We start from the raw sequence: 72,089 nt of genomic DNA on the forward strand, positions 1-72,089 counted from the left end.
TAAAGGACTACTGCAGCAGAAGGGCAGCAGTCAGCAGTAGTGCACCTCAACCCTATGTATTTTGGACCTATACCAGTCCTTACGGAATAGCAGACTGTACCTCACTCAACCCTATGTACTGTAGTACCCTATACCTTACCAGTCCTTATAAGGACCTTTGTGAAACAAGTAGGTTGGGAATGATTAGCAGACTGTACCTCTTTCCCTATACTGATAAAGGACTACTGAAGCAGAAGGGCAGCAGTCAGCAGTAGTGCACCTCAACCCTATGTATTGGGGACCTATACCAGTCCTTACGGAATAGCAGACTGTACCTCACTCAACCCTATGTACTGTAGTACCCTATACCTTACCAGTCCTTATAAGGACCTTTGTGGAACAAGTAGGTTGTGAATGATTAGCAGACTGTACCTCGGTCCCTATACTGATAAAGGACTACTGCAGCAGAAGGGCAGCAGTCAGCAGTAGTGCACCTCAACCCTATGTATTGTGGACCTATACTAGTCCTTAAGGAATAGCAGACTGTACCTCATCCAACCCTATGTACTGTAGTACCCTATACCTTACCAGTCCTTATAAGGACCTTTGTGGAACAAGTAGGTTGTGAATGATTAGCAGACTGTACCTCAGTCCTTATACTGATAAAGGACTACTGCAGCAGAAGGGCAGCAGTCAGCAGTAGTGCACCTCAACCCTATGTATTGTGGACCTATACCAGTCCTTACGGAATAGCAGACTGTACCTCACTCAACCCTATGTACTGTAGTACCCTATACCTTACCAGTCCTTATGAGGACCTTTGTGGAACAAGTAGGTTGTGAATGATTTGCAGACTGTACCTCAGTCCCTATACTGATAAAGGACTACTGCAGCAGAAGGGCAGCAGTAGTGCACCTCAACCCTATGTATTGTGGACCTATACCAGTCTTTAAGGAATAGCAGACTGTACCTCACTCAACCCTATGTACTGTAGTACCCTATACCTTACCAGTCCTTATAAGGACCTTTGTGAAACAAGTAGGTTGTGAATGATTAGCAGACTGTACCTCAGTCCCTATACTGATAAAGGACTACTGCAGCAGAAGGGCAGCAGTCAGCAGTAGTGCACCTCAACCCTATGTATTGTGGACCTATACCAGTCCTTAAGGAATAGCAGACTGTACCTCACCCAACCCTATGTACTGTAGTACCCTATACCTTACCAGTCCTTATAAGGACCTTTGTGGAACAAGTAGGTTGTGAATAATTAGCAGACTGTACCTCAGTCCCTATACTGATAAAGGACTACTGCAGCAGAAGGGCAGCAGTCAGCAGTAGTGCACCTCAACCCTATGTATTGTGGACCTATACCAGTCTTTAAGGAATAGCAGACTGTACTTCACTCAACCCTATGTACTGTAGTACCCTATACCTTACCAGTCCTTATAAGAACATTTGTGGAACAAGTAGGTTGTGAATGATTATCAGACTTACCTCAGTTCCTATACTGATAAAGGACTACTGCAGCAGAAGGGCAGCAGTCAGCAGTAGTGCACCTCAACCCTATGTATTGTGGACCTATACTAGGCCTTAAGGAATAGCAGACTGTACCTCATCCAACCCTATGTACTGTAGTACCCTATACCTTACCAGTCCTTATAAGGACCTTTGCGGAACAAGTAGGTTGTGAATAATTAGCAGACTGTACCTCAGTCCATATACTGATAAAGGACTACTGCAGCATAAGGTCAGCAGTCAGCAGTAGTGCACCTCAACCCTATGTATTGTGGACATATACCAGTCTTTAAGGAATAGCAGACTGTACCTCACTCAACCCTATGTACTGTAGTACCCTATACCTTACCAGTCCTTATAAGGACCTTTGTGAAACAAGTAGGTTGTGAATGATTATCAGACTGTACCTCAGTTCCTATACTGATAAAGGACTACTGCAGCAGAAGGGCAGCAGTCAGCAGTAGTGCACCTCAACCCTATGTATTGTGGACCTATACTAGGCCTTAAGGAATAGCAGACTGTACCTCATCCAACCCTATGTACTGTAGTACCCTATACCTTACCAGTCCTTATAAGGACCTTTGCGGAACAAGTAGGTTGTGAATAATTAGCAGACTGTACCTCAGTCCATATACTGATAAAGGACTACTGCAGCATAAGGTCAGCAGTCAGCAGTAGTGCACCTCAACCCTATGTATTGTGGACATATACCAGTCCTTACGGAATAGCAGACTGTACCTCACTCAACCCTATGTACTGTAGTACCCTATACCTTACCAGTCCTTATAAGGACCTTTGTGGAACAAGTAGGTTGTGAATGATTAGCAGACTGTACCTCAGTCCCTATACTGATAAAGGACTACTGCAGCAGAAGGGCAGCAGTCAGCAGTAGTGCACCTCAACCCTATGTATTGTGGACCTATACCAGCCTTTAAGGAATAGAAGACTGTACCTCACTCAACCCTATGTACTGTAGTACCCTATACCTTACCAGTCCTTATAAGAACATTTGTGGAACAAGTAGGTTGTGAATGATTAGCAGACTGTACCTCAGTCACTATACTGATAAAGGACTACTGCAGCAGAAGGGCAGCAGTCAGCAGTAGTGCACCTCAACCCTATGTATTGTGGACCTGTACCAGTCCTTACGGAATAGCAGACTGTACCTCACTCAACCCTATGTACTGTAGTACCCTATACCTTACCAGTCCTTATAAGGACCTTTGTGGAACAAGTAGGTTGTGAATGATTAGCAGACTGTACCTCAGTCCCTATACTGATAAAGGACTACTGCAGCAGAAGGGCAGCAGTAGTGCACCTCAACCCTATGTATTGTGGACCTATACCAGTCTTTAAGGAATAGCAGACTGTACCTCACTCAACCCTATGTACTGTAGTACCCTATACCTTACCAGTCCTTATAAGGACCTTTGTGAAACAAGTAGGTTGGGAATGATTAGCAGACTGTACCTCAGTCCCTATACTGATAAAGGACTACTGCAGCAGAAGGGCAGCAGTCAGCAGTAGTGCACCTCAACCCTATGTATTGTGGACCTATACCAGTCCTTAAGGAATAGCAGACTGTACCTCACCCAACCCTATGTACTGTAGTACCCTATACCTTACCAGTCCTTATAAGGACCTTTGTGGAACAAGTAGGTTGTGAGTAATTAGCAGACTGTACCTCAGTCCCTATACTGATAAAGGACTACTGCAGCAGAAGGGCAGCAGTCAGCAGTAGTGCACCTCAACCCTATGTATTGTGGACCTATACCAGTCCTTACGGAATAGCAGACTGTACCTCACTCAACCCTATGTACTGTAGTACCCTATACCTTAAAAGTCCTTATAAGGACCTTTGTGAAACAAGTAGGTTGGGAATGATTAGCAGACTGTACCTCTTTCCCTATACTGATAAAGGACTACTGCAGCAGAAGGGCAGCAGTCAGCAGTAGTGCACCTCAACCCTATGTATTGGGGACCTATACCAGTCCTTACGGAATAGCAGACTGTACCTCACTCAACCCTATGTACTGTAGTACCCTATACCTTACCAGTCCTTATAAGGACCTTTGTGGAACAAGTAGGTTGTGAATGATTAGCAGACTGTACCTCGGTCCCTATACTGATAAAGGACTACTGCAGCAGAAGGGCAGCAGTCAGCAGTAGTGCACCTCAACCCTATGTATTGTGGACCTATACTAGTCCTTAAGGAATAGCAGACTGTACCTCATCCAACCCTATGTACTGTAGTACCCTATACCTTACCAGTCCTTATAAGGACCTTTGTGGAACAAGTAGGTTGTGAATGATTAGCAGACTGTACCTCAGTCCTTATACTGATAAAGGACTACTGCAGCAGAAGGGCAGCAGTCAGCAGTAGTGCACCTCAACCCTATGTATTGTGGACCTATACCAGTCCTTACGGAATAGCAGACTGTACCTCACTCAACCCTATGTACTGTAGTACCCTATACCTTACCAGTCCTTATAAGGACCTTTGTGGAACAAGTAGGTTGTGAATGATTAGCAGACTGTACCTCAGTCCCTATACTGATAAAGGACTACTGCAGCAGAAGGGCAGCAGTCAGCAGTAGTGCACCTCAACCCTATGTATTGTGGACCTATACCAGTCTTTAAGGAATAGCAGACTGTACCTCACTCAACCCTATGTACTGTTGTACCCTATACCTTACCAGTCCTTATAAGAACATTTGTGGAACAAGTTCTTTGTGAATGATTAGCAGACTGTACCTCAGTCCCTATACTGATAAAGGACTAGTGCAGCAGAAGGGCAGCAGTCAGCAGTAGTGCACCTCGACCCTATGTATTGTGGACCTATACCAGTCCTTAAGGAATAGCAGACTGTACCTCACCCGACCCTATGTACTGTAGTACCCTATACCTTACCAGTCCTTATAAGGACCTTTGTGGAACAAGTAGGTTGTGAATGATTAGCAGACTGTGCCTCAGTCCCTATACTGATAAAAGACTACTGGAGCAGAAGGGCAGCAGTCAGCAGTAGTGCACCTCAACCCCATGTAATGGGGACCTATACCAGTCCTTACGGAATAGCAGACTGTACCTCACTCAACCCTATGTACTGTAGTACCCTATACCTTACCAGTCCTTATAAGGACCTTTGTGGAACAAGTAGGTTGTGAATGATTAGCAGACTGTACCTCTTTCCCTATACTGATAAAGGACTACTGAAGCAGAAGGGCAGCAGTCAGCAGTAGTGCACCTCAACCCTATGTATTATGGACCTATACCAGTCCTTAAGGAATAGCAGACTGTACCTCACCCAACCCTATGTACTGTAGTACCCAACCCTATGTACTGTAGTACCCTATACCTTACCAGTCCTTATAAGGACCTTTGTGGAACAAGTAGGTTGTGAATGATTAGCAGACTGTGCCTCAGTCCCTATACTGATAAAAGACTACTGGAGCAGAAGGGCAGCAGTCAGCAGTAGTGCACCTCAACCCCATGTAATGGGGACCTATACCAGTCCTTACGGAATAGCAGACTGTACCTCACTCAACCCTATGTACTGTAGTACCCTATACCTTACCAGTCCTTATAAGGACCTTTGTGGAACAAGTAGGTTGTGAATGATTAGCAGACTGTACCTCTTTCCCTATACTGATAAAGGACTACTGAAGCAGAAGGGCAGCAGTCAGCAGTAGTGCACCTCAACCCTATGTATTATGGACCTATACCAGTCCTTAAGGAATAGCAGACTGTACCTCACCCAACCCTATGTACTGTAGTACCCAACCCTATGTACTGTAGTACCCTATACCTTACCAGTCCTTATAAGGACCTTTGTGGAACAAGTAGGTTGTGAATGATTAGTAGACTGTACCTCAGTCCCTATACTGATAAAGGACTACTGCAGCAGAAGGGCAGCAGTCAGCAGTAGTGCACCTCAACCCTATGTATTGGGGACCTATACCAGTCCTTACAAAATAGCAGACTGTACCTCACTCAACCCTATGTACTGTAGTACCCTATACCTTACCAGTCCTTATAAGGACCTTTGTGGAACAAGTAGGTTGTGAATGATTAGCAGACTGTACCTCGGTCCCTATACTGATAAAGGACTACTGCAGCAGAAGGGCAGCAGTCAGCAGTAGTGCACCTCAACCCTATGTATTGTGGACCTATACTAGTCCTTAAGGAATAGCAGACTGTACCTCATCCAACCCTATGTACTGTAGTACCCTATACCTTACCAGTCCTTATAAGGACCTTTGTGGAACAAGTAGGTTGTGAATAATTAGCAGACTGTACCTCAGTCCCTATACTGATAAAGGACTACTGCAGCAGAAGGGCAGCAGTCAGCAGTAGTGCACCTCAACCCTATGTATTGTGGACCTCTACTAGTCCTTAAGGAATAGCAGACTGTACCTCATCCAACCCTATGTACTGTAGTACCCTATACCTTACCAGTCCTTATAAGGACCTTTGTGGAACAAGTAGGTTGTGAATAATTAGCAGACTGTACCTCAGTCCCTATACTGATAAAGGACTACTGCAGCAGAAGGGCAGCAGTCAGCAGTAGTGCACCTCAACCCTATGTATTGTGGACCTATACCAGTCCTTAAGGAATAGCAGACTGTACCTCACCCAACCCTATGTACTGTAGTACCCAACCCTATGTACTGTAGTACCCTATACCTTACCAGTCCTTATAAGGACCTTTGTGGAACAAGTAGGTTGTGAATGATTAGCAGACTGTACCTAGGTCCCTATACTGATAAAGGACTACTGCAGCAGAAGGGCAGCAGTCAGCAGTAGTGCACCTCAACCCTATGTATTGTGGACCTATACTAGTCCTTAAGGAATAGCAGACTGTACCTCATCCAACCCTATGTACTGTAGTACCCTATACCTTACCAGTCCTTATAAGGACCTTTGTGGAACAAGTAGGTTGTGAATAATTAGCAGACTGTACCTCAGTCCCTATACTGATAAAGGACTACTGCAGCAGAAGGGCAGCAGTCAGCAGTAGTGCACCTCAACCCTATGTATTGTGGACCTATACTAGTCCTTAAGGAATAGCAGACTGTACCTCATCCAACCCTATGTACTGTAGTACCCTATACCTTACCAGTCCTTATAAGGACCTTTGTGGAACAAGTAGGTTGTGAATGATTAGCAGACTGTACCTCGGTCCCTATACTGATAAAGGACTACTGCAGCAGAAGGGCAGCAGTCAGCAGTAGTGCACCTCAACCCTATGTATTGTGGACCTATACTAGGCCTTAAGGAATAGCAGACTGTACCTCACCCAACCCTATGTACTGTAGTACCCTATACCTTACCAGTCCTTATAAGGACCTTTGTGGAACAAGTAGGTTGTGAATGATTAGCAGACTGTACCTCAGTCCCTATACTGATAAAGGACTCCTGCTGCAGAAGGGCAGCAGTCAGCAGTAGTGCACCTCAATCCTATGTATTGTGGACCTATACCAGTCCTTACGGAATAGCAGACTTTACCTCACTCAACCCTATCTACTGTAGTACCCTATACCTTACCAGTCCTTATAAGGACCTTTGTGGAACAAGTAGGTTGTGAATGATTAGCAGACTGTACCTCAGTCCCTATACTGATAAAGGACTACTGCAGCAGAAGGGCAGCATTCAGCAGTAGTGCACCTCAACCCTATGTATTGTTTACCTATACCAGTCCTTAAGGAATAGCAGACTGTACCTCACTCAACCCTATGTACTGTAGTACCCTATACCTTACCAGTCCTTATAAGGACCTTTGTGGAACAAGTAGGTTGTGAATGATTAGCAGACTGTACCTCAGTCCCTATACTGATAAAGGACTACTGCAGCAGAAGGGCAGCAGTCAGCAGTAGTGCACCTCAACCCTATGTATTGTGGACCTATACCAGTCCTTACGGAATAGCAGACTGTACCTCACTCAACCCTATGTACTGTAGTACCCTATACCTTACCAGTCCTTATAAGGACCTTTGTGGAACAAGTAGGATGTGAATGATTAGCAGACTGTACCTCAGTCCCTATACTGATAAAGGACTACTGCAGCAGAAGGGCAGCAGTCAAGTATAATATTCTTTCTATATTTGGAAGAAAGAATATTATACGTGTTCAATCCTATTACCATACCAGTCCTGAAAAGAACCTTTGTGGACCTAATAATAACAGCTACTGATTAAACTGACTGTCCCTCACTGCCTCACACACAGCTTCCTGCCTGTCCCTATTTAAACTGACAAAACAGAGGCTGCTGGAACAATACCTTGAATAGCACTTTTGTGGACCTAATAGTAACAGCTAATGATTAAACTGACTGTCCCTTCTGCACACAGCATCCTGTCCCTCTCTCTACACTGACAAAAGACAGGCTGCTGCAAAAATCAGTAGCACAGCAGTGCCTCAAACCTATATCCTGAACTACACCTAACACCTATACCAGTCCTGAAAATAACTTTTGTGGACCAAATAGCTAGCGATTTGGGTCACTGCAGTCTCTCCCTGCTCCACACAACAACCTCTCCCTATAGTGACAGAAGAAAGAATGTAAAATGGCCGCCGGATCAGGTCTATTTATAAGTTAGGGGGAATGTCCAAGTGTCCATGTGCTGTAATGTCTCAAATGGCTGTCCTGTGCCCCATGATGGATGTGTCATCATAGGTCAAAGTTCTTTTACACAGTAAACACAGAAGTCCGCGGGCGAACGGCGGCAATAGTCCGCCGGGCGAACGGCGGCAATAGTTCGCCGATCGGGCAGACGGCGAACAGCCAAAATTCGCCGCAAAACGACCGCCGGGCGAACCGTTCGGCCATCCCTATCCCTGACAGTAACTATGTGCCAAGTGGCCGAACAAATGGCCTCGTTGCAAAGTGGCGTGCACTTACTTGGCAATATCATGGGGAAAAAGTTCAAGTGACCTGAATAGAGCCATGTGAGATACCGGGACATAGGTGATGCATTGGTAGGACCTCGTTCAGCGACTGGAGGGGTAGTGTGGGCACTGAGTTGGGTGAGCATCCGAGTGTGGGACAGAATGCCCGCGATTCTCCGGTGGTGTGGTTGCGTTGTTGGGGATTATGCCCCATGAGCGCAGATATTGTAGCCCTTCCGTCAGTGTAGGGGCTGTAACTTAACCCCATTGTAGGTTATCAAGAGCTTAGCAGGATTTATCCATTTGTAAGGAAGATTATGGTTCCTCAGTGCTTTGGTAACCGTATTCAGCTCTCTACGCAGCTGAAGCGTATATTGTGACAGGTCAGCAAATATTTGTAGGTGCAAATACGGATTGGGTAAAGATTTCTCGGTTCTGGCAATTTGCATGATCTGCTCCTTGACATGGTAGAAGTGTATATGTAAGATCACGTCACGCGGATTGGAGTCAGGTAGGGATGGCGGTTACGGCAAGCGGTGGATACGGTCTATCACCATTTCCATATTTTTTAGATTGGGCAGTAGTGTTTTGAAAAGCCCTTTAGCATAGGCTGATAGATCTTGGGGTTGCACCGTTTCCGCTATTCCTCTGATTTTAAGATTGTTGTGACGTGATCTATCTTTGAGATCCGCCAATTTGCATTTGATCCATGCGTGATCCTCTAGATTAACATCATGTGCGTCAACAAGATCATTTATGGTCGATGCGAATCCCCCCAATTCGTTTTCAATATGTGATACTCTATTAGATACTGAGGCTATATCGGCATGCAGGCGTTGCATAATTTATATCATAACAGTTTGCATAGAATTTCTGAGGGTGGATATCTTTAAGTGCTGTATCAAGAATAGGCTGGTTGCTGGTAGGGAAGCTAGAAAATGGATCAATTGCATTGCAGGGGTTAATGGACTGTATAGCGTTCAGGCTCACCTCAGATGCTGCTGTGTTCTCTGTGTCCAACCTCATTCTAGCCTTGGCAGGGCTGCCGGTTAATGGAGTGCCTGGGTAAATGGCAGGGAGGCTCTGATCGTTGCCAGTGAGCTCCATAAGACCCTCCTCATTGTCCCTGGCCTGGTGGCTCTGTGATGCTGGAAGCTGTGAGGGGAGACATGCAGACGCTGCAGCCACGCGCCATCTTGGATTTTTCCGGCGGCCGGCTAATGTAAATAGGCCGTGATTTTTTGTGGCTGTCTGTACCCTTTTATTTTAGTTGACATCCTGCCACGCTGCAGGGAGAAAAGGAGGGTCCCTGTGTGTTGTTTCCGTGCAAAAACTAGGTCTCAGTAAGCCGCGTTAAGTCGCTAATCCCGGGTGTCTCTCAACTCTCAGTGACGTCCATGCCGCTCGGAAGTTGGCCACGCCCCAACAACAAAAATAGATTTTGACGAAAGACAATTCAAAGTACACCTCTGTTATCTGTATGAATAATAATATGTTTGTTGGAAAATTGATCTCCCCAAGTCCCCAAAGCAACCACTACAGGAAACAGTTCCAATAAAACTATATTCCTGGTGGCGTTGTTAGAAATCCAAAAAGGAGGCCATTTGCCAGAACACCAGTGTGTGTGAAAAATAGCCGCAAATCCACAAGAACCAGCTGAATCAGTGAATAAATCATATCAGCATAAAAAACTAAATCATCCTGAAAAAATGACCTATCATTATAGTCCATCAAAAACCGAGACCATACTAATAAGTCATCTTTAATTTCCGAAGTGATGCATATGTGCGAAAAAGGAGACTTAAAATCCGACATAGCCAAGGATAATTTTCTTGAAAATATTCTGCCCATGGGCATAATGCGAGTCGCAAAAGCAAGAAGGCCTAAAAAAGATTGAAGCTCCTTCAATAAAACTTTTTTACGATGTAAAAGCATCAAAATCAAATATTCCAACAGAGAAATCTTTAAAGAAGGAAGCTCATATTGAAACAATAAAGTATTCATCTTAATACCGAAAAAATCAATAACAGGGGATGGATAAGCGTTTTTTTCAAAAGCAAGAGGGATACTGAAAATTTTTGAAATAAAAATAAACAAACGCAAGAGTAAAGAGCAAACAAGGGAATTTGGAGGACCAATAAAAAGGAAATTAACCAAGTAATGGATTATTCCAGATTAACCAGATTCATGAATCATTACCCACTGGAGAAAGGAGGCAAAAACCTAAAAAAATAGTAAGACAAAGAACAGCCCATAGGAAAGCATTTGTCATAGAAAAAATAGCCATCAAAGCAAAAACCTAGAGAATTATAAGATTCAGCAGCTATGGGTAATAACCTAAATGACAATTGAATATACGCTTTAGCTAATAATGTCCCCAGACCAAATTGTTTGATAAGTTGGACAGCATCCTCAAACGTAGCATAGGTGACAGAGGCAGAAAGCGGATCTATTTCGTAATTTAAAGATTTACAAGCAGGGAAAGAGAGGTGATGAATAAGACGATATGAGTTGAAACACACCTAAAGGAGAAATACAAAAATTTTGAAAAGGGGTGGAAATAAAGGAACGGCAGCCCTGTTAGCGGAGATTTCTTTAAATAATTTGTCTTTAACAATATTGGAATTAATTAATACTGATTTAAAATTTTTGGAAAATTGACAACCAGGGCCTGCGAAGACAGGGAGTTTAAAACCGACAGAAAAGCCATCAATTAATAGTTGTGCTTTCTCCCTGTCTGAGTATAGCATTAGCCAATGATGCATTGTGGATAACTTCACCAGCGTGCAGGCTTTTGGAATGATCTCTGAAGGGAGTGCCAGCGGTTCTTTTAAAACATTTAGTAACTGGGTGGTTTCCGAAACAAAAGGAACGACACAAAGCCAACCACTTGCACTGAGATTCATTATATGCGAAAAATTTACCTTTTTTGTAAGTGGTAACTGAACTAGGAGAACAAACTAGTGATTGTGGTTGCTGTTTAGAAAATGAAAATTTTTGAGGGATAACCACAATCCAACGTCCTTATTACCCCATTTACAATTAGGGTAAATAGCAATCTTTTGACGGAAGGATTCATCTTAATGAAACCAACCCATACCACCAAAGCTTTTATAAGCCTCCAAAACGTGCTCTAAATCTTGAAACAATCCACTACACTTTTGAGGATGCTTCTCGCCTATTATCGCCGAAAAGATGCAGAAAGCCTGCAACCAATTAAAAAATGATCTAGAAATAGGACAGCTTTGATAATCTTCAACATTGTCCTCAGGTCTCTTATCATTTTTATTTAAAAATTCTTTAGAAATAGGTAATTATGATGACAAGTCTAAAAATTCGCCCTTCCAAATTTTATCTTTAACAGAGGGAGCAAAGTGAAATCCTAAGGGAGACAATTCACATGGCAAAACTTCTTTAAAAAAAACCTCAGGAACAGAGGAAGGCAAATTAACAGGAATATTAGTAGTAATAGGACTAACAGTAGAACTAGAATTAGACCAGACATTTGCCGGAGAAGGTGAGACAGACACAGGTTGCTGAACAGAGAGAACTTAGTTGAACTTTTTCAGAGAAACAAGATTTTTTTTAAACAATTCAGCTAAATTAGACTCATCCACCATGCTAGGCTCTGGATCCCTGCAAATTACTGGAATGATCAGGGAAGGAGAGAAGACACGTCTCAGTTTCTTGATGTGCCGGCCGGCTCGCTGAGTCAGTGGCGCATCATCAGCCTCTCCTTCAGCTGGACGGGACCCAACTCTTCGCTCCGCTGTGGCTTCAGACTCTGGACATTCCGCCGGAAAGACTCCGATGGATCCTGTGGGCCGCTGAGGTCTGAGCTGAGGTAGGAGTCACAGGTCGAGTCCTGTCTTCTGCCCCAGATCTTCCAGGGGGCAATATCTGTTCCTCAGGCGCTGCTCCGTATGCCGGATCCTCTTCGGCCAATGCCAGGCACCACCGAAGTCACTCATCCCCGCCTTCAGATGCCGCCTTCTCCAACATCTGCCACACTAAAGACTTCATGTCCTGTCACGGCTTGGCGAGCTATAATGTAATAGCACTGTGTAATAGCTGGAAGCTCAGCCAAGCTGATCCAGGACAACTGTGAGTGGGACCAGTCACATCTGGGTTTTTTTTTTATAGACCCCCACAAATGCGAAAAAACTTGTTTCCCGCACAAAAGCCTCGTGACAAGCCTGCTCTTTTTTTTTTTTATGAAAATCTTTATTTACAAACGTGGTGGCCAAAAACCCATGTAGTAGGTTCTTAATTTGTGCCCATTTGTCAGGAGTTCTTTAGGACTCATTCCCATGGGGTGCAGACATGTGTGTTCTGTGCAGGACTCTCTTTTATCAGTACAGGAATGTATGGGCATTGTGTGCATATCACTGTGCCAGCGTCCCATTCACTTCTATTGGAACCCGCACCTGTATGTCATATTAGGATACAGAGGCTATGTCCATGCAGCCTCATGTTCCTGAAGGCCTCTTGAATGGCCTTTAGGGAAAGGGAGCCTTAACTGCTGGAAGCATGGCATCACTGTGGGTGTGAACCTAAAAGGGAAGTTAAATAGCTCCCTTAGGATTGGCTACAAGACATGAGGTGACTGGGTGGAGCCTGAACTCTAGGAAAAGGCTATGCTGAGGCACATCCAACTGTTCTGAGCAGATTCAGCTGTCACAAGAGTTGACCACCCTCCCGCCATTGTGATGTTTTGTCACAGCTTTATTGGTGGTTTTGACCTTGCCAGCAATTGAAGTTGCTTTATGGGCTATGCCCGCAAGTTAAATTTTGGGGACAGTCTAATGCCTGTCTGGCACTGGTGGTAAGGAGTCAGGACAGGCTTCTTAGACTATGTGAGTTTATGGTTTCACATGGTATACTATGACTGGCATGTTGTTTGGTAAATTCTGGGGTTAGTCTAATGCCTGTCTGGCACTGATGGTAAGGACAGGCCTCTTAGACTATGTGAGTTCATATTTATGGGTGCTCATGGTATACTGTGACTGACATTGTTTGGTACATTTGTAAAGCTGTACTTTTGAAAAGTTCAATAAAGCTGTGGCCTTACACTATTTCCAATGTAATCAGCTTCCTTGTCTTTTTTTTTTGGGGGGGGGGGGCAAGGTATTGTTTTTTTTATATGAGCCAATGTTTCTTAGCAGTCAAGTAGATATAAATGGGGTGCTGACACGGGGATGTACACAACACCTATGTACCCCTGTGCTGGTAAACGCCGGCCCTGCATGGGAGATAGCAGTGATATGAAGCCTGAAAGTTTGTTACTGTTACCTGTTGGCTGAGTAGAGGGGGTCTCAGCAGCACAGAGAAAGGAGAGACCACCACTCAGTTTGGCTGTGAAGGTAGAGAGGAGAGGGGTCCGAGAGATGGGCATAGGGGGAGATGGGGTCACTATACAGAGCAGGAATAGGGTCTGAGATGTCTAGAGCAGGGAGAGATAACAGGAGGCTGGGGGGGCGGAGGTGGTGATTTCCCACAGACATGGGACAGTGTGAGAGATAAAGCAGGAGTGATAAAAATGACTGAAGAGGGGGGAGAGAAGCCGCTGTCCAGGAGAGGAAAAGTTGTATGTATGTGTCAGTACTAGAATCCCTTTAGGACCCAGCACAACTCACCTGACACAGCCTGTGTCTGGGAAACAACAGTGATTGGCCAGCTCACGTTTAAATCACCTGTATCAGCATTCAGTCAGTGCTCGTATTAGCCCTTGTACACACGGTCGGAGAATCTGTCGGAATGAGTCTTATCGGACCGTGTCGTCAGATAATCCGACTGTGTGTGGTATGCATCGGACTGATTCCGTCCGACCCAATTTTCCAACATGTTGGAAATATTTCCCGACCAACTGGGCCGGCCGGACCTAATCCGATCATGTGTAGAGCATTTTCATCGGACCAAGTGCCACGCATGCTCAGATCAAATTCCTACATCAAAGCTATTGGCTACTAGCCTAAATGTAGTCCCATCGTAACGAAATTACGTCATCACGTTCTGAAAGATCGGATTTTTCGCCAACTTGGCCCGACCGTGTGTATGCAACAGTTTCGGACACAATCCGTCGGACTAAATCCGACGGGCAAAATCCGACGGATTTGGTTGGCAAAATCTCCGACCGTGTGTACGTGGGCTTAGCGTTCACTTGTGTTTGATCCAGCTGATATTTGCTCTGTGTCTTTCGTGTTTGACCCGGCTTGTTTGACCCTCCGTACTTGCTTCTGATTTGGTACCATTTGGATTCTGATCTACCTGTGGATGACCCAGCTTGCCTAGACTACGCTTTGCCTGATTTTACTAGAACCCTCATCTGCAGCAGTGAACCACATGGTCCAGCAATCATATATCCTCATCTACAGCAGTGAACTACAAGGTCCAGCAATCATCTATCCTCATCTACAGCAGTGAACTACAAGGTGCAACAATCATCTACCTTCGTCTGCAGCGGTGTACTACAAGTCCCAGCTGACCTGCTCTGCTTAGACCTGCTCATGGTATGTGCTTTGAACTCTTGTATAATCAGCACACCTGGACTGTTACTTGTTATCTGCTCCTAGCCTGACATTAACACGAGCCAATACATAAAGGGAAACCTATCATGAATCCTGAACAGGCTCAGCTGTTTACACAAGAACTTTGCCGTTTATCACATCAAGTTCAGGAAATGGCCACAGAGCTCACCAAGGTGCAATCTCCTTCTACTACCACCATTACAAAAACTCCATCTGAACCAAAAATTCCTTTGCCCGACCGATTTTCTGGTGACCGTAAAGGGTTTTGCAACTTTAAAAACAGCTGCAAATTATATTTCAAGTTGAGGCCATCCTCGTCTGGCCCTGAAACTCAGAGGGTTCAAATCATTATCTCTCTACTACAGGGTGACCCCCAGGATTGGGCCTTTAACCTGGAACCAAACCATCCAGCCCTGCTAACAGTAGATGCCTTCTTTAAAGCCCTTGGGTTGCTATATGATGATCCAGATCGTGCTGCTACTGCAGAATCGACCCTGCGTAACTTAAAACAAGGAACTACCACAGCTGAAATGTATTGCTCAGAGTTTCGCAGGTGGGCCCCGCAATCTGGCTGGAATGATGCAGCTCTCCGCAGCCAGTTTAGAATTGACCTTTCAGATGCTATTAAAGACGCTCTGGTCAACTTCTCCTACCCAGCCTCACTGGAGGAAGCTATGTGTCTAGCCATTAGAATTGACCGCCACCAGCGAGAGAGGAGGCTAGAACAAACAATGGCTGTGGCAAACTATATACCTTCCTTACCACCTGATTATTCCATCTCCAGTGCCAAATCTGAGGAAGAGCCTATGCAGTAAGGCTCCACCCGGTTATCTGCCCAGAAACGCAAACGCCGGCGTAATATGGGACTCTACTTATACTGTGGCCTCAAGGGTCATATGCTCCGTTCGTGCCCTACACGTCCGGGAAACGCCAGGACCTAGGTGATTGTGGGGATTTCACCTTGGGTCTACTCTCATCTCCCCAGGGGGACAATCGTATACTTTTACCCATTGTCATTCACTTTGGGACAGGGGCTCATGAACTGCTGGCTTTGGTGGATTCTGGAGCAGCTGAGAATTTTATTGATAAAACTTTGATCACCTCTTTGTCCCTGGAAACTCATGCTCTAGATTGCCCAGTCCGCCTGATCTCCGTGGATAATCGGCCTCTCTTACAAGACCTAGTGCTCCAATCCACTAACCCTTTCCAGTTCTCCTTTGATCCTAGGCCTTCCTTGGCTTCAGAAGCAAAATCCTGTAATTGACTGGCCAACAGGAGATATTCTGGCTTGGTCCAATCAGTGTAAAAAGAGCTGCATCCAGCACCTTGTTCGACTTGATACCTGTCAAGTGGGAATGGAACAGATTCCGCTTTGTTATAAGGACTTTTGGGATGTGTTTTCTAAAGGAATTGCTGACACTTTACCTCCTCATCGCAGTTATGATTGTCCCATTGACCTCTTGCCTGACACTACACCTCCTCGAGGGAGAGTCTTTCCACTGTCTGAACCAGAGAATCTTGCTTTGCAAGAATACATCCAGGAAAACCTAGCTAAGGGTTTCATCCATCCCTCCACTTCTGCCGCAGGAGCAGGATGCTTCTTTGTCCCGAAGAAGGATGGAGGACTGAGACTTTGTGTTGATTACAGAGGTCTAAATAAAATAACTGTTCCCAATCGGTATCCTCTCCCTCTCATCACAGAGTTGTTCTCTCAAATCCAGGGAGCCAAAATCTTCTCCAAACTGGACTTAAGGGGAGCCTATAATCTGGTGCGAATCCGTGCAGGCGATGAATGGAAGACGGCCTTTAACACCAAGGATGGTCATTACGAATGTCTTGTCATGCCTTTCGGCCTCAGGAATGCACCAGCCATCTTTCAGAACTTCATGAATGACATTTTTCGTGACATGTTGGGTCGCTTCATGCTTGTATATTTAGACGATATTTTGATATACTCTCCCAATCTTGAAACACATCAGAAGCATGTCTGCTCGGTATTAGCCCGACTAAAGACTCACTCCCTTTTTGTGAAGCCTGAAAAATGTCTTTTCCATGTTAAACAAGTACCTTTTCTGGGTTACCTAATTTCTGACACAGGCCTCACCATGGACCCAGCCAAGGTTCAAACCATTTTAGATTGGGCACCACCTTCAGACCTGAAGGCAGTTCAACGCTTCCTGGGCTTTGCAAATTTCTATTGAAAATTCATTAAGAACTTTGCCACCATTGCACATCCCATCACCTCTCTCACCAGGAAGACTCCTACTACATTTAAATGGACTACTGAAGCCCAGGCAGCCTTCACTCAGTTAAAGAAAGCCTTTACCTCTGCACCAATTCTACGCCATGCTGTTCCTGAGCTACCTTTTATTGTAGAGGTAGATGCATCTGAAGTAGGAGTGGGGGCGCTTTTGTCACAAAAAGATCCTGTAAGCGCTGCCATCCACCCTTGTGCCTTCTTGTCCCGTAAATATTCCCCAGCAGAGCGCAATTATGATATAGGCAACAGAAAACTTTTAGCCATAAAGCTAGCTTTGGAGGAGTGGAGACATTGTCTGGAGGGAGCTCGCTATCCATTCATAGTTCTGACTGACCACAAAAACCTTGAATATATCCGTTCTGCTAAAAGACTGAACTTACGTCAAGCCAGGTGGTCACTGTTCTTCTCCAGATTTGACTTCACAATTTATTATTTACCAGGTCCAAAAAACATTAAGGCGTGTTTATCAGAGTCTCCTCCTCCGCTTCCTCCACAACCCATTATCTCTGAGGATAGGATTTTGGCTTTTACCCAGACTGACATCTCTGAGGCCTTGTTACCAGCACAGGCTGAAGCCCCTCCCTCCACTCCCTCTGGAATGCTCTTTGTGCCCCTGGCTCTTCGTTTGCAGGTATTGCAACAAGTACATGCATCAAAACCTGCAGCACATCCAGGGTTTAAACAAACTTTTGAGATTGTCTCTCACAACCTCTGGTGGCCATCGCTTAGGCAGGACGTGTTAGCCTTCGTCCAGGCCTGTGAAGTTTGCGCCAGAAGCAAGAGCAGTACCTCTAAGCCCCCCGGTCTCCTTCGTCCTCTACCAATACCTACCTGTCCCTGGACCCATTTATCTATGGACTTTATCACAGACGTGCCTCTGTCCCAGGGTTGTTCCACGATCTGGGTGGTGGTAGACAGGTTCAGTAAGATGGCCCACTTTGTTCCGCTTCCGAAGCTTCCATCTGCTAAAGAACTGGCATCTTTATTCATTAAGCATATTTTCAGGCTCCATGGGGCACCAGTTAACATTGTCTCTGACCGTGGCTTTCAGTTTATAGCCCAGTTTTGGAAGGCCCTTTGCTCTCAGATGGGGATTAAATTATAATATTCTTCAGCATAGCATCCTGAGACAAATGGCCAAACAGAAAGGACTAATCAGACTCTAGAGAAGATGGTACGTTGTCTGATGGCCAAAGATGAGGTGGAGTGGGTCAACATCCTTCCATGGGCAGAGTTTGCCTTTAATAATTGTACCAGTACATCTACAGGGACCTCTCCTTTCTTTTGTGTTTACGGGTTGCATCCTCGTGTGTGCTCGTTTGATCTTCCGCCCTCTGATGTTCCAGATGCCAACACCACGATTGAACACTTCTCCAAAATCTGGTCTGATGTAAATCATGCTATTTCTCGCTCTGTGCAGGCTTTTAAGAAAACTGCTGAGAAGAAGCGCTCAAAGGCACCAGGATATAAAGTTGGTGACAAAGTGTGGTTATCATCTCGGAATCTGTCCCTGCATGTTCTATCTAAAAGGTTTGGCCCAAAATTCATCGGGCCTTATGAAATTTCGGAGATTGTTAATCCTGTGTCCTACAGATTAAAACTTCCCCCATCCATGCGCATTCCAAATGTCTTTCATGTTTCATTGTTGAAACTTGTTCATTCCAGCCTCCTAGTAAATGAACCAGAGCCTGTGGATGTGTTGGACAGTAAAGAATATGAAGTGGCATTTATTCTTGATTCCAGACAAGTGCGCAATTCCTTACAATATCTCCTTCATTGGAAAGGGTTCGGCCCAGAGGATCGATCTTGGGTACCAGCTCGTGATCTTCATGCTGAAGAAGAAGTTCCATCTCCATTATCCAAGTAAGCTTGGGGGTGCAGGAGCAGCCCCTCGAGAAAGGGGGGGGGGGTACTGTCAGTACTAGAATCCCTTTAGGACCCAGCACAACTCACCTGACACAGCCTGTGTCTGGGAAACAACAGTGATTAGCCAGCTCACGTTTAAATCACCTGTATCAGCATTCAGCCAGTGCTCGTGTTATGCCGCGTACACACGGGCGGACTGTATGGCCTACTTAGTCCGCCAAAACACATTTCAGCGGACAGTCCGCTCGTGTGTGGGCTTCAGGGGACTTTTTCAGCGTGCAGTACGACGGACGCGCAGTGCGTCCCTGGCATTCCGGCCGGAGAGATCGTCGAGGCAACATCTCCTGGAGGTGAAGAAGAAGAAGAACGGAAGGCGGCGGCGGCGCAGCGACGGCGGCGACAGAAGACCGGGCCACCGCCTGTAAAAGAGCTATAAGACAGCGCGGTGGCCCGGCAGAAGAACCGAAGAGGGGGACAAGACCTCCGAAGTCGGGAGAAGAGGCCGGCGGCGAGGAAGAAAGCCGGACTCCTCCGCTAGCAAAAGAGCTACAAGAAGATAGCGGAGGAGTCCGGTGAGAAGACCCCCGAAGACGGAAGACCCCCGGAGCTGTGCAATAAAGTATTTTATCTCGTGTGTTGTGTTTTTTTTGGTACTTTTATTTTACAGGTGAATGGGTAGGGGTACATTGTACCCCATACTCATTCACATAGGGTGGGGGCCCGTATCCGGGGGCCCCCTTATTAAAGGGGGCTACCGGATTCCGATAAGCCCCCCGCCCGCAGACCCCGACAACCAACGGCCAGGGTTGTCGGGAAGAGGCCCTTGTCCTCATCAACATGGGGACAAGGTGCTTTGGGGTGGGGGGGCCGCACAGCCCCCCCTTCCCCAAGGCACCCCCCCATGTTGAGGGCCCGCGGCCTGGTACGGTTTAGGAGGGGGGGCGCTCGCTCGCCCCCCTTTCCTGGCCGGCTGGGTAGCGTGCTCGGACAAGGGTCTGTTGTGGACTTGGGGGGGACCCCCACGCCGATTTTTTTCGGCGTTGGGGTTCCCCTTTAAGTCCATGCCAGGCGGCGGGGTCAGCGACGTCTCCTTCACGGGCCCCGCCTACCTGGAGACGCGCTCGAAATGAGCGGAATTTCCTCTGCGTGTGTGGGCGAGTCCGTTCATTTCAAAAGTAGGGCGGATAGTATGGCGGACTTAGTACGCCGTATTAGTCCGCTCAAAAAGAGGTGTGTGTGGTCAAGTCCGTTCATTCGAAAGTATGACGGACTGTCCGTCGGATTGTCTGACGGACTAAGTTGGCCAGACAGTCCGCCCGTGTGTACGCGGCTTTGGAGTTCACTTGTGTTTGATCCAGCTGATATTTGCTCTGTGTCTTTCGTGTTTGACCCGGCTTGTTTGACCCTCCGTGCTTGCTTCTGATTTGGTACCATTTGGATTCTGATCTACCTGTGTATGACCCAGCTTGCCTAGACTACCCTTTCCTGATTTTACTAGAACCCTCATCTGCAGCAGTGAACCACAAGGTCCAGCAATCATATATCCTCATCTACAGCAGTGAACTACAAGGTCCAGCAATCATCTATCCTCATCTACAGCAGTGAACTACAAGGTGCAGCAATCATCTACCTTCGTCTGCAGCGGTGTACTACAAGTCCCAGCTGACCTGCTCTGCTTAGACCTGCTCATGGTATGTGCTTTGGACTCTTGTATAATCAGCACACCTGAACTGTTACTTGTTATCTGCTCCTAGCCTGACAGTATGTAGACTGAATCAGGAAAGTGGTGATACCTTCCCAACCTCACATACCTAGTGCAATGTGCTGTGCAGGCAGGGGGGCTGGTGTAGTGCTACGATCTACAAGCAGCTCCAAAGCCTCTCTCTGCCTGTGTTATATGCTGCAGAATGGGAAGGGTTGTACCAGGCAAACTGTGTCCTCTTCTCACATTAAATCAACAGGGCGCTCTGATTCCTCTTGTACAAAATTGTAATGTAACTGTAATGTCTGCCCTCATGTTGTAAAGCGCTGCAAACTGTTGGCACTATATAAAACCTGTATAATAATAATAATCCCGCCCAGGGCAGATGCCCCTCCCGCCCACCCCAGTACTGGCCCTGGGCCCCTATCAGAACTCAATAGCTCAGTGGGAGAGATCGTTAACATCGGATAGAAAGTGGCTCCTCCCGAGCTCTTAATTTTTTTTGTTCAGCCTGCAAAAAGAAACTGTTATGTGGCGTACACACGATCGCACATTCCGATAACAAAATCCATGGGATTTTTTCCGACGGATGTTGGCTCAAACTTGCCTTGCATACGGAAGGTCACACAATGTTGTCGGAAATTCTGAACGTCAAGAACGCAGTGACGTATGACAAGCCGAGAAAATTGAAGTGCAATAGCCAGTGCGGCTCTTCTGCTTGATTCCGAACATGTGTGGCACTTTGTCCGTCCAAATTGTGTACACACGCTTGGAATTTCTGAAACAAATTTTGTTGTCGGAAAATTTGAGATCCAGATCTCAAATTTTGTGTGACGGAAATTCTGATGGAAAATGCCTGATGGAGCCCACACACGGTTGGAATTTCCAACAAAAGGCTCCCATCGAACATTTTCCATTGGAAAATCCAACTGTGTGTACACTGCATTAGTGTGTACCAAGCTTTATAGACAGAAAAATTATAAAGTTGGAAATGCTTGTCTCCTGACTCATTCAGTCCTGCAGTAAATTTCTGCTTGAGCTATTGAGCTGTATAAAAGAAGCTGACAGTTGTATATGTGGCTACAAATATTATTAGTAAATATTAAGTATGTGTATGCAATAGTTCATATTTACCCAGCTAAAAGTTTAAGGAGTGTAGTTCACTTTTTTTGGGAGGGGGAAGGGTATAGGAAAAAGCAATCCCAAACAGGATATTGCACTAAACCCATAGGAAAATAAGAGAACCAGAATCGTCGGTAAGTTGAAGTGTGGATTTGATAATAAAGTTGTCAGTGCCTCCACCCAGGGCAGGGCTTCTGTGAACAGTGGGGACTCCCTTCCTCAGAAATTATACAGAAATCTAAACAAAGTAATTAGGAGCAGAGGAACTACTGAAACCAGCATATACCATTATTAATCTCTATCCACAGCGCTATCCTTCTCATGCTAATATTATCACAGCAATAGTACCGTATATGATCTCATCATATATTGTATGCATTTGTGCATTAAATACAAAACGAATGAAACAAGAAATAAGAAATACAAAATTATTATACAAATTTCATTAATTTTGTAATTAATGCACAAATGCATATATGATGAGATCATGTATGGTAATATTGATGTAATAATATTAGCATGAGAAGGACAGCACTGTGGATAAAGATTAATAGTACAAACAACTGCCTACAATTCTGGTACTTGATAAACAGCAAGCAGTCCAAGGCAAATATTCATGCTTTTAAAGTGACAGTGCTCTGGTAAATTTATCAGCATCAACCATAAGTATAAAGATAAAACCACAAAACACAATACACTACAGCGCTTGCCAATCCCATGGTCATAGGATATAATTAACCAACTAATTAAAATAAACAGCCAAAGAAAAAAGTCTTATTCCCGGAGGCACTGGCGCCAAGGGGTTTTCCACATCACCATAGGTCATAGAAAATGAGGACTGTAGCTGCCAATTTCAGGGCTATCTTTTAAGTAGATGCTGAATGCAGAACCTCAAACATCACCAACTCCATGAGGTAGAGAATACTTTGATAGTTTGTTTTTCCAATTCTATTGGTCTTATGCCGCGTACACACGATCAAACTATCCGGCCGAAAAATTCCAATCCGCCCGTGTGTGGGCTCCGGCGGACTTTTTTTACTCAAAAGTCCGGCGGACTTAGAAAGTAGTTTTGACTCAAAATTTGTCCACCAGACTCGCAGTTCGGCTGACAATATGGCAGTTTGTGTGCTAGTCCACCGTACTTTTGAAATGAACGGACTTTTCCCACACGGAGAAAAGTCCTTTCATTTTGAGCGCGGCTCCAGGTAGCCGGGACTAGCAAAGGAAGTCAATGTCCGGCAAGAAGACCCCCAAGACGGAAGAAGACCCCCCAGAGCGGTGCAATAAATTATTTTTAACCCTTGTGTGTTGTGTTTTATCAAATTTTTTTTCACAGGTGAATGGGTAGGGATACATTGTACCCCATACTCATTCACATAGGGTGGGGGGCTGGTATCCTGGGGCCCCCTTATTAAAGGGGGCTCCCGAATTACGATAAGCCCCCCGCCCGCAGGCCCCAACAAACAACGGCCAGGGTTGTCAGGAAGAGGCCCTTGTTCTCATCAACATGGGGACAAGATGCTTTGGGGTGGGGGGCCGCGTGGCCCCCCTTCCCCAAAGCACCACCTCATGTTGAGCGGGGTACGGCTCAGGAGGGGGGCGCTCGCTCGTCCCACCTCCTTTCCTGACTGGCCGAGTTGCGTGCTCGGATAAGGGTCTGATATGGACCTGGGGGGAACCCCACCCTGTTTTTTCGGCCCACTGCCAGTAAAAGAGCTGGAAGAAGGAGCGGTGGAGCAATAAGAACCGAAGAGGGGGACAACACCCCCGAAGTCGGAAGAAGACCCCCGGGCGGTGGCGAAGAAGAAAGCCGGGCTCCTCCTCTAGTAAAAGAGCTAGCAGAAGATAGCGGAAGAGTCCGGCGAGAAGACCCCCAAGACGGAAGAAGACCCCGGAGCTGTGCAATAAATTATTTTTAACCCTTGTGTGTTGGTTTTTATTTAAATGTTTTTCACAGGTGAATGGGTAGGTGTACATTGTACCCCATACTCATTCACATAGGGTGGGGGACTCCCGGATTGTGATAAGCCCCCCACCCGCAGACCCCGACAACCAATGGCCAGGGTTGTCGGGAAGAGGCCCTTGTCCTCATCAACATGGGGACAAGGTGCTTTGAGGTGGGGGGGCCACGTGGCCCTTCCCCAAAGAACCCCCCATGTTGAGGGCACGTGGCCTGGTACGGCTCAGGAGGGGGGGGTGCTCCCTCGTCCTTCCTGACCGGCAGGGTTGCGTGCTCGGATAAGGGCCTGATATGGACCTAGGGGGGGCCCACGCCATTTTTTCGGCGTAGGGCTTCCCCTTTAAATCCATACCAGGTGACGGGGCCAGCGACGTGTCAATCTCACGACATTGACTTCCTTCGCTAGTCCTGGCTACCTGGAGCCGCGGTAAAAATGAACAGACTTTTCTCCGTGTGTGGGCAAGTCCGTTCATTTCAAAAGTACGGCGGATAGTCTGGAAAAGTCCTGTGTGTGGGCAGGTCCGCTCGTTCGGACAGTCCGGCGGACTTTACGGTGGTTTGTCCGCCAGAGTAAGGCCGCGTACACACGCGGGGACTGTTCGCTCAACTTTGTCCGTCAAACAGTTTCAGCGGACAGTCCGCTCAAAATTAGCATGGACGGACTTGCCCACACATGACGAACGAACAGTCCGCTGAAACCGCGCGCGATGACGTGAACGGCACGTACGACGGGACTAGAAAACGACGTCCTATACACTGCAATGCAACCTTCGGCGTGTAAATTCTTTCTGAGCATGCGCGAGACTTAGTTTGACGAACAAGCCTACACACGGGCGGACTGTCCGCTCAAGCCAAGTTTCAGCGGACAGTTTTTCGGAATTTCCGAAAAACTTTGTTCGTCAGACTGTCCGCTGAAACTGTCCGCTGAAAGCCCACACACGAGCGGACTGTCCGCCGAAACACTGTTCAGCGGACAAAGTTGAGCGAACAGTCCCCGCGTGTGTACGCGGCCTTAGTCCGTCGGATAATCTGATCGTGTGTACGGGGTATAAGACACAGCATAAGACTAGGCCTGGCCTATTGCATCTTGTAATCACCCTCATTTCTGTTCCTTTACATAGTTATACAGTTTATAATGTTAAAAAAATACATCCAGTTAAACCTATGTAGTGTAATCTATATTCTCTAATAATCCAGGTAGCATTGTATATTCTGTGTTGTTAAAAAGACATCTAAACATTTTTTGAAGTATAGTTCTTTACTTACATGGCTCCATTTATGTGGCCTCAAATATCCTGGTCAGCACATCTTGTAATTGGCTACCAAATAGCTTCTGCCTGAAGACCTGCAGATGTCCTTTTGCAGGTACTTTGTAAAAGTAATTTATGTTAGTACTGTCCCTGGTACTGGTTTAAAAAAACAAAAACACTAACCTAAAGCCATGATAGGTGGCGCTGATAGGCTCTGATAGGTGGCACTGATGGGCACTGGTAGGCAACACTGATAGGTGGGACTGATGAGGATGCACTGATGGTCACTGATTAGCAGCACTGGTGGGCACTGTTGGGACTGCATTGATAATCAGTATAATGATAGAAGAAAATCTGCCTCAACAACGGTGCTGCACCCCAGTGCCACATATCTGTGCCCATCAGTGTCATCTACCAGTGCCCATCAGTGCCCAGCAGTGCCGCCCATCAGTGCCCATCAGTGTCACCTATCAGTGCTGTCTATCAGTGCCACCTATCAGAGCCCATCAGTGTCACCTATCAGTGCCACCTATCAGGGCAGCCTCATTGGTGCCCACCAGTGCTACCTATTAGTGCCCATCAGTGTCATCTATCAGTTCCCATCAGTGGCGCCTCATCAATCCCCATCAGTGCAGCCTAATAATGCCCATCAGTGAAGGAGAAAAATTAAGTTTGCCAAATTCTATAAGTGGTGATTAAATATCACCAAAATACTTTATTTGTGGGAAAAAAAAAAATGATAAAAATTTTATATGGGTAAAATGTAGCATGACCGTGCTGAAATGTCATTCAAATTGTCATTTAAAGCATGACAGCGCTGAAAATTGGCCTGGGCAGGAAGGGGGTAAAAGCACTCAGTAAGCAAGTGGTTAAAGGGACCACAACCCAAAAAGTGGGGAAATATAGCTGCCATCCAGGACAACACTTATCAATTTAATCTCTTCTATATTTTTTCTCCTCAAACTTTTAATAATGTTTAAAGTGGTTGTATACTCTTTTTTTTTTACTTTTACCTACAGGAAAGCCTATAATAAGGCTTACCTGTAGGTAAAAAAAATATCTCCTAAACCTTTACGGTTTAGGAGATATTCCCCTCGGTATGCGCCGCTGACTGCAGCGGCGCATGCGCACGAGGGGATTCTCGGCCTGAAAATCCGGCAGTGTCCGGCCGGCCGGAATGAAATCTCCCGCGCGCATGCGTGGGAGTGATGATATCGCGGCTCTGGCCACTCACAGCGCCGGAGCCGCGATACCCGGAAGAAGCGCCGAGGGAGCATGTCAGCTCCCTCGGCGTGGATCGTGCCAGATGTCGGGGCCTCGTTCTAAGGTAAGTATTTCATAATGAGCTAGTATGCGGTGCATACTAGCTCATTATGCCTTTTGCTTTGCAGGTGTTAAAAAAATAAATAAAAAAATAGCGGGTTTACTACCGCTTTAAGTATTGAACCTGATAATGTTATTTTTTATGTTTTCTAATATATTGTCCATACACTGTATCTGATATTGTATTTTTATATAATCTTTATCCATATTCTGATAAAAGGCACACAGTAAATGTCCTGAAATGCATTGGTTATCAATAAATAGATAAAAAGATATATTGTATACATAAAAGGTTTACAATATTGCTCCAAGACAAGTCAACACACATTTATATTCTGAATGATCTTTATTAAGATAGAGATATTTGTTAACACAATGTAACACAGATTAATGCAAAATAACATTGCTGACTTTAGCGCAGTGATTTCTGACTGCCATTAGTAGGTCATTACATAATTCTATTTGGCTCTATTTGGCTCCAATCATCTACTCCCCTTTGCGTCCTACAATGAATAGAACAGCTTTATAATCAGTGAGATCGCTGACATTGCGTCTCCTCTGCACTGCACAATAATCAATGACTAAACCCACCTTACCAAAGGCGTTTTTCACAAACTCCTCATTACATTTAAAACAATGGAACCGTTCTGCTCCAGCAAACCAGTACGTTTCATCTAATACCGTAATAAGTAACAGTTGGCCTCTGGGTTTTAGCAGCTTTATGATCTTCTCCAGATTCTTCATGTATTCATCTTCATTTTTGCTCATAACTTCCAGTATCCATGCACTGATAATACAATCAGCAAGTGGTAGTAGCACCGGGGAAGTTATGTCTTCCTGTTCAAAATCACATTTTAAAATCTGCTTGATGGATGACCTTAGGCGCATTTCTTTCTCCTGAAGTTGACCTCTGAAAGAAAAAAAACATAATATGGACATTACAGGAAATATTTCAATATACAGTGATGTGGTGTGATAAGCAATTCTGCTAAAATTCAGTTATATTGTAATTTGACAAGTTAAAATAAAATTGTCATACTAGTGTAGCTCTACCCCCCCGTAGGAGTTGCTAATGACAGGGTTCCCCACTACTGCACAGCCAGTCACACAGCATTTCTTTCTTGTATCCAGACACAGTGATCAGACCTTTGGTTTGTTCTTTTGTTGTTTTATTAGGGGATGATAACTTGGATGAGGTAAGGGCAGGGCCATCTTAATAGCATCAGGGGCCCCTGGGCAAAGTAATGCACTGGGGTCCCTACCAGCTTACCCTAATTTACGCACCTACTTTCAAGAAATAAAGTATAAATAGTTGATAGAATTAAACATAGATTCATTAGTACTTTAAATAAAATCAATTTTACAAAAGAAAAACATTTCATAAATCATAGACTAATCAACACAAATGGCACAGTACAGTAGGGAATGCAGAAGGGCACAATACAGGAGGGGCCAGGAGGGCACAATACTGGGATCAGGAGGGCACAGTATAGGTTCTGGGATACTTCTCGGGACACAACCATCTCGGGACAGTTTAGTAAAAAGCATGAATGTCCCAGACAGTTGGCAAATATGATGTGATGTAAGATTATTGTGGGGCCCCATGCACCTGGGGCCCCTGGGCAGTGCCCGGGAATACCCTTGCATTAGGATGGCCCTGGTTAAGGGATTATGGGATGCCCAACTTGAAAATGTCCAACAATTAAATCCGGGGACAACTTCCTCCCTATTTACAGATTTCTCTTATTCCTTCCACATGCACAAACTTGGTTCCATTGTGCAGCTCATGCTGGTTCACTCCTGGGGGAACTAACAGTCCCTAGTTAGTTCAGCAATAGCCCATTACTGGCTAGGAACAGTCCCTTGGTAAACTTGCAATGTGGAGTGAACAGCATCTCACACAACCTTCTGCTTCTTCGTCGACACTTGTCCCAATTCTACTGCTTGCAGAAATGCTAGCCCACCTGGCTGCCACCAGCCCACCTGGCTGCTTTCTCTTCCCACTCCTGTACTGGGATACTTTCAGACCAGCCTCCCGAGCTCCAGCCCAAGGTAAAACCACTCCTAGCAGGGGTCCCTCAAGGGTCACCAACAGACTCTCTTCAACACTGCTTGTCCTTCTGCCACTCAACTCCTCTGCTGGCATGGCTCATTAGTTCCCTGCTAGGCCCCCAACCTGGGAATTGGCTAAGGACCCCTAAATATTCAAGGAAAACCCTCCTAGCTTTCACCGACTATCTTCCAGAATGTTCTCCAACATTCTAGGAACAGGGTGGGGGCATCAGCAAGTTGCTATGAGTCATCCAGCCCTGGCCTCTAATAACCCTGACCTAGATTATTATTATTATTATTATTATTATTATTCATGATTCATATAGCGCCAACAGTTTACACAGTGCTTTACCTAGATCCAGTGACTCAGGTTTATCCCTGGGGGAGACTATAGTTTGCCTAATCTCCCTTCTAGTAGCACAAACTGGTGGGAGCTACACTAGGATTTTGAAATTGAATTGCATTGCAGTCACTAGGAGGTCATATTTCAAGACAATGGGGTTGGTTTACTAAAGACAAAAGACTTGCATGTGATTCACCTTATTCACTAAGTGCAGGGTAAAATTCCCTTGCAAAGTACAACTTCCCTTGTAAGGTCTATTTGTCTTTAGGAAATGAACTCCAAAAAGTGTGATAATAGCACCCTAAAAAACAAAGAGGCAATATAATGTGTGCATTTATTTTAATGTTATTTGATATTTCTTACCACATAGCGTACAATACATCCAAGCACAGTAAATGTCTCTTGCTGTCCCTTAGTCACACACAATTTATTTCTTTGGTCAGTGCCTTTTAAAGCGCAATTTTATTCAAAAGTGGAACTTCCACTTATCTGCCTTCTTCCCCTCTCCATTACCACATTTGGCACCTTTTAGGGGGAGGGGTGAAGGGGTAACTGTTCTTGATAGGTACTGTTTCCCACTCCCAGGAGATGGGGCCAAACATTTCTAATTTTTGCAGCCTGACCAATAGTCCTTTCCTGAGCATGATGGGCCAAACCTTAGTGGGCTACATGACTGACTACTCCATAAATGAAAAAAAAAACTCTACCTAGCACCAGAATCATTTTTTATCCTCACAGTAATAGTATGCAGCTACTGTCCCTAGCAAAAAATTAATTAATAATGACATTTATTTTTGTACAATTTTTACCCTTACCTGACTTCTTCCTTTGGTCCTTTCCAAGCAGGTTCTCTTTAACTCTCCTCCCTGAATTCCTCATACCACAGGTGCTAAAGGGGTTCCTCATGAGGAACCCTATTCTGGTGGTTGTGGGGGTAATGTCCAGTAAGACCATAACAGAGTAATGTAGTGTTCTATCAATGAAGCATAGGACATGTGTTCCATGCTTTTATTTCCATGCTTTCAAACGGGCTTCCTGAGCCAGTGCATATGGAGATCATTACTTCAGATAAGCCAAATTGGCTCTAGGTATTGAATCTGCAAAGGTGGCTGAACATAGAAACTTGGATCACAATATGTCAGATGTCAGCACTCAAGGCTGCACAGCTCATTTTCAGAATATTCTAGTCCAGGGCAAATCATCAAGGTCAGAAATAATAACAGTCTTCAATATTCTGGAACTTTGAGCAGCATGACAAACATTGTACTTCTTGGTTTCTCTAATCAAGAGGAAGAAAACTCTCATTCAAATAAACAAGATGATGTCCTATTTTCCAAAGCAAGGGAGAATGAAATGCAATACCATTCTAAAGGAGGCCAAGCCAATGAGTACTGCACAGTGCATTTTGTGCCCTAATTGGGCTTCACCCAATCATGGCGCAGTGTAAGCTGGTTGTTAAGGAGCAGGGTTGGGAAGATGGCCAAAGCGTCCTTAACAACTGATGGGTCATCAGCTGTCAAGGGGTTTTCCCCGCTGACAGCTAAGCAAAAAAAAAAGTGGCAGTTAAAACATAAAGAAAAAAATGGTGTGGTCTGGTATGGGTTTGGAGGGGAATCCCAAGTCAAATAAATAAAAGTCAGGTCAGGAAAAGGGGGCGAGCGAGTGCTCCCCCCAACCATGTCAGGCCACATGCCCTCAAATGGAGGGTGGGTTCCTTGGGGCCACCCCCAAATCACCTTGGGCCTCATCCTCACAACTGTGGTTGTTGGTTGTGGGGGTCTTCAGACGTCGGGCTTATAAGAATCTGGAAGCTCCGTTTCACAAGATCCCCCCCATGTGAATAGGTATGGGGTACATAGTAACGCTACCCATTCACCAAAAAAGTGTAAAAATTTAATAAAAACACGTTTTTGACGAATCCCTTATTGAAAAAAAAAATGGTGTCCCTTGATGAAAATCCATCATCAAGCACACCACCCGCTACGCCTCCTACCCCAAAAAATAAAGATAAATTGAAATCAATATGCCTCCAGGGATAGCCTCCCGTCAAATGCCTGCTCTGCACTTGGAAATTTTTTATATGGGTATGGGGTGGGGTCACCTGTCTACATCACCCAGGGGCCCCTTGTGACATTACAGGCCCAGCATGCACCAGTCCATGAAGTCATAAGAGGGTGGTGAAACCAGGTAACATAGCCAGGTGCGCCTCTTACCTATATAAGAAATGTCAAAGCGCAGAGCGGGCATTCAGTGGGAGGCCGTCCCAGGAGGTGGGAATGTTTTTTTTTATTTATTTATTTTTTAGGGTTGGCGAGCGAGTTATTGACAATGGATTTACATTAAGGGAGGTTTTCACATGGGGGGGCGGGATCTGGGAGCTTCCAGATTCCGATAAGCCTCCCGCCTGCAGACCCCTACAACACCAGCTTTTCGTGACCTGTCAGGTTGCATGCCCGCATAAGGGTCTGGTATAGATTTTGGGGGGGACCCAAGCCATTTTTTTTTGGTGTGGGGTTCCCCTCCAAATCCATACCAGATCCGAAGGCACATTAAAGGGACTATCGTATGACAAAACGCGTAGGACGTGGCCTAGGACACACATGGACTCTCCCTTCAAGAGACAGTGTTTACATATATAGCAGTCTTATTATTGTATCCTTATGAGTAGTTTTTCTCTTTTTAAATAATAAATATTGGCTAATACTGTGAAGACGCTTCTACCCCTGCAGGGGCAGGGGAGTTGGTGAGTGCGAATTCTGCTTATTGCATAAGAATTGCAAATAGCACCAGATTTTTTATCCCCCAAGGATCATTTGCGCTTATCACTTCACACCTTTGGATTTGTTTTCACATGTTTTAAATCTGTGTATTATGGACAAGTAGAGGAGTAACTTTTGCTTAGCATTTGTACCACTGTATACAATTGTGACAAACGTTTTTTCATATATATATATATATATATATTTGTTATATTATTTAGTTATCGCACATTTGGACATATATTTGGCACATGTTATAATTTTCAGATTAGAATCTGATTTTGATTCATTTTCACACCGTGCATTCATTAATTAATTTATTTTTTTCACCAATTTTATTTTCACATGTATTTTATTCCCTGGGGTTATTTAAAATATTAGAGTAGAGCACCCTTACTACCTACATTTACAATACAGATTAAGGGGACTATATTTAAAGGCATTTTTCATTGTTATTGTTGCAATTATTGTTGCACTTTGAGCATAATTAAAATCACTGCTCCTGAAAAAACAATTGTTTTTTTTTTAAACTTTTATTAAGGATTCATGTCCCCCATGGCATGTATGGATGGCTAATGGGTGTGTACAGTTATAGTTATACAGTTATAGAAAACTGCAATACTTGTGGTTATATACTGTGATCTGTCTCAACATATCCAACACATTTTTTATAAATAAATATCTCTACTAGGGCACAGTTATATTGATAAGCATTTATTCCAGAGTCTGGGACACATTCATAGACCATATAGGAAAACATAAACTCAGTCCAGACAATTCAGGTGCAAAGCAAATTTTAAGTTTTCTTCAAAGTGGCCTGGATATGAATCTGGGGGTCAATACTTTGAGAGTTCATATTTTGGCCATGTCAGCATTCTCAGCCACCAGATAGGCTCTTCATCCAATTGTAAGTCTAATGACTATATAATGAGTAGATCTTGGTGCTCTCCTCCCCCACCACACTCTCCAGCCCCCCCCACAGTTTTTTCAACCCCCGTTCTTTCTGCCCCCCACCCCCCCCCTCTCCAGCTCTCCCATCCTCCTTTAGTCACCATCCCAGTACTCTCCACCCCTTTTCTTTCTCAGACCCGGTGGTCACCAACTCTCCCCATCACTCTCCACCCCCCCACAGTGCTCTCCACCCCCCCCACAGTACTCTCCACCCCCCCCCACAGTGCTCTCCACCCCCATTGTGCTCTCCACCCCCACAGTGCTCTCCACCCCCCCACAGTGCTCTCCACACCCCACAGTGCTCTCCAGCCCCCCATGCTCCCCACCCCTGTTCTTTCTGCCCCCCAGCGCTCTCAAGCTCCACCCATTGCTCTCCACCCCCCCAGTGCTCTCTGCCCCTGTGCTCTCAACCCCTGTTCTTTTTGGCTCCCCCTCCAGTGCTCTCTCAAGCTCCCCTCCAGCACTCTCCGCTCACCACCCCTGTACTCTGCATTTTGCCCCCACCCGTGCATTTTGCCCCCACCCATGTGCTCTCCAACCCCGCCAGTGCTGTCTGCCCCCCCATAGTGCTCACCAGTCCCCCGTGCTTTCCACCCCTGTTCTTTTTGGCCCCCACTGGTGCTCTCAAGCTCCCCCCATTGCTCTCCACTCCCCTGCTCTTTGTGCCCCCAGTGCTCTCAGCCCTGTTTTTCTGCCCCCCAATACTCTCAAGCATCCTCCCAGTGCTCTCAAGCTCCCCCCAGTGCTCTTCACCACCCCACACTCTTAGCCCCCCCCCCCAGTGCTCTCAGCCTCCCGTGCTCGCCACCCCTGTTCTTTTTGGCCCCCACCATTGCTCTCAAGTTCCCCCCAGCACTCTCCACTCCCCACCCCTGTAATCTCCACTCCCCCCTGCTCTTTGCACCCACCCATGTGCTCTCCAACCTCGCCAGTGCTCTCTGCTCCCCTTCTCTCCAACTCCCACCCAGTGCTCTCCACTTCCCCAGAACCAGAGGACAGGCTGACTGGGGCCAGAAAATGAGGACGGCTGAAGGTGCAGGTGGCCAGGGACCACTTCATCTCACAGCAAACAGATCCTCTGAAAGGAGTACCGTCCCCATCCAAAACAAGAAAAGACCCTGCCTACTGCTGGCCGTCATCGATATACTGCTGGCATACAAGGTACCGAGCATCAACAGCACACCTTCCCACAGACAGGGACTGACAGCTGGAGCCAACTGACTGAGCCTTGCACGGTACACCTGAGAGGAGGTCAGTGACAGCACCACCAGGCCAGTCTGAAGGGGGGTCACTGATGGAAGGGGGGAGTGAAAACCATAATGTTAGGGGGCACTGATATAAAGGTTTACCCCTTATATCAGTAACCCACCACCCCCTTACCTTAGTGTATTCTTTCTGCGGAAGGTGGTCCCCCCCTCAGGTTCTGAGTTCCTGGGGTCCCCCTTGATGATTGCCCACTTTTAACTTTAATATATATATTTATGGTTTAGAGCCCTCTGGCCGATATGGATAAGGATGACAAACAGGGTTAACATAAACTTACCACTTGAAATGGACCTGAAAGTGTGCCTTGGTCTAACATATGGTATACTAAAATAAGGGGGCATACCCTAGATAAGAAATGAGAAAAAAATTAAATGAATATGAAATGAAGTGAAATGAGTACTCTTGTGAGGAGTATAAATACCTTGAGAAATGCCCTAAAAAGGGGGTGGGAGGGTGGGTATCGCGCACAGGAACCAACAAGGAACACAGCCAAACGGGCTGATTAAATACCCCTCCGGGCTCCTCCCATAAATTCAGGCCACCACACTGGTCTTCTTATTTATGGTTTAGAGCCCTCTGGCCGATACGGATAAGGATGACAAACAGGGTTAACATAAACTTACCACTTGAAATTGACCTGAAAGTGTGCCTTGGTCTAACGTATGGTATACCAAAATAAGGGGGCAAAAACATTTAGGTAGGGATAGCTCTTTATTGACTTAAGCTCAGTCACTGTGTTAGTTTCGCAAAGGCCTGGCCCATCTCCACTTGAGGATTGGGAATGTAGCAGGCAAAGCAGGCGGACTTCCATCTGCCTAGCTTTTTGATAACGTGGTCCGGGACCCCTTGGCGGGAGGCTGTTGGGGCTGCCCCGATACGGAATGAGTGTCCAGAGTACTGAGTAGGGTTGAGATGAAGGTTACGAAGAAGTATTCTGATGTGTTCCATGAACCGAGCGGCATTCAGGGGCTTGGTATGAAATGATAGGAGTGGACTAGAGTCCGGTTGCTCAGGCAGTAACGGTCGACAACAGCCGAGTGAGTGTGGTGGCTGGACAGTTGTTATTGGTTTTATAGTAATGGATATCCGTACCGGAGCCCACTTGCTGTGTTTTAGAGACCACTAAATGTAGGATGAAATGGTCTTCGCAGCAGACCAGGTGGTGTTTGCGAAGCATGCGGTCTGCGGGGCTGTTACAGGTGAACTCTCCTGGTCGTAAGAACCCGTAAAGGCCAGATACATGGCAGCTTGCAAGACCATGCTAGGGAGAAGACCGAATGGTGATGTAGCCAAGATATCTGACATACTCCTAAAGATATCTCCCGTAATAGGCAGGCGTTTGGCGCTAACCACTGGCTGGAGCTTCTGGACAACACGTAAGATGGCCCGTACAGCATGGAACGTAAATAATGAGGGTTTCGTAGGGTCCTGGAGTGACAGGAAATGTTGGACACAGCCGGATGGTATTGTGGGATAGTGCAAGCTCCGTATGGCAGTAAGAGACAAAGGCCAGGACTTGTTTGACACAGGATGACTCTCTGCCGTGATGTGACAGAAATTTGTTGAAGGCCCTCCAGGCTGTCTGGTAGGCCTTGAGGGTGTTGAGCGAGATAGAGGAATTGATGAGCTGGGTTGCTGCTTGAAGATGTGGAGCTAGTCCAGGGTCAGCTGAGACCAGGCCGGGATAGCTGCTGACATCGACTTGGCTCCGGGCATCTGTTTGAAAAATGAAACAAATTTAAAATGGGAGAGGGCATCTGCTGCAAGATTGCGCTTGGGACAAACGAACAGTAGATGTTAAATTGGAACTGTAATGACAGCTGAACCAGCCTATGTAGGAAGGACATCACTGCAAGGGACTTGACCCTGCCTTTATTTATGATCTCTGCTGTGGCCAGGTTATCTGTAGTAAAAGCCACGGTTTGGCCCGTTCAGCTGTGGCTCCAGAGGTGTGCTGCTGCTACTATAGGGTAAAGTTCAAAAAGGGAAGATGTGTTGATGAAGCTGGGTATAGCCAGTATCTGAGGTGGCCAGGGAGCTGCGAACCAAAGATGGCCAAAAATTGCCACGAAGCCTGTGGAGGCAGCTGCGTCTGTCACTACCTGGGTTGATAGGGAAGACACTGTGTGGAATGAACAATGATATGCCATTCCAGGACAAAAGGAACTCCTCCCACATAGAGAGGTCCACTATTGCTGCGGAGTTGAGGCTGAGGACCTGCTCAGGATCCTGCGTATGGGACAGGAACATCAATAGGCGGGACACGAAGGAGCGATCCTGGGGGATGATACGCATAGCAAAGTTGAGCATCCCGAGAAGGGATTGCAGCTGTTTCTTGGTGTGTCCTCTGGAGTGGGTGAAGTCTCGCAGAACCGCCCTGATGTGGGCCAGTTTATCTGGGGGAAGGCTGGCCTGCATGACACAGGTTTCCAAGTTAACCCAGAGGAAGGTGATGGACTGAGCTGGACCATTGACTTTGTGTTCTGCAATAGGGACATTAAGATTCCTGAACACCACCCTCAACTTATCGAGGTCCCCGGGGGATGAGCCGGGTAGCTCTATCAAAAGGAAGTCATCCAGGTAATGGATGACCTATTGGCACTGGGCTTTGTGTAGGAAGATCCACGTAAGCGACTGCGCGAACATGTCGAGAACCCAGGGGCTGCTTTTGGACCCGAAGGTCAGCTTGGTGGCAAAATAATATGCCTCCCTCCATTTGATGCCTTGCCAGCACCAAAGAGACGGGTAGATGGGAAGGAGCTTAAAGGCATCTGAGATATCGGCCTTGGAGAGCCAGGTGCCGGTGCCCGTTTTGAGTATAGCCTGGATGGCCATGTCCACGGAGGCGTACTTGAGACAAAACTCTTCGGAGGGGATAAGTGAATTCAGACTGGGGATGGTAGATGAATGAGCGCTGACAAATCGTACACCAGAGGTAATTTATTGGAGAACTTGCCCTTTACAAGCCCAATAGGGCTAACTCTCCAGGTGTTGAAGGGGGGCTGAGCGAAGAGTCCTATCATGAAGTGCCGATCTAACTCCACTTGCAGGACCTGGTCTATGGCCTATTCGTCGGTGGCCGCCGACCGAAGGTTCCGGCACTCATGGGTAACGTGAGGTAGTGAAATGAGACCAGTGTGGAAGTCCTCCGTAAAACCTTGAATGAGGTAGGTGGTCAGGGAGTGAGTGGGGTGTGAGGAAAGGTAGATGCCGAGCCATGTGATGTTGACCCGGCTTAGTCACGCCTTCTTTAACTGCTTGACCTCACACAGGATCCTGGGGTGAGCCATTTGGCAAAGGGTGCAAATGTGCAGCAGACGGCATTGGCTGAAGTTGCAGGAACCGTAATTAAAATGATTGCAGATCGCTGCTCCTCCTACGGTCCGGACTGGGCGCCCACATTTGTCCAACTGAGGCAGGCGTGCAGGGGCCTGCTGACCCTGAACTGCACCGAAGGTAGAGGGGCTTTCAGAGGGACGAGCTGATGTCGTGTTGGCGCACCAAGTGGTCGCGTGGGTGGCCGACTGGCAGATTGCGCAGAGGGGTGAACGAAGACCCGCAAAGTGGTGACAAAACAGCCTGGTATCCATGACACTCCAGTCGGTGGGCGTCTGGAACTGCAGGAACCTGGCAGCCGCTTTAGCGGAGAAAGAGCAGTGGTAATCGTAGAAGCCAAAACCCCCGTATTTATAGCCCAGGTCTACCACGGTATGGAGATACCAGCTCTTCTCTCCTGCTGGGGGAGGCTGAACAGATCACATCCCTCATCATGCCAAAGGCCATCGTGAACTCCGTCACTGATAGCTTCCTGTCCAACCTGGGATCTTTAGCTTTAAGGACTACCGACACGTCCCCCCAAGTGTATGACTTGTTTTCTGCCAGGTCGTGAATGAAGATGAGCAGGGAGGCGAGGTTGACGTCCTTGCCCTCCAGGATGTCCTTCCTGACATTGGCCGGGACCAAGTGGGAAGGGTACACCACGGAACTCCACCCTGTGGTACCGGCAGAAGGAGTAGCTACTGCCTGGGCTACCGCGGGGTCGTGGGGAGAAACGGGTGGGCAGGTCTCCAAGAGTGCCACTCTATTTTGGACCTCGGAAACTGAGGTGGCCAGGGATGACACCAGGGTGTGAAGCTGTGTTATGGCAGAAGAAATAGAATCCAGGGAATCTGGAGGAGGGAAGAGGAGCTTGAAGAGCTCTGCTTTCCTGGCTGTAGCAGGAACAGGAAAGGAAAGGGCACACCTCTACGCCTCAACTCCGAAGTCAACTTTGGAATGGTCCATCCCCTAAGGGACTGCACGCTGCCACTTTCAGAGACTGGAGAGGGGGACAACGGGGCCGTGAGAGCCTCACTGCTGGCCTGGGACATGGTAGCGTTGTCCTAAACCTGGGTGTGCTGACTTGTCCTCGGGGTTGAAGTTCACTAAGCGGAACCTAATGAGGGTGACATCGATTACAAGACTCGCTAGTGTTCCCTAATGGTATACATACCTACACGCAGTGGACACTCCTGCTTATGTGCCCCCCTTTTTCTTTTTTTTTTCTCTTACCTAGGGAAGCACCGTCCAGGGTGGACCTACTGAAACTCGACTGACCTATAAACATGAAGGCAAAACTTTGTTGAAAGTTCCAAATACCTGTCACAGATAATTGACTAAAACAGTGACTTTGATGGGCGGCAGTGAGTTGAAATGAAATGAAATGAAATGAAACAAACAAACAATGAAATGTTGCCTTGAATGACATGAACATCTGTCATGACAGAGGCGCAACTCGGTCATGTCGCAGATGCAACTGACAACGAACCAGACTCTGGAGCATGTACTGAAATGAGGCAATTCGTGAAATGAGGCCAACGAGCAAGGCTCCCCGGGACGAATCGGAACATTGAAAAATACAACTGGATTCGAACCGGGGCGCAGTACGTGACAATGAAATGAATGATTATGCCATGACAGAGGCCCGGATCGCCATGCTGTAGCTTGTGACTGAGCACGAAATGGACTCTGGAGCATGTATTGAAATGTGGCTTGTCCTGGGGCACGCGGGAACAAATTTAGTGCATAGGTGTGACTATATTCATATCGGAACGTGATAGGTGACAAAGAAATGATACCCATCACAAAGACAAGAATCAGAGAGTGAGCCTATGATTGACAAATGAATCCTGTCTCTGGAGCATGTACCGAAATGAGGCCAAACAACTGGGCACACCAGAACGAATCGTGCATCTTATAAATGCGACAGGATTTGAATCAGAGCGTAACAAGTGACCAGAAATGAAATGCCATGACAAAGACAAGAATTAGTGACCGAACCAATGATTTGACAAGAGAATCCGTTTTTGTAGCATGTATTGAAATGAGGCAAAACAACTGGGCACACCGGAGCGAATTGGTGCATTCCTGAAATGTGACTGGATTCGTATTGGAGCGTAATACATGACAAGAAATGATATGCCACGGCAAAGACAAGAATCAGTGACTGAACCTGAACCTGCGAGTGACTCTGTCTCTGGAGCATGTACTGAAATGAGGCCGAAAACTGGGGCACACCGGAGCGAATCTGTGCATCAGAGATGCGATTGGATTCGAATCGGAGCGCGGTACGTGACAGAAATGAATGAAATGATTAGAAATGATTTGCAAGCTTTCGGAAATGATTTAGAAATGAACCGAACTGATTAGAACCTGACCCGATGAGCAATGACTTTGACTTTAGAAATTATTTGATTGATTTGAAATGCTAAGAAATGATTAGGGTCTGTTCGAATTAAATGACATGTTTGCGAAATGAATGCCTTATGTGGCATTGACCGATGTGTCAGGAACAAGTGACTACGAATCATTTGTGAAGCAAAAGGAGCAACCGATGTTTTGGTAACTAATACGTGCGAAATGATAGGTATACGTTTCATGAAATGTTTGTGAGTAATTCGTGAGTTCAGGATATCGCATTTTAGTGACATAATAAAATGCATGAAATGAGAAATGGGAGCCGAAGCCCTACCTGCGACAGCCGGACCAGATGCATTGTACGACAACAGCGATTCCAGAGTTGCGAAACTCGGAGAACGACAACTCACGAACGCTCAACTCACGGACATGAAGATGGACTCGTAACACAAACTCATGAAGACGGGACTAACAAATACAGGAACTCACGAACACAGAACTCACAACGTATAATCTCGAATAGTCCGCCCTAGATCTCTGACGTAACAGATATCGCGCACAGGAACTGACAAGGAACACAGCCGAACGGGCTGATTAAATATCCCTCCGGGCTCCTCCCATAAATTCAGGCCACCACACTGGCCTTCTTATATATATATATATATATATATATATATATATATATATATATATATATATATATATATGTAAAGCCCTATGTGATTTCATATCTGTCTTATCTATATATAATACACTCTTCAAGTGTGCTTTAAAATGTATGGTTTTCCCTTTTATGAACAAGAAAATACTGACGTTATGCTTGTATGAATTTTTTTTCAAGGGCTGGATTTTATTCCCAGTCCAACCCTGGGCAGAGAAACACATATTCCAAAGTCACCCACATGTTGCTTATAACTGCAGCAATCTATGCCACATTTTGTTGTATATGGACAGGCAGCCTCTATGGACATGGATAAACTTCTTATAAGGCAATGCATTATTAGTTTCACAAATCCAGGAGTCGAGTGTAGGGGGATCAGACTTCATCCAACTTCTTGCAATTCGTTTTCTAGCTAGGAATATGGTTTCATATTTAATCATTTTAGTGAACTTATCCATATCGGGATTAGGAAAATGTTCAAGCAGACAAGACTCAAGGTCCAAGGTCAGTGGGGAGACCATGGTGTCATGCAAAAATGTCAATATCTGTGCCCAGAACTCCTGAATAATATGACAGACCTATAGCAGATAATAAAATGTGTCTGAGATAAATTCTGATCCTGAAGCATGTCGTGGGTACCGCCTGCATAGGATACCCGACAATCACAGCCCAGGGTTGTTAGAAAGAGGCCCTTGTCCGCATAAACATGGGGACAAGGTGCTTTGGTGTGGGAGGCAGAGCCCCCACCCTCCCATATTGAAGGCATGTGGCCTGGTATGATTCAGGAGGACTCGCATTTCCTCTCGCCTTTCCTGACTGGCTGCATGCTTGGTTAAGGGATTATATGGATGATATGGATTTTGGGGGGCTCTACGTCATTTAATTAAACATTATGACATGGTATGGGTCTGGTATGGACTAGGGGGGCTCCATACTATTTTTCTTTATTTTTTTCAATAGCTGGTGTCAGCATTTTTAACTGCAAGTTATTTAAATTTTTTTCTTTAGAAATCAAATTTTTGCTGTAGCATGTTTTATGCATGATACAGATGCGCCACTTTAAAGGTACATTAAGGGGACCCCCAGGCACTATATGTAAAGGAAGTTTACATTTTTATTGTTGCACTTTAAACATAATTAAAATCACTGCTCCTAAAAAACAATAGTTTTTAAAAAGAAAATGTTATTGATTAATGTCCCCCAGGGCAGTACCCAGAGCCCCATACCTCTTTTATGGCCAATTACTTGCATATAAGCCTTCAAAATGGGCACTTTTGATTTTTCCTGTTCCGCTCTAATAGACTTTAATGGGGTTCGCCATTCGGGTTTGAACATTTCCCGTTCTGGTATGAACCGGACAGGGGGTGTTTGACCCATCCCTATCCTTTTATAATGGTACAGTAGGTTAGTTCAGTCATATGATCGTGGGGAACCCCGTAGGCCGAATGACACTGAGAGAATTGGGTGACATCTACATCTGAGTGGGGCAGTGGAGGGTATGAAATCTAAGATTATGCGATTTGTCTATTTGTGGAGGCTTCAAAAATATTATTGAACAAGTGTAGAAGTTTAAGGATTAAATATTTTTTTGTTGTTTAGTTATTGGTGTTCACTTTAAAATATATAGTATGAAAACGCTAAAAAAATACATGTCTTAAAAGACAGGAGAAAAACTTAGGTGGCGTTGAGATTGTGCCATGATAATAAACCTGTGCACTAAATCCCAATCGTAACACTCAATCAAAAATTACAAGAAAGGGTCAAAGATTTATAGAAGGAAAAAGGAACAATACCCAATATTTAACATAAATATTGTATAAGATAGGGGGCAAAACTACCACAATCTAAGCAAGCTGATAAAGTTAACTGGGGTCTATTTACAAGATTCAATTGAGTGAATAGATGATCTCCAACTGAGAAAAAAACAAATAATATGAATAGCCTGTGCAGGTTCATGAGATATTATTTAATCCAGCAAAGATGATGAATATGTAAATGTAAAAATAAATTCACAAGATTAAATTAAGTGCTGAACTCAGAAGTAAATATGTGTGGTTAAATATCACAAGACTGTTGAAGCCCGCAGAAAAAAAGTAACCTTGAAGAAAGATTAAGGGCTCATTCAAACCATATGTGAGTGAAAAATGATGGGAAATGAAGGGAATGTATATTTTACTTTCAGAAACATCAGTTTCACATCAGTTTACATCAAATTTCATGCGTGCCAGTTCAGGGAGGCCCGGAAAGCAAGCTGAAAGCTAGGTGGAGGGCCAGGCATGACGAAGGCTAGGGTGAAGGAGCGTAGTGGGTTAATTAGGTAGGGAAATAAAGGGGAGGAGCAGAGTGAAAAAATGAATGGAAGGGGGTGGGGTCTTATAAAAGGTAGGGGAGGAGTTAACCGGCAAGCGTGGGGCCACCCACCCGCCCTTTTTTGGTTTAGTAGGGCATGATTGTATTTATGTGTGTGTTGTCTTTCTTGTTGTCTGTATTTTGCTTTTTCTTTCAGGGATCCGTGATGCGGGTCATCATAGCAGCTGTAACGGCAGTGTCTTTTGGTCTTTTATGGGGCAAGGAAACTGATATGATGGAAGTGTGGGGGGGGGGGCTCATAGGTGGTATGTGCCCCCCTTTTGGTGTATCTGTCAGGAACCATGAAACAGGTAGAGACAGAAGTACAATCAAATCACACTTGTTTATTAATAAAAATAGATAAATAAATAGAAAAAAGTGTGGTCAAGCATAGCCAGAGTTCAGTAGCCAGATCGGGTAGTCAGCCAGTCCAAAGTTCATAAACCAGATTGGGTAATCAGCCAGTCCAGACGTCAGGGATCCAAGGTGAGCAACTGCAAGCAGGATAGAAGCCAGGAGGGGTGTCAGCAAGCCAGTCTTGGAACAAACAGCAGGAGATGGTTCCTAGTGATGTGACCAACGCGAAGGCAAAGGAAAGAGTGAGCTCGTAAATAGGCAGGTCAGACGAGCATCATCAGGAACAGCTGGTAACTGTGGAAAGAGAAGAGAGCTGGCAATTAGCTGACAGCTGAGCGATCAGCCCAGAGGAGGAAGGGCTAAGCCAGCCCTGACAGTACCCCCCCCCCCTCAATGACCCCTCTCCCTCGGAGGGCCACCGGGCTTGAGGGGAAACCATCTATGGAACTCGCGGAGGAGGACAGGGGCATGTACGTCAGAGAATGAAACCCATGAGCGTTCCTCCGGACCGTACCCCTTCCAATGCACCAGGTACTGTATGCACCCACGGAACCTACAGGAGTCAACAATGGATTGTACCTCATACTCCTCATGGTTCTCAACCTGAGTAGGGTGAGGACGTGGCACCGAGGTGGTAAATCGGTTACAGACCAACGGTTTCAATAAGGAGACATGAAAAACATTTGAGATGCGCTTACTAGGAGGAAGATCCAACGTGTAAGCTACTGGGTTAATCCTGCGAAGGATACGGAAAGGCCCAATAAACCGAGGTGCAAACTTCAGTGAGGGAACACGAAGCCGGAGGTTGCGAGATGACAGCCAGACCCTGTCCCCAAACTGGTAGGAAGGCGCAGGCAGGCATCTGCGGTCAGCATGGAGTCTGTACCTATCATTAGCATGAAGCAAAGCCTCCTCGACTTGTACCCAAGTGGAACGAAGACCACGGAGATGCTACTCTAATGCAGGAATACTCTGCGGAACATACGAGTCAGGCAACATGGAAGGTTGGAAACCATAATAATAATAAATGGAGACAATCGGGAGGCAGAATTCAAGGCACTGTTGTGAGCAAACTCTGCCCAAGGTAATAGGTCAGACCAGTTGTTATGATGGTCAGAAATATAGCAACGTAGGAATTGCTCCAAGGACTGATTGGCTCGTTCTGCTGCCCCATTAGACTGCAGGTGATACGCAGAAGAAAACACAAGCTGGATTCCCAACTGTGCACAAAAGGCTCGCCAGAACCGGGAGACAAACTGACTGCCCCTATCCAAGACAATCACCTTGGGTAGCCCATGTAAGCGAAAGATCTCCCGAGCAAAAATGGAAGCCAGTTCCTTAGAGGTGGACAACTTCTTAAGTGGAATACAATAACACATCTTTGAGAACCGGTCAACCACCATAAGAATAACAGTGTTGCCTTGGGAGTTGGGCAATTCCACAATGAAATCCATAGACAGGTGAGTCCAGGGCCTCTCCCCATTGGGTATGGGTTGTAGAAGGCCCACTGGAAGGTGTCGTGGAGTCTTACACCTGAGCAGCAAGAATTTTGTCACCCAAAGGAGAAGTAAGACTGGTGCGAACCGTAGCCAAGATACAATCAAGAGGAATCATAGGAACCGGAACCGACTCCGACTTGGAAGTGGAGGAAAATTGTCGTGACAAGGCATCAGCCTTTACATTCTTAGTACCGGGTAAGAATGAGACAATGTAATTAAAGCTCGACAAGAAAAGAGCCCATCGTGCCCTTCTGGGAGAGAGTCGCTTAGCCTCAGACAAGAATGTAAGATTCTTATGGTCAGTAAGAATAAGAACAGGCACAGTGGTACCTTCAAGGAGATGTCTCCATTCTTTCAGGGCTAAAATGATCGCCAACAGCTCTCTGTCACCAATCTCATAATTGCATTCAGCAGGTGACAATTTCTTGGAAAAGTAACCACACGGATGCATAGCGCCTCATAGTTAGGACGTTGAGACAGAAGGGCGCCAACTCCAGTCTCAGAAGCATCAACTTCTAGGAAAAAAGGCAACGCAGGATCAGGATGTGCCAACACAGGAGTAGAAACAAAGGCAGCCTTGAGAGTCTCAAAGGCCTTAATGGACTCCGGAGACCAACTCTATGGGTTACCGTCCTTTCTGGTCATGTCAGTCAGAGGCTTGACCAGAGACGAGAAGTTACGGATAAACTTCTGATAGTAATTGGCAAAGCCCAGGAAACGCTGCAGAGGGCGTAAACCCACGGATCGAGGCCACTGTAGGACTGCCAACAGTTTCTCTGGGTCGAAAAACCAGCAGTGGAAATAACATAGCCCAGGAATGTAACCTGTTCACAATGGAACACGCACCTCTCCAGTTTACAATAGAGATTGTTCTCTCTTAGTTTCTGAAGTACACGACAGACATCTGTGTGGTGGCTCTCCAGGGACTTGGAAAATATGAGGATATCATCGAGATAAACCACCACATACAATTGCAACAAATCTCGGAAGACATCGTTAATAAATTCATGGAAAACTGCGGGGGCGTTACAAAGGTCAAAAGGCATTGCCAGGTATTCATAATGGCCTGTTCTGGTATTAAACGCAGTTTTCCACTCGTCGCCCTCCTTAATGCTCACAAGATTGTATGCCCCTCTCAGGTCAAGCTTTGTGAAAACCGTTGCTCCCTTGAGGTGGTCAAATAATTCTGTAATCAATAGAATCGGGTAGGCATTTTTAATCGTGACACGATTGAGACCCCTATAATCTATACAAGGTCTCAGTTCACCACTCTTCTTTTTCACAAAGAAGAAACCAGCAGGAGACGAGGACTTGCGGATGAAACCTCGAGAAAGTGCGTCAGCAACATACTCCTCCATGGCCTTATCCTCCAAAACCGACAAAGGGTAACCCCGGCCACGAGGAGGTATGGCACCAGGTTGAAGCTCAATTGCGCAATCATAAGGCCGGTGTGGAGGCAAACTACCTTTATCAAAGACATCGCCAAAATCACGGTACTCCTCCGGCAGGGAGGGGAGTGAAGCGGTGCACAGGACCAACAAGTGGATTGACTGCATCTTCTGAATTCATGGCCTTCACGTACTGTCAGGAACCATGAAACAGACAGAGACAGAAGTACAATCAAATCACACTTGTTTATTAATAAAAATAAAAAGTTAAATGGGAAAAAGCATGATCAAGCATAGCCAGAGTTCAGTAGCCAGATCGGGTAGTCAGCCAGTCCAAAGTTCATAAACTAGATCGGGTAATCAGCCAGTCCAGATGTCAGGGATCCAAGGAGAGCAACTGCAAGCAGGAGGGATGTCAGCAAGCCAGTCTTGGAACAAACAGCAGGAGATGGTTCCTAGTGATGTGATCAACGCGAAGGCAAAGGAAAGAGTGAGCTGGAAGGCTTTAAATAGGCAGGTCAGACGAGCATCATCGGGAACAGCTGGTAACTGTGGAAAGAGAAGAGAGCTGGCAATTAGCCGACAGCTGAGCGGCCAGCCCTTAGGAGGAAGGGCTAAGCCAACCCTGACAGTATCCCAGCGCAAGGGTAGGCTGGAATACGGGATTTGGTGGCACTGCAGGAAAGGGGGTTGTCTCAGGGCTGAGAAACGGCCGGAGGCCTGGTATGGTAAAATGTGGTCCCGCAATGTACTGGTGGAGAGTGTCAAGTTTAAAGGTGAAACGAGGTATCGTCAAAGACCAACTGACTGGGAGTTTAAAATTGCCGTTGCTAAATAGTGTTTATATATATTTAAGAAAGTTATTTAAGTTCTTGGTTGAAGAGTTGTTAATAAAGGCTGCTATGGCCATTTATACTCCAAACTCCAGTGTGGCCTATTTATTGGGGGGTAAAGGGAAAGGTAACAGGGGGGTAAAAGGGGTGTGAAGAGGTAAAGGTAGAGCCAAGGGATAAAGGGGTACAGAGAGTGAGTAATATCCCAAATGCATTGGTCATGTGCCCTGTTCACACCCGATGTCATGTCAGGTTTTTTTCTGTGTGGAAAACTGCATACATATTTAAGATTTCTGCACAGAAAAAAATCCACATGTGATACCAGTGTTGTGGTGTGAACAGGTCTCATAGAGAACCATTATTTTTGTGCCCTTGCAGAACACATGCAGAAAAACCAGAGTCCCTGCACCATGGTGTGATCCAGGGGCTAAACACGATTGGAATTTTGGTTGGAAAAAGCTGATGATGGTTTTTCCGACGGAATTCCGCTCAAGCTTGTCTTGCGTACCAAATTCTGGCCATCAAGAACGCAGTGCCGTACAACACGTACAACAGGCCTAGAAAAAGTAAGTTCAATACCCAGTGTGCCACCCTTCTGCTAATTTCGTATTAGTGGTATTTTGGTGAGAGACGATTTGCGCTTTTCAGACTCATGCTTTTTCAGATAATTTTACTGCTGTACAGTTATTGTCCTAAAAAAGTTTGGGGACCCGGCTCCTGCCCCAGGGGACATGTATCAATGAAAAAAAAGTTTTAAAAACTGAATTTTTTTTCGGGAGCAGTGATTTTAATGATGCTTAAAGGGGAAAAAATATTCCTTTAAATATAGTACCTGGGGGGTGTCTATAGTATGCCTGTGAAGTGGCAAGTGTTTCCCATGTTTAGAACAGTCCCTGCACAAAATGACATTTCTAACGAAAAAAAAGTCATTTAAAACTGCTTGCGGTTTTAATGTAATGTCTGGTTCCGGCAATATGCATGAAAATCATTGAGAAAAATGGCATGGGTAGCCCCCCTGCCCAGTACCAGCCCCTTTGGATATTGTATGGATATTAAGGGGAACCCCTTACCCAAATTAAAAAATGGAAAGGCGTGGGGCCCCCAGGCCCTATATACTCAGAACAGCAGTATACAGGCGGTGCAAACAAGACAGGGACTGTGTAGGTTTGTTGTGTTAAGTGGAATCTGTTTATAATTTTGAACTGGTACATTTTTAAAGTGTAGCTCCAGTGGAAAAATCTATTTCTAAGCTTTTTGGAAAACATAGGGAAGGGTTATCACCACTGTAACATTTTTTTCCATCTGTGCACCTCTTCAGAAGATTTCACCTTACTTTCTATCCCAATGACCAATGTTTTTAGAAAATTTGGGTTTTTTAGTAAAACAAGGATTGGGATAAAGCATCAGTGGAGAGGAGACACGTTTTTTTCCCATATCAACTTTTACAGGAGAGAATTTCCCCTCCTAGGTATAGATTTCATCTAATTTTCTGTTGTCTCCTTCTGTTTGCAAGTAGTAGACGTTTGTAAGTTGGATGTTTGAAAGTAGGGGCCTGCCATATATGCACCTCAGAAATCTGGGCCTAAGGTGTTGGTGTTGCCACAACACTGTAAGCCCTCAAAGTGACTCTTGGTAGGCTCTGGAATGCCCTGATGTGAACTATTATATCAAGAATTGTAATTACATGCCATTGTTGAACACTGTTAAACAGGGGCTTAAAAATTGTGCCTTAAGCACTGGTGCTGGTGCTATGACATTGCAAGCTCTCCCAGATTCTCTAGTTGGAGTGCAGGAATAAGCCCTGCTGCAAAGCATTGCATCAAAAATTGTAATTACACGCCCCTGTTAAACGGGGCTGAAAAATTGGGCCTTAGGCACTGGTGCTGGTGCTATGACATTGCAAGCTCTCCCAGATTCTCTAGTTGGAGTGCAGGAATAAGCCCTGCTGCAAAGCATTGCATCAAACTTTGTAATTACATGCCCCTGTTAAACAGGGGCTGAAAAATTGGGCCTTAGACACTGGTGGCGTCGCCCAGAACCAAAAATGTTCTTCCAAGCTATCAGCAGGATCATTGAGGAGGAAGAGGATAGTCAGTCAACATAAAAGGACAGTCACTCAGCATCAGCATAGGCAGTCTTGAAGGGATGTGACATTTAAAAAAAAATGATTCGGTTACATCAGCTTCAGGTGTTGGTAGCTGGTGGTGATCCAAGACTGATTCATCTTTATGAAGGTCAGTCGATCAACCGAGTCGGTGGACAGGCACACCCTGTGATTGGTTACAAAGCCACCAGAAGCACTGAAGGTGCATTCCGAAAGAACGCTGGATGCAGGACAGGCCAGAAGCTCAATTGCATACTGTGTAAGCTCTGGCCAGTGATCCATCCTCAAGACCCGGTAAGCCAGAGGATTTTCGATGGGAAAGGTGTCCAAGTCTGACCTTGCCCTTAGGTATTCCTGCACCATGTAAATCAAACACTGGTGATGGTTGCATGGAACCGATCATACCGTGGGGCTGCGGACTAAAAAATTGTGTGAACGCATCGGTCAGACGGCCACCTTCTCCTGACCGATGCCTCAGCAACACGTTGTCCAGGACCAGGAGTTTGTAACCTCCCAGTCTTTGGGATCGCGTTCCACAGACCTTTCTTCAAGGCCTCCCAGAGAAGTCTCATCCTCTGCTCCCTCTGCGACGGTAAGATAAGGTCCGCAACCTTACCCTTGTACCATGGATCAAGGAGAGTTGCCAGCCAGCTATGATCCCTCTCCTTGATCTGACGAATACAAGGATCCTTCCGCAGGCTTTGCAGGATCAGGGAGGCCATGCAACGTAGGTTAGCTGAGGCATTCGGTACAGAGTCCTCTGGGTCACTAAGGACAACATGATCCGCAGATACCTTCTCCCAGCCACATACAAGTTCACGGGTTTCTTGGGACTGTAAATCATCCCTAAAAGACTGCTGCTTCGAATGCTGAGTGCTAGGCTCCACCTCCATGCTCCTCCACCACCAAGTCCTCCTCTTCCTGCCTCTGTTCTGCCTCAAGTGCCCTGTCCACTACTCCATGCAGCGCATGCTCCAACAGGTGGACAAGAGGTACAGTGTCACTGATGCATGCACTGTCACTGCTCACCATCCTCATGGCCTCCACAAATGGTGACAGGACAGTGCGTGGTGAAAAAAACTGAGCTCCCCTGACCATGTCCTGGTGCCGTAGTCGTACAGGTACTCATTGATGGCCTTCTGCTGCATGTGCAGCCTCTGCAGCATGGCCAACGTTGAGTTCCACCTGGTGGGCATGTCACATATAAGGCGGTTCTTGGGCAGGTTCAACACCTTTAGAAGCTCAGCCACCCAAGTACTGGCATTAAATGATCAGCGGAAATGCACACAGACTTTCCTGGCCTACCTCAGGACATCCTGTAAGCCCTGGTACCTGCCCAAGAACCGCTGCTCCACCAGGTTAAGGACGTGAGCCACACAGGGCACATGGGTCAGTTGTCCCTGTTGGAAGGCGGAGAGGAGGTTGGTGCCATTGTCGCAAACCACCATTCCTAGCTTAAGCTGGCATGGTGTCAACCACCTCTCAGCCTGCCCCTGCAGAGCTGACAAAACATCTGCCCCAGTGTGGCTCCTGTCCCCCAAACAAAACAGCGCAAGCACAGCAAGGCATCTTTTTGCCTGAGTACTTGTGTAGCCCCTTGAACGCCTATGGAGCACCGCTGGTTCTGAGGACGAAGCACTGGAAGAGGCCATGGAGAAAGAAGAAGAGGAGGGGGTGGAGGAGAGAGGTGTGTCACAACCAGTAGTAGCATTTTGGAGGCGTGGTGGCTGAACATCCTCCAACACTACTGCACCTTGTCCTGCATCCTTCCCAGCTGCCAGAAGAATGACCCAATGGGCCGTGAAAGATAGGTAACGTCCCTGTCCATGCCTGCTGGACCATGAGTCAGCTATAATATGCACCGTACCGCTGACCGCCCTGTCCAGCAAGGCATGGACATTGCCTTCCACATGCCGGTAGAGAGCCAGAATCGCCTTCAGTGAGAAAAAGTGGCGTTTGGGGACCAGCCACTGAAGAACCACGCATTGCACAAACTCACAGAGGGGGGCCGAGTCTACCAACTGAAAAGGCAGCAGTTGAAGTGCTAGCAATTTTGCCAAGCTAGCATTCAACCGCTGGGCATGTGGATGGCTGGGAGTGTACTTCTTTTGACGGTCCAGTAGCTGGGGCAGGGAAATTTGACTGGTACAATCAGATGTCGGTGTACTGCTAGCAGAGTGCCCGCAAGTACTTGGCTGTCACACACCTAATTCTACACATTCATTCCTCTCAGTGCATGTTTCAGAGAGGCCTGAAGGTCTAGTGGGGCTGGAGATCCCAGCTGATGAGGAGCAAGGAGAGGTCCATTTTGTTCTTTGGTGTGGGTCTTTAAGGTACACTTGCCAACGAGCTGCATGGCAGGTCAACATATGTCTGGTCAAGCATGTGGTGTCCAAGCGGCTGATGTTTTGGCCATGCGAGATACATTCGAGATAAATGTTGCAGATATCAGCGGTGCAATCTGATGCACTTGTCTCAAAAAAGTCACACACCAAAGAACTTTTGGAATAATGTGCAGAGGTAGCGCCCTGCATAGGTGGAGCTCTGCGGTGTGATTCAGTCGGTGTGCTGCCCCTAAGTTGGCCCCCAGAGGGCATCCTGCCTCATTGGAGATGTGCCTCCTCCTCCTCCTCTCGCCTATCAGGCACCCACGTGGAGTCAGTGACCTCATCATCCCCTCCCTCTTCATCACTGGAGCAAACCTGGCAGTATGCTGCAGCTGATGGAACATGACTGCCAGATTGCTGTCCTTCTTGAGCTCACACTACTGCCTTCCTCTAGCTGGGTATCATCATCAGAGCCTTCAAAACGCTGGGCATCCTCCTGGAGCATGTACCCAACACTGTGCTCAAACAGTTCGAGGGAATCCTCAGGAGGACATGGTGGGTCTAGGGAAGGAGTGACTGATGACTTTGAGACAAGGGAAGAGGACACGTTGGCAGCTGCTTTGCTAGTACCCTGAGCCTGGGTGAGAGAGGATGAGGAGGATGTGAAGGGCTTGGTCATCCACTCTACCAAGTCTTCGGCATGATGCGGCTCAACACGTCCAGCTACCGAAAATAAGGACAAGCATGTCCCATGGCCACGTGCTGATGATGATGCACCGCATCCACGACCAGCACTGTTGTCTCTAGACACAGAGCCTGCTTGCCCTCTTTTATTGGCTCGTGCCTGTCTCCCTCTCCTTGTTGGCCTTTCAGACATAGTAATGGCCTGCAGGGAGATGGGAAAACCAGCAATTGGTTAGCTTTAGGTGCACACTGAGCAGATGACACAGTACACCGACTGTAATTACTGCAGCTGCCTGCCTGTGTTACAGAAACAGAACAACACCAGCAATAAGGGGTATCTTCAGGTGTATACTGTGCTGGAGGCACACTACAAACACTTTAACTGCTGCAGATGCCTGTATTACAGAACACCAGTAATAAAGGGTAGCTTCAGGTGTATACTGTGCTAGAAGCACACGACACCCACTTTAACTGCTGCAGATGCCTGTATTACAGAACAGTTAATAAAGGGTATCTTCAGATGTATACTGTGCTGGAGGCACACAACACTGACTTTAACTGCTGCAGATGCCTGTATTACAGAACACCAGTAATAAAGGGTAGCTTCAGGTGTATACTGTGCTGGAGGCACACAACACCCACTTTAACTGCTGCAGATGACTGTATTACAGAACACCAGTAATAAAGGTAGATTCAGGTGTAAACTGTGGTGGAGGCACACAACACCCACTTTAACAGCGCTAGGTTTCAAGCCACAAAGACACTGTCCCTGCCTATCTAGCTCTTTCCCTGACCGCCACAACACACAAGACAAGGCCGCCGCGCTGGCGGCCTTATATAGTGTGGGGCGTGTACTTAACCCCCTGAGCTATAATTGGCCACAGGCATCCTACATGTAGCCAATTATGGCTCTCCTCGCTGCCGGCACTGTGATTGGCCAATCATGCGGGGTCACAGTGCATGCTTGGCCAATCATGAGCCAGCAATGCACTGTGGTGGCGCAGTGCATTGTGGGGCGTGAGCGCCACGCAAATATGGCGCAAATGGCCCACAGAGTTCTGGCTTCGCCGAATGGGTGAACAGCCGATGTTCGAGTCGAACATGCGTTCAACTCGAACACCGAGCTCATCCCTATTAGTGACACCCAAGCTGATGTCTATCAGAAAAACTAGAGAGAGCTGGAGCTGCTCAACTTCAAGGAGTGACTGATCTAAGTTCTTTATATAGGTAACAGATTGAGCTATTGAAGTAGAAGTCCAATCAAATACTCTCTAAACATCAACCTGCTCCCACCTTTATGCTAAGCCCTATATTAACAACCCTGTAAAGCAGTGGTCATCAACCCTGTACTCAGGGCCCACTAACAGGCCAGGTTTTATGTATTACCTTGGGGAGATGCAGACTAGAATACTGCAATCACTGAGCAGCAAATGATATCGCCTGTGATGTATTTCAGTTATCTTGCAAACCTGGCCTGTTAGTGGGCCCTGAGGATAGGGTTGATGACCACTGCTGTAAAGGAAAGATTTCTATGTGGACCTATTCTGAAGGTGCTCTGGTCCGGTCACATGATCTCCCTAGCAGCCAGCTTCCGTGGAGAGGAGAGATCGCTGACAATGGCTGCAGTGCCTGGGTGGTGATATCACCCATAGGCTTCACAGTAGAGGAAAATGGTCTGGTTGTCACATGATCAGCTCCCGCAGCTGGCTTCAGTGTATTGGAGGGACAACTGACTAAGGATGGCCATAGTAAGCCTATAGGTTACGAATAATCACTGTTCAAGGTTGATTTCCACCTGTACCACCTCCACTACATACTACCAAGTGCTTGCCCTGATCGTTATGGGCTTCATATTAGAGGAAATTGGTCTGGTTGGTCACAAATCATCTTAATTTAGAAATATTCCTAATAGACTCTTCACAATGTAAAATCAAGGGAAAATGGCACACAAACTAGAGCTATTTTCCCTCAATTGTACTTTGTGAAGTGTCTATTTTAGAATATGTCTAAATTAAGGTGATTTTATCAGATGTGCGGCCGACCAGACCATTTTCCTCTACTGTGAAGCCTATAACGGATGGGGCCAGCACCTGGTAGGTAGTTTGCAATGAAGGTGGTACAGGTGGAGACTGACCTTAACCACTTCATCCCCGGACCATTTTGCTGGCTTAAGACCAGACCACGTTTTGCGATTCGGCACTGCGTCGCTTTAACTGGCAATTGCACGGTCGTGTGATGTGGCTCCCAAACAAAATTGACATCCTTTTTTCCCATAAATAGAGCTTTCTTTTGGTGGTATTTGATCACTCTTGCCGTTTTTATTTTTTGCGCTATAAACAAAAATAGAGCGACAATTTTGAAAAAAACATTATTTTTTACTTTTTGTTATAATAAATATCCCCCCAAAATATCTAAAAAAATATTTTTCCCTCAGTTTAGGCCGATACGTATTCTTCTACATATTTTTCATAAAAAAATCGCAATAAGCGATTATTGATTGGTTTGCTCAAAAGGTATAGCGTTTACAAAATAGTGGATAGTTTTATGGCATTTTTATTAATAATTTTTTTTTTACTAGTAATGGCGGCAATCAGCGATTTTTATTGTGACTGCGACATTATGGCAGACACATCGGACATTTTTGACACATTTTTGGGACCATTGTCATTTATACAGCAATCACTGCTATAAAAATGCAGTGATTCCTGTGTAAATGACACTGGCAGTGAAGGGGTTAACCACTGGGCGGCAGTGTAGGGGTTAAGTGTTCCTAGGGGCGTGCTACTAACTGTTGGGGGCTGGGCTTTCTTTTAGTGAACACTGATCTCTGCTCCAATCGCATGGAGCAAAGATCAGCGTCACTTGTTGCTAGGCAGAACTGGGAGATGCTGTTTACAACGGCATCTCCTAGTTCAGCCACCCCGTGAGATGATCGTGGGTATGCACGCAGCGAGCGAGTCTGCGGGACCCGTGACCAGACTCACGGGGAGTACCGATCGGCACGCGAGCGTGCCACCGGCGGCGAGCTCGCGATGGCAGGGAGGCAAATTTAAAGGGACATACAGGTACGCCCATTTGCCTGCCCATGCCATTCTGCCAACGTACATCGGCGTGCGCCGGTCGGGAAGTGGTTAAGCGGTGAATACTTTTCACCCATAGGCTTACTATGGGGCATCGTTGGTTTGGACCGGAGGGTCCTCAGAATAGGTAAGCATAGACATCCTTCCTTTACAGAGTAGTTAGTATAGGGCTTAGAATGGGGGTGAGAGCAGAGTTAAGTTTAGAATTGACTGGACTTCTACTTTAAACAATATAAATGTGCTTTTTCAGCACAGTAGATAAGGAGAGCCAGAATAAAAGCATTATAAAGAGCTGAGAGCGCCATCTGCTGGATGAAAACATTGATTTTAACTTTTTAAATACAATAGTTCAAAGTTACCTGACTAAAAACATGAAAAAAATTTGTATTCTAAACAACTTAATATATGAAATATACTCAAAAACAATAGAAGTCGCCTTTAAAGAAATAATCTCCTGCAAACTAAAAGGCAAAAATCATGAAGAATCATTAGGAGACAAGTCACCTTGTTCCTTCTAACTCAGCTGCGGCTGATGATGTATGCAACCAATCATATGCTCCGGTACGGTCATGTAGCCATCTGTTCAGTTCCATAATACATCTCTCTTGGAATTTTAATACAACTATTTATTTGAAGCAATTGGAGGCGGAATAAAGATGGTGAATGAAGGAACCAAGGCTGATGTCAATCAAAAATGTACCCTCAGCTCGACCTGGAGGAATATTAGAGATTCAGATTTTATTTTACACGAATCTAATTTCACTGCCGAAAATAAAGAGTTTTCACACTTTCATAACATTTGGCATTTAATGACAGTGGTAGATGAAAATAGCTTTAAAAAATTATTCCCAACCAATATATAATATGGCTCTGGGATTTTCTGCTAGGCTGAGCCTTATATGTAACATTATCCTCCATATATGAAAGCACCAGATGAGCAAGGAGTTTAGAGAGAGAGAAAGAGAGAGAGAGACAGAGGGTAAGGAGAGTATAAAGGAGTCAGAGGGCCATTTTTAGAGAAACAGTCACTTTGACTGTTCTGATCATTTAGGCTCCATTCACACTTGTACAACTTCAAAATTGTGTGATTTCCACTGCGACTTTACAGTGTGACTTGATGCAACTTTGATGCCACGTTGGACAAGTGCGACTTTGTTGCAAATTTGGCTTTGACCATGTGACTGCGTGACTGCTCTACAAAGTCACACACACATGTATATGATTCAGGTGCAACTTTAATGTGACTTTTGAGGGTCTACATTGAAGTCTATGGCCCTCCTGTTGCATGAAAATTTGACCAAAGTAGTACAGGAACTACTTTAAAGTCACTGTGACTTTAAGACCTCATGCACACAGTGTGTTAAAAAAAAACAAGCTGCAAAGCCAGTACCAACACCAGGAAAAACATGCTTTTAGAATTGTTTTGCATTGGCGTTAATGGTGTTAATGCACACAAAGTGCCTCTTTACATCAGTGTTTGGAGGATTTCCCCTTACACGCTGCATTAGTATTTAGCAGTGTTTCTCTGCCCTGTTCGAGTTTCCACTCCCAATTCTAGTTACTACAGCATAAAAACGCTTGATGCAGCTTCGTGCTGTATACAGCCTTAACTCGCATTTAGCCACATAAGGCGTTTTTACAGCTGTAACACTGCTGCCTAAAAACGCGCTGGCCCTGGGGTTTTTTGCAGCTTGAAAACATCTATGCCACTAAAAGCACCTAAAAGCCTATGTGGACACATAGGATAATATGGAGAGGCGTTTTTAATCTGTGACTTTGGGGTCCAAAGTTGCAAGACAAGTTGTACAAGTGTAAAGTATGCCTTAAAGATAGAAAACAAGTATGATAATGTTTGTGAATTGACCTTTTCCAAGCAAATACATAAACAGTGATAATATAATGACTAAAGCCCCCTTCGGATTTACCAAAACCATATAATATGAGGTCAAAACTTAGAAATTCCAATTTGTATTCAATCAGACAGACGCTTGCACTACATGGTTTTGGTAAATCTGAAGGAAAAACCGATAGTGTGTATGGGACATAAGAGTGACATATTCACCAAAAAAAAAAAACAGTCATAAGAAATAAAGGATCATTGTTATCGTCTCATCATAATGTGGTACCAGTTTATGATTCTGTTTTACAATAATCTTCTATGGAGCAGGCTGCCACTGTTGACCTCTCCACCTCAAGTTGGAGTCCTCCATCCCTTCATTGTGCCATTGGATGGAGTAAATGGACAGAGACTTAATCTTGAAGTTGCTGTTTGCCTCCCATGGAAGTGGCACCCAAGATAGCTTTTCACAAAAAAACATTTTTTAAAACCCACTGGAGAAGTTTCTAATAATAATTTTTAGAACCCAACCTTGATCGGTACTTGTCTAAACTCTTATCCTGGACTTGCTTACTCCAGGAACATTATTTACCCAAAAGTAGACTTCATTTAACCAATTATACTTAATCAGAGAGCGATTGGTTGCTCCAGAGGAAACCCAATGTTTTGTGTTGATCATTGTTATTTATTTGGAAAATTCAATTTAATCTCATGTACATCTGTGATATAAAATATCAACCAAATCAATTTCAATTACAGGTTGTAACACAACAAAATGTGGAAGATCCCATAGTGAGGTGAGTAATTTTTGTATAGAAACCAGAAATTGGAAGCTGTGAGGACAGGGCTATGGGTACTACCATGTATGTTAGTGATACTCATAACCCCGTACACACGATCGGATTTTAGGCTGGAAATTGTGTGATGACAGACTGTTGGCCTAAAATCTGACCATTAGTACGCTCCATCAGACAATTGTTGTCCAACTTTCCTCCAGCAAATGTTGGATGGCAGGCTAATAAATGTTCGGTGGACAACGGTCTGTTTTTCGTCTGATTTTCGTATCGCCTGTATACAAGTCCATCACACAAAAGTCCAAAATACAAACATTCATGCTCGGAATCAATGCTCACCAAATACGACATTAGCAGAAGGTGCCCAAAGGGTGGTGCTCAAGATATGAAATTGAAATTCCACATAGTACGTTAATGCATTCGTGTTTGTTGGCTGAAAATTTGTCCCGTTAGTTGCAAGACAAGTTCCTGGCACACACCCTTCAGACAAAAGTCTGACACTATGTTGGTCAACAATCCTATTGTGTGTACGAGGCTTTAGATTTATTAACAACATTAGTCTTTTTTTGTTAAAAAATATCAATATATGCTGTACATACCTGTGCTGCACTGATAATAAAACATCGCCATTGGAAATTTTAAAGAATCCTCTGCAAAGACCATGTCCTCCTTATTAGAGAAATACATATCAAGATGACTTCTGGAATCCATTCCATGTACAAGATAGAGTTTATGTGTTGTGCAATCCATCGTCCTGCAATGCCGAACTTCACCTCTTTGATTTCTGCTTTCATGTTTGAGTTCGATTTATATTCCTTTGAAATAAGGTGGTTACATTTTATTGTAACATAATCATAAATATATTTATAAAGCAGTCATGGGGATAGTGCTGACTGAGGTATGATTGCCACCTGAGTTTGCAAAGGTTTAATCACTTTAAGACCAGGCTTTTTTTTTACATTTGTTTTCAAAATTCAGTATTTTTTGCTAGAAAATTACTTAGAACACCAAACTATTATACAGTGGGGAAAATAATTATTTGATCCCCTGTAGATTTTGTAAGTTTGCCCACTTGCAAAGAAATGAAGGGCCTATAATGTTTTATCATAGGTGTATCTTTGTATTGATAGAGACAGAATATCAATCAAAAATCCAGAAAAACGCATTAAACAAATGCTATAAATTGAGTTGCAATTCAGTGAGTAAAATAAACATTTGATCCCCATGCAAATTACAACTTAGTACTTGGTGGAGAAAACCTGTTGGCAAGCACAGAGGTAAGACATTTCTTGTAGTTGGTTACCAGGATTCAGTGTTGCCAACTCTTGGGGGGTGCAATTTACTGGCAGTATGCCAATATTTACAAACAGTACCAATTCTGTACTGGCAAAATTCATCAAGTTTACTGACGCAGCCACATTTTTTACTGACTCTGCAAAAGTACCTAAAATTTTACTTTTCAGTGCTAAACAGTGCAAACATCAATATTTACACTATAAACATGTAGCTAGTGCTATTAGTAATGTCTTCAAGTTAAACAAAAGTCAAAAACACAGAGTTCCTCCTTACATCAAAGTTTGCAGGATTCCCCCTTACAGTGCAAGGGAATTCTGATGTAAAGGGGGGACTCTGATCACCAGAGACCACCTTTTAGCAAAGTCCAATGCATTCTCCTTTACATCAGAGTTCCCACTTACATTACGGGTCTACAGCATTGCCTTTTACATCAGAGTTCCCCTTTACATCAGGTTTTGCAGAATCCCCCCTGCAGACTGATGGAAAGGAGAACACCTGGAACGCTGATGTGGGGGGCACTCTGGTGACCAGAGTCCACCTTCTGCAGAATGAATACACTAATGTGGGGGGGGGGGGTTACTGATATAAGGGGGAACCTTTATATCAGTACCCCTTTACATTATTGTATTCACTCCCCAACAACACCAGTGACCCCCTCAGACTGGCTTGATGGCACTGTCACTGACCTCCTCTCAGGTGCTCCATGCAGGGCTCAGTCAGTCGGCTCCAGCTTGGTGGCTCTGGTTTTATCCTATAGTCTTTTCTCCATAGTCCACACTGACTCCTCCCGTAATCCCCATATCGGTGGCATCCTAACTTTCAATGCCTCTCCAGGCTCCCTCTCAGAGACTGCAGATATGACACAAGACATGAGATGGTCAGAGATTGCTGACATGATACAGGAGGTGGTCAGAGGCTGCAGACATGGTACAGAGGTGGTCAGAGGCTGCAGACATGGTACAGAGGTGGTCAGAGGCTGCAGACATGGTACAAAGGTGGTCAAAGGATGCGGACAGAATACAGAGGAGGTGGTCAGAGGATGTGGACATGGTACAGAGGTGGTCAGAGATGAAAATGCACTAATTTTAAGGTTTTTACTGATGAAATCCAGTATCCGTGCATTAACAATGCAGTCAGCAAGTGGTAACACCTCCGGAGAGGTTATGTTTTCTTGTTCAGAATCACATTTAAAACTCTGCTTGAGAAACTTATTTAGGTGCATTTCTTTCTCCTGAATTTTCTCTCTGAATAAAATATTAAATGGGCATTACAGGGAAAGTTTCCAATATTCTGCAAGTGAACAACGGAAATTTTGGTTCTGCAATGAATTTATCAGCAACATCTACAAGTAATATTCACACCTTCTGAATTTACAATTCCTTTAAGGGCCACACACGGACTGCATGTCAGGTGGCATAGACTGATTCAATAGAAATTTGCTGACAATCGGCCCTTCTGTTTAAGGGGCATGACTGAAAAAGGTCTGCTGATCACCACCCCAATGGCTGAGAGTGCCGATCAGTGAGTTCTGGCAACGGTCCCTGCAGTGGTGGGACAAGGTATTCCAGTGCCCAGGGCAAAGATGCCAAAATGTGCCCCTGCCGGTCGCAGAGCATAGGGGTCGTATCTAGTAGAAGCATTTGCAGCACAAAAAAACATATGTGATGGTTGCAGAGTGCACCAGTATTACTATTTACATTTGTGGTTGGTTGGTCATCATAATGATCACAAAGCACACAGCCAATTAAATTGCTTCGATGACGGCTTGGTTCGCTCTCAATAATGAGTAACCTGGCTGCCCAGGGGTGATTTCTGAAGATTGCAAATGGTGCTCTAGAACTATGTGGGCTGCAGCGCTGATCATTGTATTCTGACAGTGGAGGAGTCCTACTGTCAGAGTACAATGGCACAGAGGGGGAATTCCTCCATCTACCTTATTTTGAGTGGATGCAGGAATCTGTTCAGCTTGCTGGAATAAAAAATAGCATGTACTAGGGTGGCACTGATATCGGTATTGTTGCTAATACTAAGCATTTGCAAGAGTACTTGTGCAAATGCTCCAATATCTAATGATTTGATCCCATACCAAAAAAAGGGCTCAAAATCGCACTGTAAATAATCAAATGCGATTTGGATTGCTTTTGTTGATTCTTTCCATATGTGAAAAACACCTGAGTGATGCTGTGAGGGGAGAGTCTGCCTTGGAGGTTTTGCCTTAGAAGCACCTGGAGTGATATATAATTAGAAGTGCCTATATACAACTCTGTTTGGGGTAAGTGCATTACCACTGGGAGTGACACTGAGCACGAAGCATCACACTGGATAAAAGGATTTTGGTGGATGGTGTTGATTTGGACTCTTTATTACTCTGTCTGAGAACTTAGCGGAGCACCCTATTCACAATCTAAGATTCATCACATCACTCCATGTTTATGAACTTTCTAAAATTCTTATTAGTCTGTTCGTTGCATGTTTATAATTAATTTTATAGCGCTGTCAATATAGTAACACAGTGATATAGTTGCTTAGAATATGTGATACTATATATGTTTTGGATATTTTATTAATGTGATTATAAGAAAAATTCAACTGCATAAGTGAACAAAGGAAGGCTAAAATTGCATGTTCAGTAGGAGAAAACCCAGAAAGGCCTAGTTCTGTATTGAAAGCCAGCCATTTATCCCATGCGACTGAGTAGTCAGTCCATGTTTTAGGTGCAATCAAATTCTTAATTGCCAATAAAACTGGAGCTAAATCAGATTCCAAAGATGACTTGGACAGAGGTATCCAACCATATCTGCTTCTGGTAAAAGCTGTCTGAAACGAGCCATCTGGAAGCAAGATAAGGCATCTGCAATAATATTTTGCTTACCTGGCACGTATTTCGCTTTAATACAAATATTCCATTTTAAACACTGAAGGACTAACGTAAAACCTTAATAACAAAAATAGATTTTGATGAAAGACAATTCAAAGTACACCTCTGTTATCCGTATGAATAATAATACATTTGTTGGAAAATTGATCTCCCCAAATCTCCAAAGCAACCACTGCAGGAATCAGTTCCAATAAAACTATATTCCTGGTGGCCTTGTTAGAAATCCAAAAAGGAGGCCATTTGCCAGAACACCAGTGTGTGCGAAAAATAGCCGCAAATCCACAAGAACTAGCTGAATCAGTAAATAAATCATATCAGCAGAAAAAACAAATCATCCTGAAAAAATGACCTACCATTATAGTTCATCAAAAATTGAGACCATACTAATAAGTCATTTTTAATTTCCGAAGTGATGCGTATGTGCGAAAAAGGAGACTTAAAACCCGAAATAGCCAAGGATAATTTTCTTGAAAATATTCTGCCCATGGACATAATGCGAGTCGCAAAAGCAAGAAGGCCTAAAAAAGATTGAAGCTCCTTCAATACAACTTTTTTACAATGCAAAAGCATCGAAATCAAATATTCCAACAGAGAAATCTTTAAAGAAGGAAGCTCATATTGAAACAATAAAGTATTCATCTTAATACCTAAAAATTCAATAACAGGGGATGGATACACATTTTTTTCAATCGCAAGAGTGATACTGAAAAATTTTGGAATAAAAATAAACAAACACAAGAGTAAAGAGCAAACAAGGGAATTTGGAGGACCAATAAAAAGGAAATCATCCAAGTAATGGATTATTCCAGATTAACCAGATTCGTGAATCATTACCCACTGGAGAAAGGAGGCAAAAACCTCAAAAAATAGCAAGACAAAGAACAGCCCATAGGAAGGCATTTGTCATAGAAAAAATAGCCATCAAAGCAAAAACCTAGAGAATTATAAGATTCAGCAGCTATGGGTAATAATCTAAATGACAATTGAATATACGCTTTAGCTAATAATGCACCCAGACCAAATTGTTTGATAAGTTGGACAGCATCCTCAAACGTAGCATAGGTGACAGAGGCAGAAAGCAGATCAATTTCATCATTTAAAGATTTACAAGCAGGGAAAGAGAGGTGATGAATAAGACAATATGAGTTGGGTTCTTTTTCGGAAAATTTCGAAAAGGGGGGAAAATAAAAGGAACGGCAACCCTGTTAGCGGAGATTCTTTAAATTTGTCTCTAACAATATCAGAATTGGGGCGTGGCCTGAGGTGCAATGGAGTAGGACGTTTGCAGTGGGAGCTCCGCTCGTCCACACTCCTGCAACCTCCATCCTGCAGCATCCTGCCTCGCTATTGTGCTTGGACGTCCCTGCCTTCTCCCCCGCAGCACCCCTGGAGCCATTCGCCCGTTCGGACGCCGCACGGAGCCGTTCCGGTAGGATTTCCCCACTCGGGGACTGCCTGTAGGAAAGTCTGCGGCTTCGGCCTAGGCGCCGGAGCGGCGGCCATCTTGCTATACCCGGCGGCGGCTCTCTCGGGCCTCCCCAGTCCTCTACACTACCCCAGAATCGCCCCGCGGCACCCACGGCTGCCGGATCGCCCTCGGCCGCGGTTGTGGGGCATATTTTTCTGACTGTGACCGGTGGGACAGTCCGCGGCTTCGGCCTGGTCCCTCTGCCGGCGGCCATCTTGCTACACCCGAGGCGGCCTCTACAGACCTTTATGACCGCCTGCGATCTTGTATCCTTCTGCTGTGGCTGCCAGATTGCTTTTTACCACCTGTAAAGTGCCCCTTTACCTTACTGCGACCGGTGGGACAGCCTGTAGGACCGGCCTGGGCCTAGGAGCAGTGGCCATCTTGCTATACCCAATGCGGTCCTGTGTCCGGTGATCTGTGACCCCCTGTCCCCGGTTCTTTCCAGTTGTAGCCGCTGATCTTTTTGGGCGCGGTCCATAAATTTAATTGCGGCACTGTACAGTTATTGTGGGCGGGGAGATTTAAGAGGCTGGCCTAATACACAGCGGCCATTTTGGAACGCCTCGGACCACTTCCGGACCATGACCCCACCTAAAAAGTCTGCCGAGGCCGCTGACAAGCTCGCCAGGTACCGCCGCCAAGAGGAGGAGCACCGGGTCAAAGATGGCGCTGGCACTCCCTCTGCCGCAGACCATTCTGCGTCAGCGACTAACCAAGTCCTCGAGGCTATCACCCTATGCCAGAGCACGCTCACCTCCAAAATTGAGGAGGTCAAAATTGATGTGTCCCTCATCCGGCAAGACCTCTCCACCCTCCGGGAACGCGTGGCGGAGACAGAAACTGGCATAAGTAGAGTGGAGTAGAGTGAAGACATCATGCACCCCCTGCAACACACCACTGACGAGGTGCGCCGCCAGCTGCAACAGCTTAGCGCAAAACAGGATGACATGGAAAACCGCCTTCGGAGATGTAATCTCCGCTTTATTGGCCTCCCTGAGACGGCTGAGGGCAACGATCCGGTGGGTTTCCTTAAAAATCTCCTTACCTCCACCTTCGGCAGAGAGGCCTTTTCGGTGATGTTCGAGGTGGAGAGAGCTCATCGCATTCCAGCCCGTCCCCCTCCCCAGGGAGCCCCACCGCGCACCTTGATAGCGAAATTTCTTAATTTTCGGGACTGCGACAAAATCCTCCGCCTGACCAGAGAAAGGGGTAATATCCCCCATACCAATACGCATGTGGCAGTATTTCCAGACTTATCCAGCGAGGTACAACGGCAGCGCTCCAGGTTTCAGGATGTTAAACGTCGCCTTCGGGTTCTACACCTCAAATACGCAATGTTGTATCCTGCGAAGCTTCGCGTGGAACACGAGGGCCAAACCTTCTTTTTTGAAGACCCTGCACTGGCGTTCACCTGGATTGACCACAGGGAACACAGAGACTGAACATGCTGCCTACCTGGGCCCCCACGACTTTCTGCTTGAGCCGTCGATGGGCACATTACAACTTAGGGCCCTTTGCGGAAGCAGGGGGCTAACGCGGAAATTCCTTTCCCACTAGTTCTGGCTCTCTCAGCATGATTACCGACCTGCGATCCCTGCCTCCTTTATACCTGTGGAGCGCCTGGGGAAGACCGTAGGCTAAACGACGTTTCCTGCTATACTTTAAGCAATCATCCTTATGGTGGGCGGAGCTGCCCCCTGCTCAGCCATGATGGTGTTACACCTTTTTGGCTCCTACTCCCCGAGCACCCTTCAGAGAAGAAGTCGCCCCCCTGGGATTTTTTGGATTTCTGTGTACTTCTTCCTCCCCTGTTTGTTTGACTCTTTTTTTTCCCCCCTTTGTTTTTTTCTTTGTTGCCATGGGTATCTATGCCCCCCTGCAATCAAGTTCCATGCCTCCAATGGGTCCTACGCATTGGATGTCCCCTGTTGGTACCCGGTTATGGGGTTTGATGACCAAGCTGTGTTGGGGTGGCGCTGGACTGGGTGGGGGAGGGAATGTTGTGGTTTCTATTTTTCTTACACCACTATGTTTGCAAATGTTTGTTTATGCTGAAGGTACTATGTTAAAGTTATACATGCACTATTGGTATTGGCTGCTATTGTGTTTTATGCTGTCTGATATAGCCGTGACTGCTCTGCTGACTCTAGTACACCTCTGGTTTATTGTATGCGCCCTGCACCCGCCATGAGCTCTCTAAAGTTCCTTACGTGGAATGTCAGAGGCATGCGGAATAATATAAAACGCACCGCCGCCCTGGCATTCCTTAAGTCCCAGCGTGCTGACATAATCGCGCTTGTTGAGACCCATGTTACTGGCAATCTTCGATTCTCTCTCAAAAAGCCATGGATAGGTTGGGCATACCATGCCACCCACACCTCATACTCCAGGGGGGTTTCGGTCCTAATTGCTAAAAGGGTGCCGTTTGACCTAGTGCTGCTCCAGACGGATCGGCAGGGCAGATATGTGTTTCTACACGCCACCATTAACGGTTCCCCTATTTTGCTACTAGCCTGCTATGTCCCCCCTCCCTATAATACAGTTGTAATGAAGGAGGGCCTTGCATTTATGGCACAATACCCCTCAGTGCCGGCAGTGTGGATGGGGGACTTTAATATGACCCTCACTCCCGCTCTGGACCGAATGGGCACACCGGACTCCCCTGCTGACCCGCCAGCCCATACCAGACTACATCGTATATTGACCGACTTTGCCCTTGTGGATACTTGGCATCACAGGTATCCGCATGCTAAAGCATATTCGTGCTTCTCCGCTAGCCATAACACAATGTCCCGGATCGACTTTATCCTCATTTCACAGACCTTGACACCCAAACTGGGAGATGTGGGCTTCGCTCCGAGAATCCTCTCGGACCACGCCCCCTACTGGATCACGATGCGGCTCCTGCAGGCCTCTCCCCCTCCTGCTTGGCGGCTTAACCCATTTTGGTTGACCACCCTGCGGGAGTAAGAAGACATCCCTACGGAGTTCTAACACTATTTTACGGTTAACAAGGACTCCGCTACGCATGACATAGTGTGGGAGACATTTAAGCTTTACGCCCGATCCCTGCACACCACGCGTATTAACAGACTTAAGCGGTCGTCAAACCTCCTTATCCAACAGGCGACAGATCACCTACAAAGACTAGAGGAGGCGTTTCATCGAGACCCCTCGCACGACATGGCAAATAATCTTAAGATTCAGTTACGGCAGGTCTCCCAACTGCATACGGAGAAGGCCAAGCAGCGCATTTTTTTCTGTAGGCAAAGGATATTTGAGTACGGAGAAAGATCGGGCAAACTACTTCCTTACCTTGCTTACTTAGATTCCCGTCCCCCAGTTGTGGCATCACTGAAAGACATCCAGGGGAATGATATTACTGATCCACAACAAGTGGCGGAGGAATTTGCGAGATTCTATCGCGCACTCTACGCCACCCGGGTCACTCACACCGCCCAAGACACCAGAGACTACTTAGCGAGAATTACATTTCCCAAACTGACAGATGCCCAACGTGAGCTCTTAGAGGCCCCCATTACTGAGGAGGATATTTCCGGGGCTATCTCCTCTCTGGCCACCTCTAAAGCACCGGGTCTGGACGGCCTACCGCTTGAATTTTATGTCACCTACTCTGAAATTTTGACCCCTAAACTCCATGACCTCTATGAATCGATATTTGACATGGGAATCCTACCCCCCTCTATGAGAGAAGCTCAAATAGTAGTAATTCCCAAGCCTGGGAAGGACCCAAACTATCCAGAATCATATAGACCCATCTCCCTACTACAGGTCAACATTAAAATATTGGCTAAGATTCTTGCCTCCCGTCTTAACCAGGTCATCCTTTCACTGATCCACCCGGACTAGACTGGCTTTATGCCTGGGAAAAACACTGCCATGAATATCCACCGCTTACTCATGAACATCCAGGGATCCCATGATGAAGTCGGCTCGCGGGTCGTGGTGGTTCTAGATGCTGCCAAGGCCTTCGACTCCGTGGAGTGGAACTACCTGTGGGAGTGCCTCTCGGGATTTGGATTTGGCCCCAACTTTATTCGATGGGTCCAACTTCTGTATCAATCCCCAAGGGCCAAGGTGTTCGTGAATGGCTGACTCTCTGACCAGTTCCCACTGGCGAGGGGGACCCGAGAAGGCTGCCCCCTCTCTCCCATGCTATATGCTTTGGCTGTGGAACCACTTGCTATTATGGTTCGCGCAGACCCCAGAATCCGTGGCCTTAAGATAGGGAATCTGGAGGAGAAGATCGGGATGTATGCCGACGATACACTCCTCTACTTAGCCGATTCGGGTCCCTCCCTTCTTGCAGCCCTTCACACCATGGACTGTATTGGTAGTCACTCGGGTCTGAGTATCAACTGGTCCAAATCCCAGATCCTCCCACTTGATCATTTCCCCCCTGTACCCACTTCCCCTCCTCTGAATCTCCCTAGAGTCTCTGTGATCAAGTATTTAGGAGTGCAGGTCACTAGATCGCTGACAGACTACGTGCCTCTAAACATTGAACCCCTGTATACCCTGATCAAGAACAAGACACAGACCTGGGCCAGACTACCTCTAGGTGTTATGGGATGCATCAGTCTGGTCAAAATGATACTTCTACCTAAGATACTTTATTTGGTGTGGCATGCACCCCTATACATACCACAAAAGTTTTTCAAAACAATCGAATCAATTCTTAATTCATTCGTAAGGGGTCACAGCAGACACAAATTGTCTTGGAAAATTCTGAAGAATCCGGTGACATTGGGAGGGGCTGCTCTTCCAGATTTCCAGGATTATTATCTTGCCTCCCAATTGTCCCACTTTTATCATTTTGACAAGAGCGAGCTACCAAGATACCAGACACTACTTTGCCAACACTCGGGCGACCCAGCCCATATCCCACTCCAGTCGGTCCTTCGGGCCCCATTGTCTGGACGTTCCCCCCATCACAAAGTAGACATGCTGACACATCACCGGAGGATCTGGTGGATGGCCCTGAAAAAAATTGGGACCCCGCAGGTTCATTCCTATACGCCTCTCTGGTTTAACACTCAGTTGCCCGAACTGTTGTCCGTTCCAGACCCCGCGGTCTGGATACGTTATGGGATCTTATACGTGCACCAAACTATGACTAACACTGGGCTCAAATCATTTCAAAAGCTAAAGGAAGAATTCTCACTCCCTAACCATCTCCTCTTCGGGTACTTACAGCTCCGACATCCTTTACAGACTCAATTTGCCGGCTCCAACCCAACCCTGACAGTCCCTCCTATAGTTGACATAATCAAAGGTGATGAGCCAACCAAGTTGATTTCCACCCTCTACTCTACCATCCGTCTCCCAGGCACCGCGACATTGGCTTATGCTGCTAAGACCAGATGGGAGGTGGATGTTGGAATAATTGAGGATGAGGAGTGGGATGAAGTCTTGGGGGATGTGAAGAGAGTTTCCCCCAAGCTGTCGGACCGCCTTACGCAGTTGTACAACATACATAGGACATACTTGACTCCCCAGAGGATAGCACAGTTCAAACCAATGTATAATCCAGGATGCCGCCTATGTGACCACACCCCAGGCTCCTTTTATCACCTCATATGGTCCTGTCCGGTTATCCAAACATACTGGATAAAGGTGATTCGCTTTCTCCATGATCAGATGGGCTCTCCTGCTAGCCTTGACCCGAAGATGTGCCTGCTTGGTCTGTTGCCAGAGTTAGACGCTGACAAACCCCTTCGCACCTTTTTACATGAAACGCTGTTCCTAGCGAGAAAAGCGATTGCTCGTGGCTGGATGCAGGCCCTCCCCCCCCCACTGTCCAGTGCTGGAAGAAGGAGGTTAACAATACCCTTCCATATAAGCAATTGATTTATGCACATAGAGGATGTCCACTTAAATATGAGCAGATCTGGGGTAGATGGCTGGAAGATGGGGAGACATATACCTGATTTGCTGCTATGTTGATCCCTTACCCCCCTCCCCCCTCTGCCTCTCCCTTTCTGTGTTTCTTCCACCCCTTGGGCCTCCTCTTATTATCTTCCCCTCCTCCCCCCCCCTTAATTTTTTGTTATTTTTGTATTAATTTTCTCTTTTTTTTCTCTGTTTGCCCCTCCTGCCCCGGCTGATACACAGTGGCTTTGGCATGACTTTACCAATGATGAATGTCTATTCTTATACAGCACAGCTAATCCAATGTACCCATGTATGCAATACTGCCTTGGCCATGTTGGCCTATGTTACCTTTTGTACCGTTGGCATGTTTGCCATGTCTGCTTTTTTACCCTTTTTTCTGCTCCTTTCAATAAAGTTTGTTTTTCGATTAAAAACAATATCAGAATTAATTAATACGGATTTAAAATTTTTGCAAAATTGACAACCAGGGCCTGCGAAGACAGGGAGTTTAAAACCGACAGAAAAGCCATCAATTAATAGTTGTGCTTTCTCCCTGTCTGAGTATAGCATTAGCCAATGATGCATTGTGGATAACTTCACCAGCGTGCAGGCTTTTGGGATGATCTCTGAAGGTAGTGCCAGCGGTTCTTTTAAAACATTTAGTAACTGGGTGGTTTCCAAAACAAAAGGAACATTCATGTCTATAACGACACAAAGCCAACCACTTGCACTGAGATTCATTATATGCGAAACATGTATTTTTTTTGTAAGCGCTAACTGAACTAGAACTAGCTAGTGATTGTGGTTGCTGTTTAAAAAATGAAAATTTTTGAGGGATAATGAGGTTTAACCACAATCTAACGTCCTTATTACCCCATTTAAGATTAGGGTATATAGCAATCTTTTGACGGAAGGATTCATCGTAATGAAACCAACCCATACCACCAAAGCTTTTATAAGCCTCCAAAATGTCCTCTAAATCTTGAAACAATCCACTACACTTTTGAGGATGCTTCTCACCTATTACCGCTGAAAAGATGCAGAAAGCCTGCAACCAATTAAAAAATGATCTAGAAATAGGACAGCGTTGATAATCTTCAACATTGTCCTCAGGTCTCTTATCATTTTTATTTAAAAATTCTTTAGAAATGGGTAATTATGATGACAAGTCTAAAAATTCGCCCTTCCAAATTTTATCTTTAACAGAGTGAGCCAAGTGAAATCCTAAGGGAGACAATTCACATGGAAAAACTTCTTTAAAACAAACCTCAGGAACAGAGGAAGGCAAATTAACAGGAATATTAGTAGTACCGTATTTTTCGGACTATAAGGCGCACCGGATTATAAGGCGCACTAGCAACGACCGGCTGATAAAATGGATATTTCCATATATAAGGCGCATCGGACTATAAGGCGCACCGGATTATAAGGCGCACTAGCAACGACCGGCTGATAAAATGGATATTTCCATATATATAAGGCACATCGGACTATAAGGCGCACGGTCGATTTTGTGAGAAAATTTAGGCTTTTACGTGCGCCTTATAGTCCGAAGGTTAACGTCAAGAGACCGGGTGGCTTTTTCCACGAATCTCCAGCGATGTCAACAGGTCATATATAAGGCGCACCGGATTATAAGGCGCACGGTCGTTTTTGGGAGAAAATTTAGGCTTTTACGTGCGCCTTATAGTCCGAAAAATACGGTAATAGGACTAGAGTAGAGAACAGTAGAACTAGAATTAGACCAGACATTTGCCGGAGAAGGTGAGACAGATACAGGTTGCTGAACAGAGAGAACTTTGTTGAACTTATTCAGAGAAACAAGAAAAAATTTTAAACGATTCGGCTGAATTAGAATCACCCACCATGCTTGGCTCTGGATCCCTGCAAATTACCAGAATGTTCTCACTAGGAGAAGGTAGATTGCTGGCATCCGATCTTGCTGGAGATGATATTCTTAATATCTAAATTTTATTTGGCTTTATTATACTTTATTTAGAATATGAATTCTCTATAATTGTGTGTATGAAAACTCTGAATCAATTAATCTCCAGATGGTGACATGCTGAAATTGAAAAAGTAAACATTTAAAACTTGTCAGTAGTGATGGACGAACTTCCGACGGGACGTTTCACGAACGCGGACCGCGAACACGGCCGATAATTCACGAACCGGAACGTTTCGCGGCGGGCCCCATTGACTTCAATGGGAGGCGAACTTCGCAAACCTACAGGTCAAATTTGCAGTCACAAAATAATTAAAAGCTGTGCAAACATAGTCCCACCACATGGCCAATGACATAACACATGTATGAGGTGAATCTGGGATCGACAACTACAAGCATTCTTTTTTTATATGGGAAATTGTTGTGACAATTCAGGACTGTGGAGCGCATGAAGGCAATGGAGGAGAGGGAAGGTCAGGGACCAGGGTAGGCAAAGAAGAGGGTGCAGGAGATGATCACCAGCAGCGTGAAATACAGCAATGACACCTGCACCGTGATAGAGTCATCTGACAACAGCACCATGATAGAGAGCACTGACATCAGCAGCGTGACATAAAGCACTAACACCAGCCCCGTGATATACAGCACTGACAGCAGCACCGCGATAGTGAGCACTGACATCAGCAGCGTGACATAAAGCACTAACACCAGCACCGTGACATACAGCACTGACAGCAGCACCGTGATAGAGAGCACTGACATCAGCAGCGTGACATACAGCAATGACACCAGCACCGTGATAGAGTCATCTGACAACAGCACCATGATAGAGAGCACTGACATCAGCAGCGTGACATAAAGCACTAACACCAGCACCGTGATATACAGCACTGACATCAGCACCATGATATACAGCACTGACACCTGCACCGTAAGCAGCCCCAGGAGCAAGTCAGCATAGCACAGGGATGGTGGGAGCCCCTCATAATGAGCATAGCACAGGGATGGTGGGAGCCCCTCATAATGAGCATAGCACAGGGATGGTGGGAGCCCCTCATAATGAGCATAGCACAGGGATGGTGGGAGCCCCTCATAATAAGCAGCCCCAGGAGGATGTCAGCATAGCACAGGGATGGTGGGAGCCCCTCATAATAAGCAGCCCCAGGAGGATGTCAGCATAGCACAGGGATGGTGGGATCCCCTCATAATAAGCATCCCCAGGAGGATGTCAGCATAGCAAAGGGATGGTAGGAGC

The 72,089-nt window shown here is 45.8% G+C and overlaps 1 pseudogene; it reads right to left on the reverse strand.

Moving 5' to 3' along the window:
- Positions 1 to 26,815: 26,815 nt before the first annotated feature.
- LOC143933277 (indolethylamine N-methyltransferase-like) lies at positions 26,816 to 58,099 on the reverse strand (annotated as a pseudogene).
- Between the last annotated feature and the right edge of the window lie 13,990 nt (positions 58,100 to 72,089).

Source organism: Lithobates pipiens, unplaced genomic scaffold, assembly GCF_037356315.1.
Source record: "Lithobates pipiens isolate NorthernLeopardFrog02 unplaced genomic scaffold, aLitPip1_a1.2 Scaffold_27, whole genome shotgun sequence".
Classification (NCBI taxonomy): domain Eukaryota; kingdom Metazoa; phylum Chordata; class Amphibia; order Anura; family Ranidae; genus Lithobates; species Lithobates pipiens.